Source organism: Dendrobates tinctorius, unplaced genomic scaffold (genome assembly GCF_039654945.1).
Source record: "Dendrobates tinctorius isolate UK_male_01 unplaced genomic scaffold, ASM3965494v1 ptg000003l, whole genome shotgun sequence".
In the NCBI taxonomy this organism is placed as follows: Eukaryota; Metazoa; Chordata; class Amphibia; order Anura; family Dendrobatidae; genus Dendrobates; species Dendrobates tinctorius.
The window spans coordinates 64,366,186-64,438,274 of record NW_027361671.1 but is presented as its reverse complement, the minus strand read 5'-3'; the positions used below and the strand labels follow the sequence as shown (position 1 = coordinate 64,438,274).

The window sequence follows — 72,089 nt, the reverse complement described above, 5'->3', positions numbered from 1 at the left end:
GCTTAGAGAATCCATCTCTTCAGAGGAGCCTAACAGAATCCCATGACCATAGATGCCAAAGGTGCAGCAACCAACCACAACCCCATTGCCGTGGAATACGGACAATCTGCCTAGACTAGTAATACAACTTGATTTTAGTCAATGGAGGCTTCTCCAGGCTATGCAGGATTTCTCAGCCTGTGTTGACACACTGAGTTGAACACTTGCAGTTTTGCCACCAGATTTTCAATACCTGTCACAGACTATTTATGACCTGGGACATTCTGCTTGGGGAACTTCTCCACAATTGCCCACTACTACCAGTTTTGATGAAATTGAGACATTAAGGCCTGCTATGGCTTTGTGAATCAGTGCACTGTACACTTTGATTTAAGATACCAGCAATTTTTTCCTACCGTTCCAAAGTGACTTACATTTTTCTTTGCTGTTTGGGGACATCTTGGTGTGGGCTGTGCCATTGTGGAAGCATGATGACTCTATGATGCACTCCTTACCATCTTTCCTGTCTGTCTTCAAACATACTGGATCATGTCCACCCTACTGCTGATTCCATACTGTGGCTCATACAAGGGACTATCTCTGTGGAGCATTATGCCATCCAGCTACGTACCCTGTCTGATGAATTGACCTGGAACAATGATTCCTTCCTGGCTGCTTTTTTATGCTGACTTATCTTGTTGGGTCAAAGATGAAGATTTTCCTCACACCCTCGATAACTATTGCTATCTGAGTGGACTGAACATCCTATGTCAATAGAATTTACCCACCTGAATGCAGACATTTATTGTAATTTTTAATATCCATGTATGAATTTTTCTTTATCGAAATGGTCAAGATGCATCGAAGATTTCTTTCTTGCAAATAACACTGTAATTAATAAATTGTCATTAGACATCTATAAAGAGTTCAGTTGTACACAGGCTGTGCTTCTTCTCTCTGAATTTTAACTTTTATGAATAATAGCAGCTCCACAGATAGAACATTTTTATCAATAGGTGAAAGGTTTAGCACACAGAAAAAATATTGCATTGCTCTGGGCTGAGTATAAAATTGACTTAGCTATTTAAACAATGACAAACTTCACATTTTATTCTTTCCTGTATCAAAAACCCATAGAGATCATGAAACCCACAGAGCAGTATGTCTGAGAAAATGAATTGCTGACACTTCCGATCATTCATTATCTATAGGTATGGAATGGTGGATTACGCTCTCTGAGGTTTGTTATTACTTTTTCCATTAAATTAAAAATGTCAACTTTTATCAATTCTTTCATACTTTTCACAGGGACTTTAATGTGACTTACAGCAAAGAGAAACCGTACCTCGGCAAAGTTTAATATTTGATGCAAGTATCTTGCACACTAGGGATAGAGAACAATCTATTCGAGTATTTAAGGCTTATAATATAGAAGCAGTGCTCTCTTGTAGTTATAAAGCATTTATTTTTCTACATTTGTGTCCCTTTATCATGCAACATAGCGCTTTGTAAAATGTTTTTAATTTTTGAAAAAATAATAAACTGAAAAATAAGTAGGATTTTAGTTACTTAGCTACATAGATTGAAAAAAGACCAAGGTCCATCAAGTTCAACCTTTTTCCACCAATTGTACCTTTGGCACTAAATTATCTATAACCCATAATGTCATGTGTATTGAAAAAATTATCTAGCCGTTTTTTAAAAGCGGTTACATTTTCTGCCATTACTACCTCTTGTAGTAGGGCATTCCATATTCTGACTGCTCTAACTGTAAAGAACCCTTTCCTATTTAACTGCCGAAATCACCTTTCTTCCACCCATAAAGAGGGTCCCCTAGTCCTTAGTATGGTCTTTGGAAGGAAAAAAAATCATGTGCTAATCTTTTGTATTTACCCCAGATTTGCAGCAAAATAAAATCTGCATAATGTCACTTCTTGCATCGTATTTCACTCATACTAATAAGTGGGGGAAAGTATGTAACAAAAGCATGTGAACCACGTGGCAAAAAAAAATGTATTTTACGCAGCTTTCTTCCTTAGGGTTTGCAGAGGAGTTTTCTCCTGCAAATCCTGAGTGTGTGCACATAGCCTTAGTCGCTGTGTAGGTATCGCAGGTACGCAGGATGCAGTGACGAGACAAGAGTCGGAGTGAACTTAAAATGTAACTTTTATATATATATATATATATTTGTATTTATAAGGGCTATCTAGAGTAACCGAAAAGCTGACAACAGTTATCCTTGCAGGGATCAGAACAATAATACACAAGTAACTCAAACACGACTACCCGGTCGGAACCAGTAACTACAGGTTATCAACTACAACGTGTCAATTATCCTCCTCTGATGTCCGGCAGAGTGGTGGTTGTTATCTCTTCGGCGTCTCAGCCACTGGGCCCAGCCGATGAAGATTTGGCACAGGCTTCTGGCATTCCTACGCCCAGGTGGAGTGTGGGCACAACAGGCCCCTGTAGAGTTCCTCTGCGTTGCGCCTCCCGTCGGAGGCGGGATGGCAGCAGCCGGGGTCCAAGATGTGTGGGCCGCAGCCCCGGGCTGGGGCCGGACAGCGGCAGCCACGGGTAGCAGCGAACAGGCTGCAGCCGCGACCTGGAGCCGGACACGGGTGGCCGCGGGTGACGAAAGGCAGGCCGCAACCACGGGCTGGATCTGGACAGCGGCAGCCGCGGGTTGGCTTGGTGCCGTCTCCTTCCTGCCCGTGGTGAGTCTCTCTCCAGTCCCTCTAGTCACCTCCTTCTAGCTCTGGCTCTATGGCGCCCTCCAGTCTTCCTGCTCCTTCTCCTCCACTCTGTCAAGTGTCCCCTGCTGGCGTCCTCCACTCCTTTTATATTGGCTCCGCCCCCACTCCCTCTAGAACTCTCTCTGGCCCGTCCTCTAATAGTGTCTCCCAGAAACAATCTCCCTAGGAACCTTGGTGACAGTCCCCTTGGTTCCGGCCCGGTTACACAGTGGGGACTCTCCCTCCTACAGCTGTAATGTATCCCCTCATTCATTATAAGTCCTTGATAGCATCATAATGAATTTGAGGGTGGGAGAAGACATTATAAGGTATTGAACATCCTCCTCCACCTCCCAATTCATTACAAGTCCCTGACAGCATCTTGTCCCACCTTTCAATTCATTATAAAGTGTCCTATGCACCTTACCCTCTCCTCTCCCACTCCCCAATAAATTTTAAGTCCCTTCTAGTGTCATAATGAATTGTAAGATGGGGGAGGACACTATCAGGGTCTTAGCACCCTCCTCCACCACCTAATTCATTTTACATCCATATCTAAAGTCCTCCTTCCCCTTCCCTTGTTCATAAGTCAATTATAATTCCCCTTACTCTCATCCCCAACACCATTCATTGTCCTCTGCCCCACCCCTTCATTGTCCTCTCGCCTACCTTTATCATTGTCCTCTCCTCCACATCCCTCATTTTCCTCTCCCCCATATTCATCATTGTCCTCTTCCCCACCCCATCATTGTCCTCTCCCCCACCCCCATCATTGTCCTCTCCATTACCCTCATATTTATTCTCCCTACCACCCCATCATTGTTCACCACCACAACCATCAATGTTCTCCCAAACCACACCTCAGTTTCCTCTCCCCCACCCTCATCATTGTTCTCCCCTCACCAAACCTCAGTATCCTCTACCCCACCCCATCATTGTTCTTCCCACCACCCCATAATTGTTATCCCCCACACACCATAGTGTTCTCTCCCCCACCCTCATCATTGTTCTCCCCCACCACACCTCAGTATCCTCTCCCCATCCTAATCATTGTTCTCACCCATCACATCTCAGTGTTCTCTCCACCACTCTCATCTTTCTTTCCCACAACCCCATTATTGTTTTCCCCACCACACCTCAGTGTCCTTTCCACCACCCCCATCATTGTTCTCCTTACCAGATCTCAGTATCATCTCCTCCACCCTCATCATTGTTATCCCCCAACATCCCTCAGTGTCCTCTCCCCAGTGTATTGGTTAAAAAAACACCACTCACCTCTCTGTCCTTTCCCCACAGCATCGTCATCGCCGGTAACTTTCTCCCTGACACAGGCACGAGCGGTTTGCTGACATCATCAAGCCGCACACACCTGTGTCAGGGAGAAAGTGCCAGGCAGGAAGCAGAGGACAGATTCCTACAGCTCTGCTGCCATTTTATTTAGCAGGCAGCGTAGCTGAAGGGATTGTTCCCTGCCCGCCACGTATGATGAGGGCAATCTAGACATGGGGTCCCCCGGGGACTCGGGCTCTGAGAAACAGGCCAGATTGCTCTCAGTATTATCCACCCTGCACCTCTTGGCCCCAGTGTAGCTGCACCTGCTGCATCGGCAGTATGTCCACCCCTGAGTCCTAGCACACATCCCTGTGGTACCCCTCTGCTGACTATATCCCATTTAGAGAATATGCCCTTTACAATGACTCTTTGTTTCCTGTCATTTAGCCAATTCCTTACCCATCTGCATATAGTTTCCCCTAGTCCCTGTTTCTGTATCTTCAGTGTAAGACTGGTATGTGATACGGTATGAAATGCCTTTGCAAAGACCAGATAAATCATATCAGCTGCATTGCCAACATCCAGATTTCACAGAAAGTCAACATGTTGGTTAGACATGACTTATTCTTCATGAATCCATGCTAGTTGTCGGTTATTATATTATGATGTGCAATATATTTCTGCAGATCTTCTATTATAATGCCCTCAAAAACTTTGCACACTTCTGATGTCAGGCTTACAGGACAGTAGTTGCATGGTTCCACCTCCTGACCTTTCTTAAATATCGATACCACTTGAGCCATCCTCCAATCCTGGGGCACCACCCTTGTTACAGGAAAGTCTAAGAATATGAGATACAGTGGTCTGTCCATTACTGAGCCCAATTCCCTCATTATCCTCAGATGAATGCTATCTGGGCTGGGGAAATTGTTAAGGATAATAATTTTAGATTTCTTACCCAATAAGGCTCGTTTCACATTTGCGTTGGGCAGAGCTGTGGAGGGTTGCATACTTCCTCAGTTAAGCCCTGCCCACTGCCGCACCTCTTCCATTCAGATCTGACTACGTTGGCATGCATCCTGCGAATGTATGCCGCTGCCTCCGCATGTGTCGTATTGACACGGCGCCGAACTGCATCGAACGCAACATGTATTTTGTTGCAGTCGGCGCAGCATCAAAATGACACATGCGAAGGCCTCCGCATACATTCTCATGGCCTGCATCCCATTGTTAAAGATAGGTACGCAGGACGCATGCCGACGTAGGTGGAGCTGAATGGAAGAGGTATGGCAGTGGGCAGGGCTTAACGGAGGAAGTACACAGCCCTCCGCAGCTCTGCCCAATGCAAGTGTGAAACTAACCTTACACTATAAATTTGTCTACAGTATTTAAAGGGGGAGCACGATATTTTATGTGGGCAGCACATGGCTCAGTAGTCAGCACTGTTGCTTTGCAGCGCTGGGGCCCTGGGTTCAAATTTCACCAAGGACAACATCTGAAAGGAGTTTGTATGTTCTCTCCAAGTTTGCTTGGGTTATTTCAGGTACTCCGTATCAGGATCCTGACAGCGCCAGCGTACAGCCTCCGCTGAGCAGGGACTCACCCGCACTGTAGGGACCCCTGGGGACCAGAATAGCCAGAAAGTATAGGTGCACAGGACCTTAGTGATGAAGTTTAGCAAGCCGGCACGGGACCTACGGTCATGTGACTGCAAGGGGGCGGGGCTTAGCGTCCTGCTTTCACAGGAGACAGCAAACTCAGAGTCAGGCAAAACGGAGGTCGTTCACAGTACGGACAGTGAGGTACAGAAGGGGTAAACAGACGGGAGGTCAGACAAAGCGAAAGGTCATACACAAGAGGGCGATGCAGTACCAAGAGGACGAGCAGAGAGAAGTCGGGTCACAAGCAGAGAGTCATACACGAGAGCTAGCGCAGTACAAGAGGGACAGGCAGAACTCGTAACAGGGACAGAACCGAATCAAAACCAAACAAGCAAGCAAGATATCAGGCACAAGGCACACGTATGCACAAGGCCAACTAACTCAGCCGAGGGCAAGAGTATAACTGACACCGGACCTAGGTCCAGTGAGCATTAAATAGCCTCCCTCTGCCAGGGAGAGGCGGAATAATTAACCCCCAATCAGACCAGGATGGGCCAAAGCGAAACCCCATCCTGGATCATGACAGTACCCTCCTCTCAATGGGGGGCCACTGGACCCCCAGGTCTCTCAGGGTACTTGGCGTGAAAGGCCCGGACCAACCGATCTGCATGAACTGATCGAGCAGGAACCCACGAGCGTTCTTCAGGACCGTAGCCTTTCCAATCTACCAGATATTGAAGGGCACGACGGACCAACCTGGAGTCAACAATTCGTTCCACCTCGTACTCTGACTGCCCATCTACCAAAACCGGTGTTGGAGAAGCTGATGATCCCTCCCCAGCGGACCTCACAGGTTTCAAAAGGGCCTTATGAAAAACATTTGGGATCCGCAGAGATGGCGGGAGATGCAACCAAAAAGCCACCGGGTTAACTGTCTCGGTAATTTCATAAGGACCGATAAACTTGGGTCCAAGCTTCGCAGAGGGGACCTTGAGTCTTATATTCTTGGTGGACAACCATACCTTATCCCCAATCTGAAACACCGGTCCCGCGGATCATTTTTTGTCCGCAAAAAATGTAAACTTGTCCTGGGCCTTCGTAATATTACTCTGTACCTCTCGCCATACCTCCCCCAACCGCTGGATCGTCTCATCCGCCCCAGGACAACCAGAATTCAAACGGGAAAATTCTCCAAAATGAGAATGAAATCCATAATTGCAAAAAAAAAAGGAGATGTACCCGTAGACTGGTTAACACGGTTGTTAAATGCAAACTCAGTCACCGGTAACACAGAACACCAATCATCTTGTCGGTCTGGAGTCAAGCAAAGCAGAATTTGCTCCAGAGACTGATTGGTCCCCTCGGTCTGCCCATTAGTCTCTGGATGATAAGCAGATGAAAAGGACAGACCAATACCCAACCTCTTACAATAAGCCCTCCAAAATCTGGAAACAAATTGCACTCCTCTATCAGACACCACATTCAAGGGTACCCCATGCAACCGCACCACATGCTCAACAAACAATCTGGACAATGTTTCCGCATTAGGTAGAGCTGCCAAAGGTACAAAATGTGCCTGCTTACTAAACCTGTCCACCACAACCCAGACGACGGTATTACCCTTGGAGGGGGGAAGGTTGGTGATGAAATCCATGGACAAATGCGTCCATGGTCTCTCAAGAATTGGCAGCGGTACCAATTCCCCGGCCGGTTATGGGGGGTTTTTGCACGGGCACAAACATCACAAGCAGACACATATTCCCCAACATCAGAGGCTAAAGCAGACCACCAGAATACTCTAGCAATACTCGGCCTTCCGGGTAGCCGAGATCCCTGGATGTCCACCCAGAACTGAGTCATGGAACTCCCGGAGGACCTTAAGGCGAAGCTGAGCTGGCACAAAAAGTTTGTCCACCGGCTTAGCCGGTGGTGCAAGAGACTGGGCTTCCCGAAACTCTCGTTCCAACATATTCGAAATACCTGCCACCACCACCCCAGCCTGAAGAATGGAGGATGGAGGTTCCGGGGGGTCTCTGGATCTAGACTGCGTGACAAGGCATCTGCTCTGACATTTTTAGATCCTGGCCGAAAAGTGATCGAGAAGTTGAATCGGGAAAAAAAAGTGACCATCTAGCCTGTCTAGGAGTCAACCTCTTAGCTGACTCAATATAATCTAGGTTTTTGTGATCCGTAATTACGGTTATAGGATGGACAGCCCCCTCCAAAAAATGCCTCCATTCTTCAAAGGCCAACTTAACGGCCAGAAGTTCTCGATTTCCCACATCATAGCTTCTCACCACAGGAGAGAATTTCTTTGAGAAAAAGGCGCAAGGTCTTAAATTGGTCAAAGTGGCGGGTCCTTGGGACAATACTGCCCCCACCCCCACCTCTGAGGCATCTACCTGAACAATAAATGGTTCAGACGGGTCCGGTTGAACAAGAACCGGGGCCGACATAAAACATGTTTTCAAAAACTGAAATGCCGCTACCGCTGCGGTTGACCAATTCTTGATATCGGCCCCCTTTTGAGTCATGTCAGTGAGGGGTTTAACCACCTGTGAGAACCCCTTTATGAATTTGCGATAGTAATTGGCAAATCCTAGGAAATGCTGCAGAGCCTTCAAATCACAAGGTTGAACCCACTTGACAATGGCCTGCACCTTATTAGGATCCATGCGATACCCTTCAGCAGACACGATGAACCCCAGAAACGACAGTTCCTGAACAAAAAACAAACATTTTTCCAGTTTAGCAAAGAGACAGTTCTCCCGGAGCCTTTGGAGAACTGCCCGAACATGACCAATGTGAGTCTGTTTATCAGGAGAATAGATCAATATGTCATCCAAATATACCACCAAAAAATGTCCAATAAAATCAGAGAACACGTGATTTATGAAGTTTTGGAAGACCGCTGGAGCATTCGTCAAGCCGAAAGGCATGACCAGATTTTCAAACAACCCTTCAGTAGTGAAAAAAGCGGTTTTCCATTCATCTCCGTCTCAGACTCAGATAAGGTTATACGTAGATCTAATTTTGAAAACCACTTAGCTCCGGACAATTGGTTGTATAAATCAGGAATAAGTGGAAGGGGATAAGTATTCCTCACAGTTATCTTATTCAACTCATGAAAATCGAGGCATGGGCATAAACCACCGTCTTTTCTCTTTACAAAAAAGAACCCCACCGCCACCGGAGAAACAGAAGGACGAATGTGTCCCTTACGGAGGCTCTCGGAAATATACTCCTTCATCGCAACCCGTTCTGGACCCGAAAGGTTATACAAGCGGGCCTTGGGCAATTTAGCACCTGGAACCAGGTCAATGGCACAATCAAATGGGCGGTGTGGTGGTAAAACCTCAGCCTCTTTTTCGGAGAAAACGTCCGTATAGTCTATCAGGCACTCCGGAATACCTTCCAGACCCATGGACGACACAGACACAGTATCAAGACATTTCTCAGAACAATAAGGACCCCATTTAACAATGTCCCGACATTCCCAATTAATTACAGGATTATGCAATTGTAACCAGGGGAACCCCAACACCAGTCCCGCTGGCAGGTTGTCCATCACAAAACATGAAATATGTTCCTGGTGCAAGGAACTCACTTTAAGGAGAAACTCTTCAGTACGAAACATAATGTCATTTTTTACCAGTGGTGTTTTGTCAATGGCCACAAGGTGAATAGGAGTCTCCAACCTAACTGTCCCTAACTTACACCTGGGTACCAAATCAGAGTCAATAAAGTTAAATGTTGATTCGCAATCCACGAAGGCAGAAGTGGATGTGGAGACACTCCCACAACAAAGTTCCATTTGCAACAACATTTTAGAGAAGACAGAAAAAGGTACCTGAGAGCCTGGGTGACCTCCACGACAATCACCCGGGCTCAGTCGCTTGGTTAGTGGACGGGAGGGGCACACCTTTCTCCAATGTCCAGAATTGCCACAGTGAAAACAGTCTTTTCGCATGCGCCGTGGTCTCCTTTCATTTTCCTTGAGGTCGATGGTTCCCATCTCCACAATCTCCAAAATAGGACTGGGTCCCCTTCCTTGGGAGAATAACAGTCTTTCACTTTGCATCACTCCCCTTGCCCGTAGCCGGCGATCCATTCGGACGGCCTGTGTCATAGCCTCCTCCACGGAATCAGGCGGAGGGTGGAGAGCCAAGGCATCTTTCAGATATTCAGACAGGCCTCTACGGAACAAACCCCGAAGGGCGGCATCATTCCAACAGACCTCCGCTGCCCAGCGTCTGAATTCTGTACAAAACCTCTCGACTGAGTGCTTTCCCTGGCACACACTCATCACCATGTCCTCAGCCATATGCATGTGATCAGGCTCATCATAAATATGCCCCAGGGCCTTAAAAAATGCATCTATTGTCATACGCTCAGGGGCCGTGGTCGGAAGGGAGAAAGCCCAAGCTTGGGGGGCTCCCCTTAACAGAGACATAATGACCCCCACTCTCTGACTTTCATCCCCAGAAGAGTGTGGTCTTAAGGAAAAAAAAAAAAAGCTTACAGCCCTCCTTGAAAACTCTGAACTCTTTTTTATTTCCAGAAAAGGTATCTGGTAACTTCACTGGAGACTCAGGGGAAACTAATGTAATATCCCGAGCCCCCGATGAAAAAGCCCCCTGCACAGTGTCAGCGATCAGCTGCTGAGACTGAGCCAGGACTCGTTGTTCTCCAAGGAGTTTCTGAGACATCTGGGTTAGGTGTTTAACCTGCTCAGAAGGAGCGTGCATAGTATCCATCACACACACAGGTGAATGGAAGCAGAGAAAAAAAAATGGTATCGGTCAGTTATAATATCAGGATCCTGACAGCGCTGGCGTACAGCCTCCGCTGAGCAGGGACTCACCCGCACTGTAGGGACCCCTGGGGACCAGAATAGCCAGAAAGTATAGGTGCACAGGACCTTAGTGATGAAGTTTAGCAAGCCGGCACGGGATCTACGATCATGTGACTGCAAGGGGGCGGGGCTTAGCGTCCTGCTTTCACAGAAGACAGCAAACTCAGAGTCAGGCAAAACGGAGGTCGTTCACAGTACGGACAGCGAGGTACAGAAGGGGTAAACAGACGGGAGGTCAGACAAAGCGAAAGGTCATACACAAGAGGGCAACGCGGTACCAAGGGGACGAGCAGAGAGAAGTCGGGTCACAAGCAGAGAGTCATACACGAGAGGTAGCGCAGTACAAGAGGGACAGGCAGAACTCATAACAGGGACAGAACCGAATCAAAACCAAACAAGCAAGCAAGATATCAGGCACAAGGCACACGTATGCACAAGGCCAACTAACTCAGCCGAGGGCAAGAGTATAACTGACACCGGACCTAGGTCCAGTGAGCATTAAATAGCCGCCCTCTGCCAGGGAGAGGCGAAATAATTAACCCCCAATCAGACCAGGACGGGCCAAAGCGAAACCCTGTCCTGGATCATGACACTCCAGTTTCCTCCCACACTCCAAATACATAATGATAGGAAATTTAGATTGTGAGCCCCAAAGGGAACAGCGGTGATAATATCTGTAAAGAGCTGTGGAATATGATGGTGCTATATAAGCAAAGCATGATAAATAATAATAAGAACAATAATATTAAATAAGCTGGTGTTTCAGTTGACTACAATTAAAGACCTATCCTTTCGATGGACCGTCAAATTCAGATTCATAAGGATTTGACTCTCGTCTCCTTATAATCTGCAATTAGAAGTTTCCATGGTGTTTGGGAGAGTGATGTATGCTCTTTATTGTGCCACAAACATCAGCTTTGTCCCAATTACTGTGTTTATCAGTCTTTTTCCTGTTTTTTTGAAGACTAGATTTTAGTTTGGTCTTGATGACTTTTGTGCTGGAGAAAATGAGCACAAAATTCATTAACGGATATGAGCCTCTCAATGAATTTAGCGCATGTTTCAACTGCCTTATGCAACCACTAAAAAGTACGTGTGTTGCAATTTACACGATTTTTATGGTATAATTTATAAAGAATTTGTCAGGAACGCATACTAAAACATTGTACTTCCTGAACCCTAGACACTTTTCAAAAAGCTGACATAGTTATCTGAAAATTGAGTAAAAATCCCAAAAGTCACAGAATTTTTGTGAAACTTTGAGTTGCACAAAAAATGGTAACATTTCAAACAGTTGCACTGCAGAATTCTGGCATAAACTGTTTTATGATTCAGTCTGCATATTGCAGAAACATACTGTCCTATACAGATAGGATCAGTCTTGCATTGGAAAATGCGCTTTGCTTTAGTTTGTGATAATGATCCTACAGGCTTCGAGTTCCTTTATATTTTACTTACTCTCCTCCCTTCTGGAACAGATCACACAGCTCTATGGTTAGCCCTATGTTAAAATCTTTCCACGTTATGCATTCCTTTGTTGTCTGGCTTGCATACGATAGGGCAAGGCTTCATCAGAAGGTGGAAATTTAGTGCTGTGAGTTTTATTGAAGATAAAGCAATGGTGGAGGGCTTCTGCTGCAAATATGTATTATTCAAGCATAAAACAAAGGGGATAATGATGGCTGATCTCCTTGGACATCTAGGAGAAATCACTATACTATATGTTGTTCATTGCTTGCATTCTGGTATGACACAGAATAGGATCAAAGCATAAGTTTATATAGGACGAATTACTGAGATGTATTTTTGTATGTATTTTCTGCAATTACTTGAACGTTTGTTTTCTAATTCATGTTATACTTTCTATAGGAATAATTTAATTTCACCTTATCATCAAGGCAACGACACACCATCCCAAGTTAACAATAAAATACCAGTGCAATGAGTTGTCTGTCAATGAGTACATTAATTCAGATTGATGACCCCATTTCAGCAGTTTTGTAGCTGCTGTGGTAGCATGAACTAGTTTCAGATTTTATTTAACAATAACCCTACATCTAGGCTACAACTTGTTCCTGATATCCACCAAATATGTTCCGCACATCAGGTGCAATGGTATCTAGACGACTCAGGCATTCTGATTACTGCTGTCAACCACTTAAATGCCACTGTCAGTCTTTAATAGTGGCTATTAGGGTACACTGTCCTAAGGATTCACCATTCTGGTGGACCATCACCCCGCTGTAACAAGAATGCAGTGTGTCAATAACAGGGCCGCCATCAGGGCATTACTGCCCTGACTGGCGTATGGGGCCCGGTTGGCAGAGAGGGCCCGCATCAGGCCCGGTCTCCTCTGGTCACCGAGCCCCTATCGGTAGGTAAACCGGGCCCCTGGCGCTGCCGCAGCTAAACGCTATTGACAATGCGTGCCTGCCGGCCCGCACATTAATAGTTAACAGCCGCCAGCCAATAGGAGGCTGGCAGCTGACGTCAGCCACAGCGCGCACCTCGCCCGGCATCAGACGTCACTGTCAGTCGCTGGCTGGGACGCGCTGCATTGTGGAGGGAGCGCAAGCGTCACCCGCCACTGGACCATGGTCAGGTAAGAAGAACTTTTTTTATTTTTCTAAATTTTTAAGAGCGGCAATCCAGGGGGCCCGGGGGAGACTGAGACATGGGGGCAAAATGCTAGACATGGGCAGAATGCTGAATGCTGGGGCAGATTGCTGGACATGGGGCAGAATGATGAACATTGGGGCAGATTGCTGGACATGGGGCAGAATGCTGGGCACGATGGGGCAGATTACTGGATACGATGGTGCAGATTGCTGGTCATGATGGAGGCAGAATGCTGGGCACGAAGGGGCAGAATGCTTGACACGATGGGGCAGATTGCTTGACATGATGGGGCAGATTGCTGGTCATGATAGGGGCAGAATGCTGGGCACGATGGGGCAGATTGCTGGACACGATGGGGCAGATTGCTGGTCATGATGGGGGCAGAATGCTGGGCACAATGGGGCAGAATGCTGGGCATGATGGGGCAGATTGCTGGACACAATGGGGCAGATTGCTTGACACGATAGGGCAGATTGCTGGACACGATGGGGCAGAATGCTGGTCATGATGGGGGAAGAATGCTGGGCACAATGGGGCAGAATGCTGGGCATGATGGGGCAGATTGCTGGATACAATGGGGCATATTGCTTGACACGATAGGGCAGATTGCTGGACACGATGGGGCAGAATGCTGGTCATGATGGGGCAGAATGCTGGGCATGATGGGGAAGATTGCTGGATACAATGGGGCAGATTGCTGGTCATGATAGGGGCAGAATGCTGGGCACGATGGGGCAGATGTCATGGTTAGGACATGGTTAATGTCCTGTTCTCACAGGGTTAACTTTTGCCGGCCTCTCTTTGGATCTGGGAGGGGTATTTATTCTCACTCCAAACTAGCATTCTCTGTCAGTTATACTGCTGTTCTGGTGTGTCTGACCCCTGGTGTGCATGTACTCTGCGTTGTTTGTTTGCTTCCCGTGTATGACCCGGCTTGTTCCTCCACTCTGTACTCCATCTCTCATTTTGGTACCATTGTCTTTTCTGGTTCTGACCTCCTGGCTTGGCTATCGTTACCATGTTACAGTTTACCCCTATTGTACCGTCTAATGCCCGTTCTGGTTTTCTGATCTATTGCTACGTCCTGACTATCCATTCTGTCTAATCCTTTGGTACTGTATTGCTATCTCGTGCTTTGACCTCAGCTTGATCTGGTTTCTGTCTCTGTCTATGCCCCTTGGTAACATTGTCCTGTAGTTACCTTTCTAGAAGTTTCCCTGCAGCTCCTAGCTCCGTGGAGCTTAGGCCACGCCCCCAGCAGTCACGTGATTCAGGTCCTGGAGCATGCATTGTCACCACTGCTGCCCGCTCCGCAAGTATCTTTGTGCACAGTCTTTGTACTCAGGACACGCGCTCTGGCTCAGTGAGCAAGTGCAGTGCGGTGTTCCTGACATTTTAACTGACCGTTTCAGGTTTTTTTCCTCTGAAGAGAAAAAAAAAAGAAAGTGTGTGTTATCCTCATGGATCCCATACAAGCCTTGGCTGATCAGGTCAAGCTCCTGACCCAAATGTTCCATAAACCCAATGTGGAACAGCGCACGATGGCCCATACCCAGCAACAGTTTGTGGTTACTGTGCAGGGGGCTGTCGATGCAGGGGCTTCTAGTTCTGGGGGTAGAGATGTGTCATTAGCGTCCCCCGAATCTCTGGTCAAATTGCCCGACCGTTTCTAAGGGGATAAAAAGGAGTTCAGGTCTTTCAGAGAAGGATGCAAGCTTTTTTTTTCTCTAAGGCCCCGCACCTCCGGGGATGAGTTCCAGAGGGTGGGGGTCATTATTTCCCTACTTCGGGGGGGCTCTGCAAGCATGGGCTTTCTCTCTGTCTTCCTCTGCTCCTGATCGTATGTCAGTGAACTTGTTCTTTGAGGCTCTGGGGCACATCTATGACGAGCCTGATAGAGTGCGTCTTGCTGAGGATATGGTGATGAGTGTGACACAGGGGAGGCACTCTGCTGAATGGTTCTGCTCAGAGTTTAGACGTTGGACCGCCGAAGTATCCTGGAATGCCGCCGCCCTGAGGGGGTTGTTTCGCAGGGGCCTTTCTGACCGTCTGCAGGACGCTCTGGCATTACATCCGCCTCCTGATACCCTGGAGGACACCATGATGCAGGCGGTCCGCATGGACCGGAGACTCCGTGCTAGAGGAATGATGCAACAAGAGTCTCCCTTGTACCCCAAATTGTGTGACACTGCACCTGTATCTGAGCCCATGGAGATTGGGTCAGTCTCGGTTAAGAAGAAAGAGAGAAGGCACCGTAGAGACAAACTACTATGCTTTTACTGTGGAGCCTCTGGACTTTGGAAAAGGAATTGCCCCTCCTGCCCTTCTTCAGAGAAGCCATCAGAGAAACAACTGAATCTGGGCAACAATCGAGGAGGTTGTCCAGATTCCCAGGTACATTTTTTCTCACGTACAAAAATGGTACTCCAGGTTGAATTGGAAATTGCTGGCGGTCCTGTTATGACCACCGCCTTTGTTGACTGTGGTTCCTCCATCTGATTGATGTCAGGTTAAAAGACCCTGTTAAAATTGTGGCTGTGGATTCATCCCCTCTTACCCGGGATGGAATTTGTTTTATGTCTGAAGTTTTTTCTATGAAAGTGGGTTCCACTCATGTGGAAAATTTAAGTTGTTTCATTATGAATAATCTGCCTGCAGGACTGGTATTGGGAATGCCCTGATTGCAATGCCACAATCCTCTTATTGATTAGGTGAAGGGGGAGATCACCCGATGGGGATGTAATGATAATGGTCTGTGTTGTAACCCGGTTCCTTTTGTCAATTCGATAAAATCCGTATCTGTGTCATTTGTCAGTCTGGAGGGTATTCCGGAGTACCTGAGAGATTTTAAAGCTGTGTTTTCCGAAAAGCGAGGCTGAGGCGCTCCCACCACATAGACCATATGATTGTGATATCGATTTAGTACCTGGAGCCAAATTACCCAAGGCTCGTTTGTTTAATTTGTCCGGGTCTGAGCGCCAAGCTATGAAAGAGTACATTAAAGAAAACCTTCGCAAGGGGCATATTCGGCCCTCGGTCTCACCCGTGGCTGCGGAGTTTTTCTTTGTAAAGAAAAAAGATGGTGGGTTGCGACCGTGCCTCGACTTTCGAGAACAAAATTACTGTTTAAGAACACGTACCCTCTCCCGTTGATTCCTGATCTATGCAATCAACTCACGGGGGCCAAATAGTTTTCTAAGCTCGATCTACGAGGCGCTTATAACCTTATAAGGATCTGGGAGGGGGACGAATGGAAAACAGCGTTCCTGATAACTGAGGGGCTGTTTGAAAACCTGGTTATGCCCTTTGGCCTCACTAATGCTCCTGCGGTTTTTCAGAACTTTATTAATGTTGTTTTTTCTGACTTGATTGGACGTTACGTAGTCATTTACCTGGATTACATCTTGATTTACTCTGAGGACAGTCAGTCACACTTGCATCATCTGCGTACGGTGCTTATGAGACTCCAGGAGAACCATTTGTATGCTAAGCTGGAGAAGTGCTCATTTTTTATGCAAGAACTGTCTTTTCTAGGTGTAATTGTATCCGGGGAGGGATTCCGCATGGATCCAGGGAAAGTTCAGGCCATTACAGATTGGGTGCAGCCTCATGACCTGAAGGGGTTGCAGCGATTTCTGGGCTTCGCTAATTATTATAGGAAGCTCATTAAAGGGTTCTCGCAGGTTGTAAAACCTTTGACAGACCTCACTCTTAAAGGGGCAGATGTAAAAAATTGGTCCGTGGCCGCAAAAAATTCCTTCCTGACATTAAAGAAGTGTTTTACTACAGCCCCTGTGTTGGTACAACCCGATTCGTCAAGACCTTTTATCATCGAGGTCGACGCTTCGGAGGTGTGGGTGGGGACAGTATTGTCACAGGGCCCCTCTACCCTGACTAACCTCAAATCCTGTGCCTTTTTCTCTAAGAAGTTCTCTTCGGCCGAGAGAAACTATGATTTCTGTAACAGGGAATTGTTAGCAGTTAAATTGGCCTTTGAAGAATGGAGGCATTTTTTGGAGGGGGCAGCTCATCCCATTACGGTCATCACTGATCATAAAAACCTGGCCTATATCAAGTCTGCTAAGAGATTGACCCCCAGACAGGCTCGGTGGGCACTTTTTTTTTCTCGATTTCATTTTACCATCACGTTCCGACCAGGGTCTAAAAATGTAAAGGCAGATGCCTTATCCCGAAGTTTTGATTCTGTGTCCCCTCCAGAACCTCCTTCCTCCATTCTTCAACCAGGAGTGGTTGTAGCCGAAATCTCCTCTGAGTTACAGAGAGAGATTCTGGAAGCACAAGCTCCCAGGAATAAACCCCCAGGTAAATTGTTTCTTCCCGAACAATTCCGTCCCACACTCCTTCAAGAATTTCATGACTCTGTGTTAAGTGCACACCCTGGTATTGCAGCTACCCGGGGGGCAGTAGCTAGGGGTTTTTGGCGGCCCTCTATGGGTACTGATATAAAAAGGTTTGTGAATACTTGTGGGGTGTGCGCGCGCTCTAAAAGCTCTCAGGTCCGGCCGGCCGGGGAATTGGTGCCTTTGCCAATTCTGGATAAACCATGGACACACCTGTCCATGGACTTTATCACTAACCTTCCACCTTCCATGGGCAACTCAGTGGAATGGGTAGTGGTTGATAGATTTTCTAAGCAAGCCCACTTTGTGCCATTACCTGCATTACCATCCGCTGAAACCTTGGCCCGCTTGTTTATACAGCACATTGTTCGACTGCATGGAGTGCCTGTGAACGTGGTGTCGGACAGGGGTGTGCAATTTGTGGCCAGGTGTTGGAGAGCGTTTTGTATGAAGTTGGGGGTCAAGTTGTCATTCTTCTCTGCCTATCACCCGGAATCCAACGGACAAACGGAACGCACCAACCAGTGATTGGAGTGATTGGAGCAGATTCTGAGATGCCTGGCCTCCTCCAGACAGGAAGACTGGTGTGAGGTATTACCCATGGCAGAATTTGCATTCAACTGTCGGATTAATCAGTCTACCGGAAAGTCTCCCTTTCTGGTCAATTATGGGTTTGTTCCGCAGTTTGGGGAATTTTCCCGTATGGATTCGGATTGCCCTGGTGCCGAGGGGATGGTACAACAATTAAAAATCCTCTGGAAGGAGGTACAGAGGAACATCTCCAAAGCCCAGAAGAAGTTCAAACATTTTGCAGACAGGAGGAGGAGTGGTTGTTCCTGCGTTGACAGTGGGGGAAAAAGTCTGGTTGTCCACCCGTAACATCAAACTTAAGTTACCCTCTATGAAGTTGGGCCCCAAATTTATTGGCCCATACAAGATTGTAGAGGTGATCAGCCCGGTGGCATACAGATTGCCCACCTCCTTTAAAATCACTAACGTCTTCCACAGGTCCCTACTAAAACCTGTGGGGACAGTTAGAGAAGATTCCTCATCTGTGGCTCCACCAGTGTTGGTAGAGGGTCAACTGGAGTACGAGGTAGGGCGCATTGTTGATTCGCGGAGGGTGCGCCGGAGACTTCAGTACCTTATCCATTGGAAGGGATATTCCGTTGAGGATCGGTCGTGGGTTCCGGCCAGTTCGGTGCACGCTGATCGACTGGTGCGGGCTTTTCATGCCAGGTACCCTGAGAAACCTGGGGGTCCAGTGGACCCCCATTAAGAGGGGGGTACTGTCATGGTTAGGACATGGTTAATGTCCTGTTCTCACAGGGTTAACTTTTGCCGGCCTCTGTTTGGATCTGGGAGGGGTATTTATACTCACTCCAAACTAGCGTTCTCTGTCAGTTATACTGCTGTTCTGGTGTGTCTGACCCCTGGTGTGCGTGTACTCTGCCTTGTTTGTTTGCTTCCCGTGTATGACCCGGCTTGTTCCTTCACTCTGTACTCCGTCTCTCGTTTTGGTACCATTGTCTTTTCTGGTTCTGACCTCCTGGCTTGGCTATCATTACTCCGTTACAGTTTACCCCTATTGTACCGTCTAATGCCCGTTCTGGTTTTCTGATCTATTGCTACGTCCTGACTATCCATTCTGTCTAATCCTTTGGTATTGTATTGCTATCTCGTGCTTTGACCTCGGCTTGATCTGGTTTCTGTCTCTGTCTATGCCCCTTGGTAACATTGTCCTCTAGTTACCTTTCTAGGAGTTTCCCTGCAGCTCCTAGCTCCATTGAGCTTTGGCCATGCCCCCAGCAGTCACATGATTCAGGTCCTAGAGCATGCATTGTCACCACTGCTTCCGCTCCGCAGGTATCTTTGTGCACAGTCTTTGTACTCAGGACACGCGCTCTGGCTCGGTGAGCAAGTGCAGTGCGGTGTTCCTGCCCGCAAATTGCTGGACACGATGGGGCAGATTGCTGGACACGATGGGGCAGATTGCTGGACACGATGGGGCAGATTGCTGGACATGATGGGGGCAGAATGTTGGACACAATGGGGGCAGAATGCTGGACACAATGGGGCAGAATGCTGGACACGATGGGGCAGAATGCTGGACATGATGGGGCAGAATGCTGGACATGATGGGGCAGATTCCTGGTCATGATGGGGGCAGAATGCTGGGCATGGTGGGGCAGATTGCTGGACATGATGGGGCAGATTGCTTGACACGATGGGGCAGATTGCTGGACACGATGGGGAAGATTGCTGGTCATGATGGGGGCAGAATGCTGGGCACGATGGGGCAGATTGCTGGACACAATGGGGCAGATTGCTGGAGATGATGGGGCAGAATGCTGGACACGATGGGGCAGAATGCTGGATACGATAGGGGCAGAATCTGACAGTGAGACACAGGAGGGGGCTGAATGAACACGGGGGCAGAATGTGACAGTGAGACACAGGAGGGGGCAGAATGTGAGGCACGGGGCAGAATGTGACAGTGAGACACAGGAAGGGGCAGAATGAGATACGGGGCATGATTGGAGATATGGGGCATGATTGGAGACACAGGGGGCAGGATCAAAGACATGGGGCATGACTGGAGACACTGGGGGCAGGATTGGAGACAGATGGGGCAGGATTGGAGACAGATCGTGCAGGATCATGGGGCAGGATGGATACGGTGGAGACAGATGGGGCAGGATGGGGAGATCATATGGGGCAGAATGGATACTTATGAGGGTGGGATGGGAGAACGGATGGCTGAAGCCAGAAATGAGACACACGGGGCTAGGATGGGGGATATTATTACCACAGAGTCTAATTAAGGGATATTATTACTGCAGTGATGTATTTATTTTATTTTTTGAGAATACTGTTTTAAATGGAGGGAGGGCGGTCCTGTTACTGTGTAGAGTGACACTATGTTGCCTTTTTTTCTTCATGTGATGTAATGTAGAAGTTGAGAAAATTAAGTAATATGTTCTGCAAGCGGAGCTCTAGGTAACTGTGTTATTTTCTGCAGAGACGAGCACTGGCTGGAAGACGTGATGGCAGTCTGTGCTGGATGAAAGATGAAAAGCAAAGATGAAGGACTTCACCTAGAGATGTCAGTGGTGAGTTAGTGTGTCACCTATACACCGACACTATACACTGTATAGAGGCCTTGTGTATAATGTCATTGATCACTGTATTACCTGTACACAGACACTGCATACTAAGTACAGATCTCCAGGGTATAATGGCACTTATGGTGATAGTATCGTGCTTTTTTTTATTACTGATCAGTATTGTAGTATTCAGTCACAGTGGTGGTAATATGTGGTCTGGTCATGGTGCGGTGCTGTTCCTTGTATGTGATATTATTCGGTCACTGTGGTGGCAATATGTGGTCTGGTCATGGTCTGGCGGTATTTGTTCCTTGTGTGTGGTATTATAGGTCATTATGTGGTCTGGACATGGTGCGGTGGTATTTTTCCCTTGTATGTGATATTATTGGTCATTTTAAAAATTGAAAAATAGAAAAAAACCTAAATTGTATCACATATTTTAACAAATATTTAATAGGTTACAGTAGAATAGAGCTCGGCCAAAAGAGTCTACCCTATTATGGTGGCGGCTTAAAAAATCTTTTGGCCAAAACAAACGCTGCCGGCTATATGTGTGATCTGGTGATGGGAACTGTTAATGTGTGATTGGTGAGAAGTGGAGTTTTTCCAAGAGAGAGCAGTGGGACTTTGGACAGTACGAGGGGTGGAGGCGGGGCTGGGGTGGAGCCTGGGCGCAGTCTCAAGGGGGCCCCGAAAATTTTACCAGTATGGGGTCCCGAAATTCCTAGTGGCAGCTCTGGTCAATAAGTTTCAATGTCATCCGTGGGCCTACGGAAAGCCCCCATGTCTGCCATTTAGGTACTCCTGTGAATCGCTAAAAAAAGTAATACTGGAAAAGGTAAAAAAGTATTATAAAAAAATACAAAATTCGAATTGCCCCTTTTACCTCATTAAAAGTAAAGATTATTAAAAAATAAAAATAATCATATTCTGTGTCTATTATAATCGGATGTATCAAAATATAAGTTTATTTAGTCTGTATGAGAAACGCCTACATTTTTATTCACCATTAAAATAAAAAAAGATTACAAATGTTGTATCATCATAATTATACTGTCCTAAAAAAATCATACTGCCAAGGTATTTTTTTCACATAATGAATGTCAAAAAACAAAATCCAAAACACAGATTTTTTTTGCAACTTAACTGCTTTTGGTATTTTTTCCACATTCAAGAGTACCGTATATTGTAAATGGTGTCATTAAAAACTACAACTCATCCTGCAAAAAGAACAAGCATGACTTTATTGATGGAGAAATAAAATGCTATGGCTTTTTGAAGAAGGGGGCAATGAAAAAACAAAAATGAAAATTGGGTCTCACTATAAGCAATATGAGATGCTGCTTTTTTTCTGCACGTTATTCTGACATAGCAATTCTGCTTAGGGCACTTTATTTCAAGTATTTTAGGATTGCCTTAGGCTTTTCGACTTGTGAAAACGAATATGTCTTTATTAGAATCAATACATACACCACATATTGGCTCACACGGAAGACGTTTATCAAGTGTAACCACCCCACCTATAACCCAAGTATTTAAAGGATATGTTAATCCATCAACCTTCTACAACACAAAATTGATAGCTAGTGTCATTGGTTCACTATCAATAAAGTGCTGTAGAAGAGTGATTGGAGACAGTATGTGGTATCTGTGTGTGTATTGGTACTAATAAAGACAAACTACTGGATACTGGGACTATGTCTTCATTGTTCTATGAATTTAATAATTCAGGCAATAATCCTGAAAACATGATCTGTTGATGGGCTTTGAGGACTGGAGTTGAAGAACACTGGTCAAGCGATAAAAAGATAGTCCAAAGGACTGTGCATCTCTGGTTACTATTGGCCAACACTAGATGTGCTGCCTGCAGACTAAACCCATATCTGGAGGTTCATAGCATTTATTTTTTTTACTAGACAGGTTACCTTTAAGATACAACAAGGATTTACCTGAAGTCCTAAACACTGCAAATACACTATGGCACATGAGAAACACTTCTGCTGAAATTGTGTTCAAAATTGTGCCATGCAGCATACAGTATTATCATATTTTTCTTGTGATTTACATTTTTCATTCTGTTGGACATGCCTATAATGCCACTAAATTACATAGGATTTTTTCTATGCCTATCTATGCTTTGTCAGAGCAGCAATACACTTTACGAGTATATTTTAGTATGCAGATTCACATAGGTCTATGTAATACTTTTGTCTAGTTCAGCGGTTCTCAACCTGTGGGTCGCGACCCCAGCGGGGGTCGAATGACCAAAACACAGGGGTCACCTAAAGCCATCGGAAAATACATATTTCCGATAGCTTTAGCCGCTGAGAAGTCGTGCTACCGTCTGCAACAGCGCTAGTCACCGTTATGGATGCGTGTTCCAAACTGAATGCCTGCATGCATGCGCAGATATGAATGCATCATCCGTCCGGGGCCTAAGGGGTGGGGGGGACGCTCCACAGTCCATAGCAGCGCATTACGTGTGTCTGGCGCTTGCTGACGTCATCAGTGGGCGGACACAGCAAGCGCCGGAGGACAGAAGCCTAGGAGGCGGAGAGGCAAGAGGCGAAGAGCCAAGAGAGCCTGCGAGACAGCCTGCTTGTGTAAAAAAGGTTAATAATGTAAAAATCACAGTTTTAAAGTAGCCACCAAAATTATTTTTTGGTTTGGGGTCACCGCAACATGAGGAACTGTATTGCGGGGTCACGGCATTAGAAAGGTTGAAAACCACTGGTCTAGTTGATCCTCTTCATTTAGCAATTCTACATATATACCTTTCCACTTAAATAAAAACGCGGGTCGCAATTTATCAAAGCGATTACACCAGAATTCTGGCATAAATTGCTTTGAAAAGTCGCCAGATCTTCTGCCTCATTTATGGTGAGTACTGCTGTGTGGTTCTGGCAGCTTCACGATCTCATGCATCTGATACTCTGCAATGACGTTTTAGAAAGTCACAGCAGTGTAGTGTGTGGACTGCATCAATGTTTTAAGTCTAAAGTGTGATGGAAATATATATACAGTACAGACCAAAAGTTTGGACACACCTTCTCATTCAAAGAGTTTTCTTTATTTTCATGACTATGAAAATTGTAGATTCACTCTGAAGGCATCTAAACTATGAATTAACACATGTGGAATTATATAATTAACAATTAAGTGTGAAACAACTGAAAATACTGTAGGTCTTATATTCTAGGTTCTTCAAAGTAGCCACCTTTTGCTTTGATTACTGCTTTGCACACACTTGGAATTCTCTTGATGAGCTTCACGAGGTAGTCACCGGAAATGGTCTTCCAACAGTCTTGAAGGAGTTCCCAGAGATGCTTAGCACTTGTTGTCCCTTTTGCCTTCACTCTGCGGTCCAGCTCACCCCACACCATCTCGATTGGGTTCAACTCTGGTGACAAGTGTGGTTTCAAGAGGTGACAGTTACACTTTAGTTACTTAATCATCATCTTGCCATGCATTAATCACAATATATTCCATACATATATTTAGATAGCCAATAACAAAGGAGCTTGACCATATGGTAATCAACTAACCACCCCTTTCTATATGAAATTATAAAAACCATGTATGTACAATAAACCATCAGTTTATTACTCAGTCTAATTGGGAACGGCTGCAGCACACACAGGGATAGATTTATCCTAACCAAATTACCATAACAAAGGGAGATTGGCAAGTATTTAAAGATGGCTATACCTGTAAATACCTGGCCTGTAAGACAAAGGTCCAGGCACACAGAGGGGCATTTCAGAAGAAAGGTGAGCTTTCGGGAGAAAAGGTTGAAGCCATGGGCAACTTTTTTCTGTGTACAGTCGGTGCCCCCAATGGGTTCCAAGACAGCTATGCAGATTGTAAAAGACAGAGAAGAAAGGAAGCAGTAAAACAAGTGGGACCAATATTGAAAAAGGCAAAAAAAAAAAAAAAACAGAGTGTGAATGTTTGGATGAACAAAAAGGCACAGACAAGGGAAGAAAATAGCAAGTGAATAAATGATGTTTGAGAATGTGCAGCAGTGTGGAAGGTGTATATGAATGTTTTGATTGACAAAGTTTAACCAGAGACCCAGACAAAACAGATGGACTTGTAAACACTGTGATCAGACTCAGACAAACCCAGAATGGGCAGCACGGTGGCTTGGTGGTTAGCACTGCAGCCTTGCAGCGCTGGAGTCCTGGGTTCGAATCCCACCAAGGACAACATCTGCAAGGAGTTTGTATGTTCTCCCCGTGTTTTCCTCCGGGTTCTCTGGTTTCCTCCCACATTCCAAAGACATACTGATAGGGAATTTAGATTGTGAGCCCCATCGGGGACAGCAATGATAACATGTGCAAAACTGTAAAGCGCTGCAGGATATGTTAGCGCTATATAAAGATTATTATTATTAATATTATTAATGAATAGCTACTTGTGTGACCTGTGCTACTGACCTAAGAGAGTTGCGATAAATCCTGTCCAGACAAGATCATATATAGTAACATAAGAAGCTGACATAATAGTGGGGACATTGACCTTTGAGGAGTAAGCTGACAGTAGACATCAGATGACCAACCACATCAGGACGTAGAAGGGCGACTAGAATAAGAAAGTTGCAGTTTCAGGTGCTGGAGCAGCTGACTGACCCTGAAAACCAACCATTCCTGTTTTACAGACACATAAAGGAAATACAGGAGACATATAAGTGTACCTGGGCAGACTTAGAGAGGTTTGTGAGTTTAAAGGCAGCTGGCGCACTAGGACATATAATTAAGACACACAGATGAGGCAAAGAATCAGGCTTGGGGCATGGATGATAAATCAGCACGGTCAGGGGAGACGTACTGTGAGTCACTAAACCAGTGGGATACAGTGGAACAAACAGAGCAGTCTGTACTCCTGACTAACGAGACACAGCTGAAATGGGCAGACATGGGGTACATTTGCATAAACCCACTTGATGTTAGAATACTGGTGAATGCATTCATTGACGGTATGAACAAAGACTTTCGAGACGCAGTACAGATAGCCAGACCTGAATGGAGATATGTAGATCCGAAAGATCTCCTTAAAGGGGATCTGTCACCCTTTTTATCCCCTATTAGCTGCTGGCATTGACATCGGGGGCTTATCTACAGCATTCTACAGCCCCCAATGTAACCTGAAAGAGAAGAAAAACACGTTATATTATACTCACCGACGTGGGCGGTCCGGTCCGATGGGTGTTGCGGTCCGGCGCCTCCCTTCTTCATGTGATGACGTCCTCTTCTCCCATCCTGAAATGGCTCCAGCGCAGGCGCATTGCTCTGCCCTGTTGAGGGCAGAGCAGAATTCTGCAGTGCGCAGGCGCCAGACCTCTCCCAACGCCTGCACAGTGCAGGACTCTGCTCTGCCCTCAACAGGGCAGAGCAGTGCGCCTGCGCCGGAGCCATTACAGGATGGGAGAAGAGGACGTCATCGCATGAAGAAGGGAGGCGCCGGACGGGACGGCGACGGCGACACCCATCGGACCAGACCGCCCACCTCAGTGAGTATAATATAACTTGTTTTTCTTCTCTTTCAGGTTACATCAGAGGCTTATCTATAGCATTACAGAATGCTGTAGATAAGCCCCCCGATGTTTATGCCAGCAGCTGCAAAGCCAAAAAATGGTGACAGATTCCCTTTAAGGTAGCTAAAGTAGTTGAGCAAACAAGGACGATAAGGGCCCCGTCACACATAGCGATCTCGCTAGCGAGATTGCTGCTGAGTCACAAGTTTTGTGACACAACAACGATCTCACCAGCGAGATCGCTGTGTGTGACAGCGATCAGCGACCGGCCCCCCTGCCGGTATCGCTGATCGCTCTTGGAAAGCCCTGGACATTTCTTTGATCGCAGGTCTCCTGCTGGCCAGCACCCATCGCTGCGTGTGACAGGCGGGAGACCAGCAATCAGCTGGTAACTAACATACACATTGGGTATCTAAGGGACGTGCGTCACGTAGAAACCCAATGTGTACCTTAGTTACCCGCGCGCTGATGCAGGGAGCTGGTAACTAAGGTAAACATTGGGTTTCTAAGTGACGCACGTCCCTTAGATACCTCAGCGCGCTGGTAACTAAAGTACACAGCGACGCCGCTCGCTGGTGAAGTTGTCTGTTTGACAGCTCACCAGCGATCATGTAGCGACTCACCAGCGATCCTGACATGTTGATATCGCTGTCGGGATCGCTGGTGAGTCGCTGTGTCGCTATGTGTGACGGGGCCTTAAGACAACCTGTCATGTATGCTGGAGCACAAGGAAAACAGTGAAGACGTAATAAGGGACCAAGGGACCTAGAAACAGTGAGGTGCTGGAATTGTGGTGCTTACAAAACTTATTGTTAGCAACAATACCCCTATGAATTTACTGTCATGATTAAATTGGGGGAAAAAAAAAAAGAGGAAACACTCCTCCTTGTTTAAAGCAATACCCCTTGAGGCTAGCCAAATGAATGGCCCTGAGCAGGGATATTGAAGAGTATGATAAGGCATTAAGAAAAAAAGGACCGAAGGGTTCCCCTGACACTTATAGAATGGTTCATGACATAAGGGCTATTAATGATGTTTCAGAAAGTGTGACCTCAATTGTCCCTAACCCACACACATTACTGTCACAGATCCCAGCAACGTCAACATGTGGCGCCCCTGAGGATTCAGCTGCCACAGAGGTACTGCACCTCCTCCTGAGGAGTGGTGCCCCACCATCCAGGTAAGTTGGAGGCTCCTCACCACGCTCCAACACTCGCATCCCACACAACACAGTAGTTCAGCACAGCCACATTGCGGCTCCCTGCTTGGAGTGTAGCAGAGCACCTTTGGTGGTTGCCTGCTTAGAACACGAAACGTGCTGGGAGGCGGGTGGAGTTAGAATACATAAAAGAGTAGGAAGGTTTAGAATTTCAGTCAGTCAGTCAGTCAGAGAGTTCAGAGGAGAGACAGAGGAGAGAAGATCCCTGGGAGAGGGATGGAGGAAAGAGGTGCTGCAGCAGATCTCAGTGACCTGGGTCTGCTGGCACGGGAAAGGGAAGAAGGAGAAAGACATTGAACAGAAACCTGATCTTCCATAAGAAGGAAAGACGAGTACAGAACGTAGGAGTAGAAGGGAACAGAGGACGTGGGTTAGGAGAGAACCCTGCCTAGGAGTTCTAAGCGCAAGGCCGGGGCCCAGTCCCCAAGGTTGTATGGACACTAATGGTTCTGCAGCAGACACCGGTGGAGTAGCGGGCTGTAAATGCACTACTCCCATCTCAGACTTGGGGGCACAACAGCAACATTGATAGTGAGCCGGGACTTAAGAAGCAAGGAGTCCCCGAAGCAGGCTACAGCTGTCTGCCGTACAAGGAAAGTTCATAAGAACGTTTGTCAGGAGGAACTCCAGTGTAACTCAGTACTAGGAGTACTTCACACTTAAAGGCGCTATAGAGGAGACGTTCAGGAAGGCACATGGTGGCAGAGTGTTGGAAGGGAGCATCCTATCTTGCCTGGAGGTTGACTGAGTCCCTGACCCGGAGGACACAGCACGGAGGCAGGCACCTGTATGTACTACAGACTGTGAGTAAAGCTTTGGAACTACAAGCCCTGGTGTCCTCCATTCATTCCTGCGCCAACACACCTGGTACCGCTACATCTGGGTACCAGCTTCTACACTGCCTGCGCCTCTCCTCTACCCCTACATCTACACTGCCCTGGGACTACAGCTCCACCTGTGGGGAGCTTCACCTTCTTGGCTGCAACACACCACCAGTCCCAGAGGATCTGCATGCAGCGTCGGCGTAACATCTCACTTGCCGAACACCAAAGGTGGCATCACGAACTTTTCATTTAATCCATCACATTCCACCATTGCAATTCCCCTTTTACTTGGGCGCCCAGGGCCACGGACCGGGTCACCGCTGCTGTGACATTCCCTTCTGGGAGACCGGCCTGATACCGAGTACCCCACGGCCCTGGGAGGGCGACCCAAACATGTTTTACAGTCATTGATTTGGCTAATGCATTTTTCTCTGTACCCCTGCACCCTGGCTGACAGTATTGTTTCCTTTACTCATAAAGATAAACAATATTGTTGGACAGTCCTCCCACAAAGGGGGAAAGAAATCCCCTGCCATCTATTCAGCAGCGATGGCAGGGATCCTTGAGTAGTGGCAATCACCTCATCCGCAGATTGTACTTTTGCAGTACGTGGATGACCTTTTGCTCTGCTGCCCGGACCAGAGGTCCTGCAAGGAAGCTACAGTTTCCTTGCTATGTTTTTTTAGCAGAAAAGGGTTGCAACTTGCAAGGTCTCACGTGACAAATTGCAGTATTGCAAACAAAAGGTGACATTTTTGGGACATTGTATTGCCGAAGGTACGAGACACCTGACTGAAGACAGAAAACAGGCAATTCAAAATCTCCCTTTACCCAGGTCACATCAGCATCTACGCACCTTCCTTGGTTTGGTGACCTACTGCAGGCCTTGGATAAGGTCTGCTTCACAAAATGATGCAACCACTTTATGACTGCTTGTCATCAGACCCTATGATCTCACTCAAGAAGCAATTGATTCCTTCCATTCTCTCAAACTGCTCATTGTGTCAGCCCTGGCCTTAGGCATGCCAAACTATTACCAGCCATTTTTATTGTTTTGCACAGAGCAGGGAGGAGATGCTACCGCAGTACTGACACAACAACATGGAGGGAAACAGAGACCAATAGCTTACTACTCAGCACAAATAGACCCAGTGATCAGAGGGTCACCTACGTGTGTCCGTGCAGTAGGAGCAGCTGCACTACTACTAGGAAAGGCATGTGAGACCACACTGATGTTTCCTTTGACAATTTATTCCCCATATGACATCCATTCCATACTCGTACAAGTTCAACCAAAACATCTGTCTATGGCCAGACAGCTCCGACTTGAATGTGCTCTACTAATTCCTGAGTATGTCACCCTCAAAAGGTGTGACGATCTGAATCCAGCCACCCTCCTGCCTGTGGATTCAGAAAAGGGGGAATTGGTGACCGTATTAGCAAGTGAGGAAGAGTATTTTGACATGACGCATGAACATGACTGCATACAACTGATGAGTCAGGAGACAGTGGGTTTTGCACACGTTCATGAAAAACCTGTTCCTAAAGCAGATTTTGAGTTTTCTTTTTTGTAGATGGCTCCAGATACCAACAGGATGGGCGATTCTACACTGGATATGCAGTAGTAGCCTCACATGAGGTAATCCGAGCTGAACCACTCCCTCCTCACATGTCGGCAAAGGAGGCAGAGTTGAAGGCACGCACTGAGTGCAGAGCCGCTGCAGGTAAAGTCGCTAATATTTACACAGATTCGAATTATGCATGGGGAATAGCCCATGATTATGGCCCTATCCGGAGAAGCAGAGGGTTCTTTACATCAGCCGGTAAGCCCATTAAAAATGCAGAGCTGGTGAAACAATTGATGGAGGCATTGATGTTACCAGTCCAGGTTGGCATTGTCAAGGTAAAAGCACACACAAAAGGTGACTCCGTGGAGGTAGAGGGCAACAGAAGGGCGGATGAGGCTGCTAAAGTAGCAGCAAGGCGGCCTAGGGAGCAGTGGACGGTGGCGGGGAGTCAGCGTATTCCAGCCACACTGAGCCTAGATGTCCTGAAATCTCTCCAGCAACAGGCTGCCCAAACAGAGAAGGAACACTGGGGGAGACTGGGAGCTGAGCTGAACTCAAATGGAGTATGGGAGAATAAGAATAAATTGTGCCTACCGAAGTCCCTGTTCCCAATTATGGTGCAAGCAACACATGGCCCCACTCACGCCTCAAAAAGTCACATGTGTGCCATGGTAGATGCCTTCTGGATCGCTCCTGGTTTCAGTTATGCAGCCGCGAAACTCGTACAATCATGCCTCATCTGTGTACAGCACAACCAAGGTAAAACAGTAAAAGTCCCTAAGAAAGCGACACCTAGGCCTCTTTACCCGTTTCAGAGACTGCAGATTGACTACATACAACTACCAAGGAAGGAGTGTATGCAAATGTCCTAGTATGTGTAGATCTCTTCTCTGGTTGGCCGGAAGCCTATCCGGTAAGGCCGCTTTCACATTAGCGCTTTTTAAGCGCACGCACGGCCGGGGGTAGCTCCGCCCCCGAGCCGGCTCTCTGCCCGGCGTGCCCGCCCCTTGCTTGTAGCGCCGCCTACTAGCGGACAGCGGCGCCTGCGATCGGCGCACCCTATCTTTAGCATAGGGTGCGCAGATCGTGCGCAGGCCGTGCGCTAGTTGCGCTTTGACCTGCGCTGCGCACTCTTGACGGTGCGCCGTGCGCGCCAAAATCCGAAAAGTTCGATTTTGGCGCGCACGGCGCACCGTCAAAAGTGCGCAGCGCAGGTCAAAGCGCAACTAGCGCACGGCCTGCGCACGATCTGCGCACCCTATGCTAAAGATAGGGTGCGCCGATCGCAGGCGCCGCTGTCCGCTAGTAGGCGGCGCTACAAGCAAGGGGCGGGCACGCCGGGCAGAGAGCCGGCTCGGGGGCGGAGCTACCCCCAGCCGTGCGTGCGCTTAAAAAGCGCTAATGTGAAACCGGCCTAAAATGTGAAAATGCTAAAACGACTGCAGACAAACTGATGACAGAACTATATTGAACTATTGAATCCATTAATTCTATTTCAAGTGTTCCCTCCCTCCTCTAACAGGAAAGAGCTGGGTAGAGTGCTTGCCTCTTGCACTCCTTTCTAGTCAGACACACTCCAAATAGAAACACAGGTTTGTCTCCTTTTGAAGTCCTGTTTGGTAGTGCACCAAAGACTGGTCTGTACTTCCCACAGGTGCTACAAATGCAACACGGTGCTAGGACAGCCTATGTCCAGGCCTTACAGAAAAGCCTTAATGTAGTGCATAAACATGTGTTTTCATCCATTCCAGATCCTAATGCCAGGGGAGATGTGCATCAGCTGAATCCAGGTGATTGGGTGGTTATACGGAGACACATGAGAAGAAGCCTGGACCCACGATTTGACGGCCCCTTCCAAGTCCAGCTGACCACATCCACATCAGTGAAACTTGAGGGAAAGCCCACCAGGATCCACGCCAGTCACTGCAAGAAGGTCCTTTCACCAGCAGAACGACTGTTCTCCTAATCACCTTGCTGGCAGTGACAGGATTACTACACTCTACAGAGACACAGGACAAACTCTTAAATGCTGACTGGACAACAAACTTATTCGGCATCATGCTCATCTCATAAAGGACATGGAAGGACAGAAACCGAAAGACTGTTGGTTCTGTACACACAGCCCAGTATTTGCAAGGACTATGCCATACTTAGCCTTACCTCTGGAGCCATGGAAGGTATTAACCCCACACTGCATACACAATGAGACTTGGACTCAATCTAGGTTTTGGGAAAAAGATGTGCCCCAAGATATATCTGCCTCTTGGCTATAATCGAAAGAGCCGCTAATCCCTGGTTTCAGTTTAATACAACGCGGCCTAAGGTACAAATGTGAAGGAGGAATGTGTCAAATAATTGGTCCCACCTGTTGTAATTATATTGACCCTGCAGGCAATCTCCAGATCAGGGCCAGTATAGACAAAATAGGTGAACTTAGAGACCAATGGTTAAAACAACACAGTGCAAACAGAGACTCCTGGTGAGGTAACACATTCTTTTTTAATCCAGCAAATTGGTTTACAGACTTGTATGCAAATTTTGTTGTTTTGCTTATTGTTTTATGTAGCCGTAAAAGCGCTAATATATGTATCACTTAAGCTACTGAATAATGTATGTGTGAAAAAAGAATCTAAGGCTGAACCTTCTGTAGTGTATCATAGACCCCAGACAGCCATTGCTGGTGGGGAACGTGAGTGTCCACACTGAGGGTGGATGGGCAAAGCAGGTAGGAAGCCCCCTATGGGTACTAGACCCATGAGACAGTAGCTCATTTGTGGATATCAGCTGACCCTGTGGCAAAGGTTATACCATTTACAAAAGGGGGAAATTGATATAGAAGGTTTGCCTTCATATCCTTTTAATTGCCTTTAATACTTCAATTGCCTTTTGCCTATTATTGCTAGAATTATTCTTATGACACTGCAGACTATTAGTCTCTGTTTCAAGGAGACTATACTTGTTATCATATATGTTCTCAATAGTCAGCCACAACGTGTTCTGGGTACATTGTAAACAAGGTATTGACCCTGAGGAGATGGTGGGTGATGTTGGGGGCCACATGAGCTCCATAGAATAACATATTGTTGTAAATGGTATAAAAGATTGCCTTGTATTTCATTGCGTCAGATAAAGTGATTTGCCCACGGCCCGTGTGAGCAGTCTCTTTTGTCTCCAAGCACTTGCAAATTAATAATAATAATAAATTTTATTTTTATAGCGCCGACATATTCCGCAGCACATTACATTTCAGAGGGGATTTGTACAGACAATAGACATTACAGCATAACAATAATCACATACAGTAGATTATAACAAATACCAAGAGGAGTGAGGGCCCTGCTCGCAAGCTTACAGTCTATGAAATTAAGGGAGTAAAACTCCTAATTTGGACTCACTAGTGATCTGGCATATCTGACTCTGGGTCAGAACGAAAACAGCTACGACACCAATAACAAAGGAGCTTGACCATATGATAATCAACTAACCACCCCTTTCTATATGCAATTATAAAAACCATGTATGTACAATAAACCATCAGTTTATTACTCAGTCTAATTGGGAACTGCCGCAGCACACACAGGGATAGATTTATCCTAACCAAATTACCATAACAAAGGGAGGTTGACAAGTATTTAAAGATGGCTATACCTGTAAATACATCAAAGACTGGGATAAGTAAGGTCTGAAGAGAACTCTGTCAAGCTAAAAACAAAAATCATCCTTTGTTACCTTTCAATTCTTCTCGCTCTTACACTTGTCAGCAGTTAATTCTTCTTTGCATATTTGGTTATATGAGTGTTATATAGTCAAACATAGAATTTCTGTTGCTAGGTTACTTTGACATATTCTGCATTGCTTCCTTTCCATTATCCAGAAAAACAAATCAGTTCATCTGCAATGACAAAGACAGACGCACAATTATTTGACCAAGCCTTTGTGCTTTGTAGATTGGTTGAATGGTGACCTGTAAAACGACATGGTCATGTACACAATATTACATTTTTCACAGTAAAGTGTAATATTGTGTACATTACAGGTTATTAATATGATTTGAACATAATGCAGTTGCCTGTGAAACGCTGAATTCAGTAGTTCAAAATAATAATGGAAATGTCTGTTAGGTAACCAGGTCTTTGATGTCTCCGTATATCTCAAAGTTCTGTATTCCTCACAGCTTGATATTTACCGTTCTTTTTCCTTCAATAACTATGTGCAGTTACATATCCCATGTCTTGAACATCCCATTGTGCACATCCATACATGGCCCCTGACATCGTTATAGGGTGTTTTTTATCTACTGTATATTTTACCACTCTTCCTTTTGTCTTTAACAATTTATTGTAATTTTCATTTCAATGCGTTATCATTCCACAAGTTAAAGTATATCTGTCTTTTCATTCAAAACCTTTACAAAAGCATTGTCTTGCTACTTTTATCCACACAACTAATTAAAACAGCTTTTAGTGCACATAAGTGTCTAGTAAAGCACCACAGAATAAATGGTGCTATAATAATAAATAATAATAATACCTCTAGAAGCTGTCCCATACTTTGCATTTTGTAATCTACCATTTTGCTGGATTATAAAAGATCGGGACGGTGTTAGCAATTGTAAAAAAAAAATACTAACATGGCTCTCACCAGTTCCATCTCACAGCCCCACTCTGGTCAATTTTGTCTTTTTCGGTCTAGTCTTCAGTATGTCATTCTTACGATCTTCAGGGTCTTCTGCACTGACTATACCAGCATTAGGCCACTCAATGTGAGGAATAACATAATGTCAAGATGGCAAAATTAGCTAGGTAACAAGATAGCACAATAGGGTGTTTTTTGGATAACAGTGGTGGTGTTAAGGTGGTTAGGCTCATTTGGTTTGGTTGTGTATTACACAATGCTGTTATGGCATGGACAATAGCAATCCTAGCTGCTGCAGCACCATGTGTTAAAAAAGCAATGTAATATCTTGTAGGTAAGGAAAGATGGGATTCCTGCACTGCTGGTATAGAGCCAAATGAAGAATCATTAAGACAAGGATCTGTGCTTTTGTCCTTAAGATGTGGGATTACTTAAAAATATGTAGACAATAAAACCACATTGCTATCATCCTTGTCTCACTGATTCTTCATTTGAATCTATATCAGCAATGCAGGAAACTCATTATTCCATACCTTCCAGATAATGTTATGATGATCATTGATGAGCATCACCACCCTGCCTGCGGTGCCAAGTGAACTCTGGAGGCTCCAAATATAGTGGACATCGGAAGATGGTTAAAATGGTCCAGTGTAGGCTGGACTAGAAGGGGCTACACAATTGGACATGTGAGAGCCATGTGTATGCTTTTTTTTTCTTTTATTTATGTTTATCATGACCAGCAGTCCAATTACACCCAAGAACACAATAAAGCACATTCAATTTGTATCGAATACATTTGCTATGAATTGAATTTCCTGCATAAATTTGTGCAAATCTGTGAAATCAAATTTTTGCAGATTCACTAATCCCTAATGTTTCAGTTTTTCAGCTTAGAATCTGTACCATATACAGTATATAGCATGCAAGCTCTGTTTTTTTGTGTGTGTATTTTTTTGTGGTGGGAGTTGTCACATAGGAAGCAGAGGATTTAAGGCTATCTCCCAGCCAAATACATAATTAATAACATTCTTACTGGCTGCTGTTATCACTAGGGTGAATTTACAATTTATGAATTTGTAATCTCTATGTGAGAAACAGTATACATTTGTATGCAGGCTCTCCAACCAACCATTGCATTGACATCTGCAAGGAGTTTGTATGTTCTCCATGTGTTTGCGTGGGTGTCTTCCAGATACTCCAGTTTCCAGTTACACAATCCAAAGACATATCGATAGGGAATCTAAGATTGTTAGCTCTGATGGTGCCAGTGCTGATAATGTTTGTAAAGCACTGTGACATTAATAGTGCTATATAAATGAGTAAAAAAAATTTTAAAAATCAATTACCGTATATACTTGTGTATAAGCTGATATTTTCAGCCCATTTTTATTGGGCTGAAAGTCCCCCTCTCGGCTTATACACGAGTCATACACCGGGGGTGGGCGGGGGAGGGGGAGCGGGGGTGTCAGAGACCATACTCACCTCTCCTGGCACTTCTCTGCTTCCGGCATTCAGTGGTCACATGGTACCTCTCATTAAACTCATGAATATGTGCATATTTATGAGTTTAATGGGCAGTACCATGTGACCAGCTGAAAGCAGGAAGCAGACGGCAGAGGGAAAAGTAGGGGCTCCCGCTGTAGAGAAGACCTTGCGCCAGGAGGGGCGAGTATGACGGAGGCAGAGTGATATTCACCTGTCCCCATTCCAAGCCTTGCACCGCTGTGTCTCCGGGTCCTCCTGCTGTGACGGCAGAGGGCGCGATGACGTAGTCAGTGTGCACCCTCTACTGTCACTGCAGAGACCTAGGAGCCACAGCGGTGGATGGCGATGGAACAGGGACAGGTGAATATCGCCGGTGTCGGGGGCTCAGGACACCGGTACCTGGCCCCCAGCGACGGAGAGGTGAGTATGTCATTTTTTTTATTGCTGCAGCAGCAAATAAGGGGTGTTTATGGAGCATCTTATGGGGCAGCATTAACCCTTGTGCAGCAGCATATGGGGGGTATTTATGGGGCAGCATTAACCCTTGTGCAGCAGTATATGAGGGGTATTTATGGAGCATCTTATGGAGCAGCATTAACCCTTGTGCAGCAGCATATTATGGTGGGTATTTATGGAGCATCTTATGGGGCAGCATAATCCCTTGTGCAGCAGCATATGGGGGGTTTTATCTATGGAGCATCTTCTTGGACCACCATTTAACCCTAGGCTTATATGCGAGTCAATAAGTTTTCCCATTTTTTGTGGCAAAATTAGGTGGGGTCGGCTTATACACGGGTCGGCTTATACACGAGTATATACAGTAGTACAGCTTGGCTGCTCAAACAAATCTACCCTTGCACAATTAAAAACAGCCAAATAAAACACAATGTCCAATGATGTTATAGCACCGCAGATGTGAAAAGGATAATACAGATCAAAATTATTTTATACAACATTTTCTACTTGTTAATAAATATCACTTGACTAACAGAAGACACTTTGTAATGTGCTCAATATTAATATTCGCTGTTCAAAGCCATAAAGTAGAATCTAAAAAGAATTTATGCTCATGTGTAATAGCAAGGCACATATTTTCAACCTCCACTTTTAATTAATTTGTCCTAACTGAACTCTGGTTGCGGAAGTTACTGCAGTTGCTTTCTTAAAGCCATTCTACACAACATAAGTGCATATGATTGTTTATCACTAAAAAGGTGTATTTGATGTATGAATTATATATCTTTCCTGGACGAAAGTCAGCTTACCTACTCTACTTCACCAGGATAGTTTATGTATTTTAGTAAGCTCTTTTAATATATGTAAATCCATAATGCACACAAGTTATTACTTCCCCATGTCAAATTGAAAATAAAAACTCTGCATTTTGAAGCAATAACAAACAGGATCCAAATTAGTTTGCACATCCATAGCCAGACTGCTGGCAGGTACTGTATTGGTGCCAAGACGTAGTCTCGAAATAGCTAATTAGCTTTCCAGCTGCAACAGCTTTTGGATCGGAGTTATATGTGAGCGTGTCGATAAAAATGCAACACACAAAACTAAAGAAACAAAAGCAGCTCTACTAACACCATCTAGGATAGGATAAAGTACTTCCATCTCACATATTTCTAGTTCGACAAATTAGAGACCATTTAGAATTTAATTTATCTCCATGGTTTGTGACACATTTTATGTACCGTAATATTTTCTAAGCCTATTTTTCTAAAGCCTTTCATGAAGTCTTATCTTACTGAGAAATAGTTTTTTAAGCATAAAAAGTCATAGACATTTATTTATATTATAATGCCCCACAATGTGATATTTAGTCTAGTCTCAAAGGAGCAAAAACCCTTTTGTTACATACCAAAGCTACATGCATACCAATAACCAATTCTCTTCTAACAGCGATAACAGATGTTATCTGGAAGAATATTTTCATTTTCTTGACACTAATATTAGAGTGTTTATAAGGCTACATTCCCACATCCGTATTACACATCCTAGTGCTGCCAATTTTTTTCTCAAACAATACACTGACCCATAGTGTTTCATTTAGACTTACATTATTTTGAAAAATTATTACGTGTCAGAGATAGGTTGATCTTTTGGTGCGCAAATTCCCCAACTTTGCTAAATTTTCTTTAAAAATTAATTTTGTGGTGAATAAATTTGCTCAAATCTAAACACTAAAAAGTTTGCAATTGTTCAGAAAATACATCTGGGAGAGCGGAGAAACTGACAGAGAATCCTGCTGACCATAAGAGCTTAGAAACTGCAGATAAGAGAGGACCCCGCTGATGATCATAAGAGCTTACACTATACAGGAGAGAACACTGGTGACAATAAGAGCTTACACACTACAAAAAAGAAAGGGGACCTCACTGATGATCATAAGAACTTAATTTCTTTAGGATACATAGAGGAACCCCCTAATCATAAGAACTTTCAATGTACATGAGACTGAGAGGACCCTGCTGATCTTAAAAGCTTACAGGAAAGAGAGAGGATCCCTCTGTTGATCCTTAGAGCTTACGCGAGGAGGGTGAGAGAGAGAGGGAGAGACAACCACACTTATCATAAGAGCTTTCACTCTACTGGAGAGAGAGGACCATGGTGACCATAAGGGCTTATACAAGAGAGAAAAGATAAAGGAGCCCACTAATCATTAAAAGAACTTACTCGACAGAAGAGAGAGACTTACCCAGTGATTCTGGAGATGGAAAACGACTCTGGTGTAGAATCTGTGCTCTGCTGGGAGCTGCTGATCTGTGATGGTCCACTTAGTATACCACTTCTTTCCTCTTCTTCTCCATCTATCTGTTCTTCCTTGCAACCATTCACTATGAAACAAACTAACTTATGTTCTCTTCTAATTGAAGTACCTCTTGGACAAGCAAGTGTTCATTGATAGCAGATTTTAGATGTTTTAATATAATATATTCATGTAGTCTCTTTTATGCTATCAAGTCAGTTTGTAAGTAATTGAAAAGTTTTTTACAATTTTTTTCTATTATTTTAAGGTACCTTTGCCTCAACTGATAGATCCTTTGATACATTATTTTGTCCTTTCCTTTTTGAATATTGATTTCATTTGCAAGCTTTTTTTCACCCTTTATGTATTTATGTGATGAAGGATAAAATGCTAAATGTTGCATTTATGTTTCATTTTGAGCTAGCACCATTTTTGTGTCCCCCATCTTCCAAGAGCTATGATTTTTATTTTTTTCTGTCCAATTAGCTATATGAGATATTATTCTCTGCAGGACAAGTTGTAGTTTTGAATGACGCCATCTATTTTATCATACAAAGCACAGGAAAAGAAATTAAAGTTGGATGAAATGGGGGGAAAAAAATCATTTCTGGCATTGTTTTTTGTGATTTATTTTACAGTATTGATTGGGTAAAAATAGCCTATAAATTTCTCAGTATAATATCGGTAACATCAGGTTTTTTTTTATTTCAGTGGTTCGAAAAAATGTTTAAGTCTGAAAAAAATGGTTTATGTTGACATTTTTCAAGACTTATAACCAGGCAAATATTTGCCACTAAGCACCAGATGTCCAATGCCTAGGGCGGTGGGTTGCAGGGGGTGGCACCCTGCTCAAAATTTAAAAAAAAATATATCTTTTTTTAATATTCCTTCCTCATCATAGCGAGGGAGGGGTGATGGGCGTGGAGAACAACTCCTCCCCTGCTCCGGGTCACACTGTAGTGCCACTGTCAGAAATTAATAGCAACATTTAAGCAGTTCCAGCTACTGCTGTAAGAGACAGATGCCGACTATGTAAAATAGCCAACATCTCCTAAGTCTGGAAAGAAGTCAGCTGCATAGCCCCCTCACACACTGAGACCCCCTCCCCTAGTGTATGTCTTTTTACATGAAGGGTATATGCACACAATAAGTGTTTGGTGCAGGAAAAACGCAGCTTAAAATAGATGCATTTTTACTGCGTTTTTTAAATGCATTTTTGTTGCAGATTTTTCCACACTCATTAGTATTGGTGAAATCTGCAGCAAAAACACAGAAATAATTGACATGCTGCAGATTTAAATAAGCAATGTGTGCATGAGACTTCAGGATTCTCAATCATTTTGCTGACATCAGGAAACCCTCATGGTTTAGTGACAAATCTGCACAGAAAAAATGCAACAAAAATGCAACAAATCTCCACATATGCACAGGACCTAAGGGTTTAAGTGTACAGTAATCTTTTGAAACCTATGTTACACTGCTTTATATATAAAGTGGAATAAAATATAGTGATAACATGATAAGTAATTCCAAGGTCTCCTATCTACCTCTGATGCAGACTCTGACGATTTCATCAGCTGATATGTGCCCCTTACTTTTTTTAGTTTACAAACTTTGGAATTATTTTTCACCCCTAAATAAAAAAGAACCTGTACATATTTTGTATCTATGAACTCGCAGTGACCTGGAGAATCATAGGTCAGTTTTAACATTTAGTAAACAAGGTAAAAAATAAACCCAAAAAACAATTGTGGAATTGCATTTTATTACCATTTTCCAATACATTATATGGTAAAACCAACAGTGTATTTCAAAAGTACAACTCCTCCCACAAAAAATAAGCTCTCACATGGCAATGTTTGCAGAAAAATCAAAAAGTTATGGCTCTGGGAATAAGGGAAGCAAAAAAATGAAAATGCAAAAAAGGAAAAATCCATGGGGTTAAGGGGTTAAGAGCAGGTGAAACTTTACATTCCTATATAAATACGTTGGTTTGAGCAAAAAGTGAAAAGTCTGTGGTCAGAAAAGAATTAGCGCCTCTTTGCTGTGGATGACCTGACATCATCTATAGCTACAGAAAAATAGTTACAAAAATGAAAAATGAATAACAATTACTATTGTGTCGCAGATAAATATCTCTTTAAATTGATCCATTAGAAGACTGAATCTATAGAAATAAATGCAAAAATAATACCATTTCTTTATGGTTAGTTCTGATTATTTCCATTGTTTATACATACACATATGACACTTCCTCTCTCACATAATAAAACGAAATTAACACAACTACAATACATTGCTACTTAAAGGGACCCTGTCAGCAGTTTTAGCCGATATAAGATACAGCCACTGCCTTTCAGGGCTTATCTACAGCATTCTATAATGGTGTAGATAAGCCCCGGGTCCGACCTGAAAGATAAGAAAAATAAGTTTTATCATATTCACCCAGGGGCAGTCCGGGGTGGTCGAGTCCGTTGGATGTCGCAGGTCCGGTTCTGGCACCTAACATCTTCTTGCGATGCCGCCCTCCTGTTGCTTAATCCTCCCCGGCATTGCGCTCCTGCGCAGGCGTACTTATCTGCCCTGTTGAGGGCAGAGTAAAGTACTGCAATGCACAGGAGCTGGGCCTCTCTGACATTTTCCAGTGCCTATGCACCTCAGTACTTTGGTCTGCCCTCAACAGGGCAGATGAGTACACCTGCGCAGGAGCACGATGCCCGCTAGTGATGAAGCAACAGGAGGGCAGCATCGCAAGAAGATGGGAGGTGCCGGACTTGGACCTACAACACCCATCGGACCGGACCGCCCCCCGGGTTAGTATAATAAAACTTTTTTTTAACTTTCAGCTCAGATTGGAGGTTTATCTACAGCATTATAGAATGCTGTAGATAAGCTTTGAAAGGCAGTGGTCGTATCTTATATCGGCCAAAACTGCTGACAGGTTCACTTTTATGCTCACTCCCTTATATACTTGTCAACTGTCCAAATTTTATCTTTTTGGGGCACTTCTGGTCATTCTGGGATTCTCCTGGGCAGGTCAGGGGGCTGAGCGTAAATGTCTGAGCGACACTCTTCATATCTCAACAGCAAAACCATAAATTCTATTAAGTGGCAATGGTCTAGATAAGTGTTTCTGCATTTTACACATCTGTAATAGCATATATCAATTATGGCCATTTTTGCCAGTTGAACCCATCTGTTTGAAGCTCTAGTTTCATGAAAATGGAAAAAAGGAGGTTGCATTCTGAGTCTGGGTTACTATGGGCAGCTGGAAATACAAGGTTTATATTTTATTGCCCTAAGTATAGGCATTAACATGGGCTGCTTTGGACTAGCTGTGATGAATCCTGAATGAATCATTTTTTAACATGTAATAAGAGGGTCAAAATTTCAAACCCCCATAAAACTTTCAATCAAAATTAGAAACGAGAATTTTTTGATATTTTATTTTATAAAAAGGATATGAAAAGTAGAAAAAAATCTAGAGCGGTCAGCACTATTTACGGTATGAAATGAATATGGAGATGCCCGCACTCCATGGCTGCAGTACAAACAGAAATACAGACACTATGTAATTAATATTAATTATTGTTAAATACATAAAAGAATGAGGTTCTCAGTGCATAGTTTAACCAAAATGTGTGAGCCCATCTGCCATGTGAGTGCCAAGACTTCAAGTGAACCAGTGAAGGATACAATTCAGCTATACTTTAATCTATGAGGAGTAGGTCAATTGGATTTTACCATGCTCCCAATTTTTAATATTAAAATTTAATTTCACTTACAAAGAAAATCAAGTAAAATTAATCCTCCATCTTATACCTCAGCAAAACCCAATTTTTTTATGTCCTACCAAGTAGTTATATGTAATTAAAATGTTGACTAATATTTAAAAATAGCTGTATGAAGAATGGTCTATATATTTTATTTGTGAGTGGGGATGTGAAGACTAAAGGGCCTGTCACACTAAGCGATATCGCTAGCAATATCGCTATAATGTCACTGGTTTTGTGACGTAGCAGCGATATCGCTAGCGATATCGCTATGTCTGATACTTACCTCCAACCAACTCCGCTGATTATCGCTGATCGCGCGAGAACGGCCTGGGCCGTTTCTTGTCGTCAGCTTCCTGCTGGGCTTTCTGTGGCGCCGACGAGCGACGCGTGGACGTGGGCGGGAGGACATCGGGATCGTCTCGTCTGACAGGTAAGTAGTGACCCCCGACCCCTGCTATGTCGCTGGTGAGATCTGCCTGTGTGGCAGCTCACTAGCGACCACTTAGCGATGCACCAGCGATCCTGACCGTGTCATATCGCTGGTTGGGATCGCTGGTGCATCGCTAAGTGTGACAGTACCTTAAGAGCTTTAAAAATAAAGAATTGAAGAAAAAGACCTGAAGGTGAAAAAACAACATCAAAGACCATCCCATAAATGACAATTAAATATGTTATACAGTTGTAGCCAAAAGTATTGACACCCCTGCAATTCTGTCAGATAATACTCAGTTTCTTCATGAAAATGATTGCAAACACAAATTCTTTGTTATTATTATCTTCATTTAATTTGTCTTAAATGAAAAAACACAAAAGAGAATGAAGCAAAAAGCAAAACATTGATCATTTCACACAAAACTCCAAAAATGGGCCAGACAAAAGTATTGGCACCCTCAGCCTAACACTTGGTTGCACAACCTTTAGCCAAAATAACTGCGACCAACCGCTTCCAGTAACCATCAATGAGTTTCTTACAATGCTCTGCTGGAATTTTAGACCATTCTTCTTTGGCAAACTGCTCCAGGTCCCTGATACTTGAAAGGTGCCTTCTCCAAACTGCCATTTTTAGATCTCATTTTCATTTAAGACAAATTAAATGAAGATAATACCAAAGAATTTTTGATTGCAATCATTTTCAGGAAGAAACTGAGTATTATCTGACAGAATTGCAGGGGTGTCAATACTTTTGGCCACAACTGTATCCTTAACGAAAACCTAGCAATCAACTATAGTAATTTCGCCAGCTGGTCCAAGTGTGCTATAAAGATATAGTAGCTCAATTCTATCATGTTCACTTGCATCTGGTCAGTAAAAATAGCTGCAATTCGGCATCTGTATGTTTTGGAGAAGTCTTTTATTAAGGAGAATCTGGAGGTTTCAGCTATTAGAACATGATGCCAGTTTAGGAGACACATCTTACATTATTTCACAGACATTGGAAAGAGTACACAACAGCTGTGAATTATCACTTCCAATCCTTCTTGTAAAAGTAGCCCAAAAGTTATCAACTCCAATCTAATAGTAGCTTATTTGGGCTACAAAAAGACCTGTAAAATTGCACTTCAGATTTATTGTCCTGATCTGAAATGCAACCCATGGTAGATGTATAGATCAGTGATGCCTGTAAACAAGATTTCACAGTGCCTTCACAGTTATTGTCCATGGAGTTTAGTTTTATCTTTATAATATACATGAAACCAAAATTTCTAAAATATAATCAAGAAAAAAGTATTTTTGTAAGAATCAAACAATCGATGCATGAACACACTGATTAGAATTAAATGAAAATGCATACTGAGGAAGTAAAATGAGGCTAAGGCTATGTGCACACGGTGCGGATTCTGCTGCGGATCCGCAGCGGATTTGGCCTTATGTCCTTGTGGCAGATGAGGCGTTTCAGTTAACGTGCAATGTCATGAGGCCATATCCCTGGCGCAACCTGGACCACCGGCGCAGAATTTATCACGTGCTCGGTGACTGGTGGAGTGTTCCTTTGGCATTCTTTGTGCCAAATGGCGGGTACTCAAGTTTGCCATTCAGCTGAGTGAACAAAATGTTAATGAAGTTGTTAAAGCATGTGTGGTTCTTCATAACTTCACCAGGATACATGATTGTTCCTCCTCCGCTGGTGCGTGGGTCAGACAATGTGCGTAGGGCGAGACCACCTATCAACCCTCAACGTAGACCGCTCTCTGGGCTCAAAGTGTGTGATATTTTCACAAATTACTTTATGTCACCTGAGGGGGAAACTTCTTAGCAAGAGCATGCTGTGTCTATGTTATAATTTTTTGGCTTATGTCTGTCTAAATATATATATTTAAACCCCTTATGATTCTATGACTGTTTAATTGCATTGGTAAACGTATGTTAGTATGCTGACACCTTTTTTTAGATTTGAGACAGAGACGTAAAATGTAGTAGACAAATGTTTACTTTTGCCTTTTTTTTTTCAAGAAAAACATATTATTGCCATATGATAAATGTGGCAATGGGCCAAATTGGCCTTTGTGCAGATGTGAACATTGGGTACAAATAACATTTTCTGACATACAAAACAACCACAAAACCATTAGGCAATACCAAAATGGCAACATCATAAATTTTGGTAGGTCGGGGGAGGAGAAGGCGGAAGACCAGCCTGTGTTTGCTGCTGGCTACTTTGCCCAACTTGGCCATCGCCCTGCTTGGGGGCATACTGTTGCCCATGATGTGGGTAGTGTACTGCCTCCTGGGATTGTGGTTGGTACTGGCCAGAGTGATACTAGAGAGGGGCCTCTTGTTGGGGCTGGTAGGCCCGTGTCTCATACCAACCAAAATAGTCATGTCGTCCCCAACCAGGTTGGGACCTGCCTCCAACACTGGGTGGGAACAAGTGGCCATATTGGTGAGGTTGGCTAGAGCCAGACATATGTGGCTGCTGTTGAAAAGGTTGGGTAGTGGGAGGAAGGGGGTGAGGTGTAGGCCCACGTATTTGAGTATCCTCAGAGCCTGCTTGAGCAAGCATGTGTGTGGGGTGCCTAAGGCGCATCAGATTTCTGGGTGAAAGCTGCCACCTCTCCAGATATTCAAATAACTCATATGGGGTATTGGGGTGTGTGCTTGCATCAAGCAGGATCTGAAAACATCCTCGAATACGTAGCCTCACCTCACAGGAAAGGGCACGAAGATAAAGGACCAGACTGTGTGAGTATGCCTCCTCGCCATCATCATTATTGACTCTAGCCAGATAGTTCAGTACCCCTGTGTCAACATTGGTATGGGTATCTTGGGCAGAGATATGGCGCCTTCTTCTTCCTCGCCGGGATGGTCCAGCAGGCTGTGGGGAGCCCCGGATCTGGGCAGTTGGGCTGCTGCTGATGTTTCCCTGCTCCTCCTGTATGGCTGATGGTGCAGCAGCAGACGGTCCTGCTTGTGGATGTGGTCCTGGTGGTGGGGTTTGTGGTGCAGGCACTGGGTTTTCCTGGGAGGAATCTTCACCCATGCTTCTTGGAGGGGGAGAAGATGGGCTAGCCACCTCATCCCCTACAGACCCAGGATCTATAATGGGCTCGGTATCTGAGCCAGTTCCTCTCTCCGTAAGGTTGGACTGAGTTCTGTTATGAAATAGAACAGAGCCAAAATGAAAGACATTTTTGTGGCCCTGTAAAGTATCTGTGTAATGTGGTGTGAGGTATCTACTTATGGTCTCAGATCTAGAATAGGAGCGAGGAAGGAGAGGCGATCATAATAAATATATTTTCACTTTTTGTGGCCTGCATCACCACTCCTGGCCCGTTGCTGACGTTCCCGCCTGTATTGGTCGCGGATGCTGCGCCAGCGTCTCATCACATCTTCCTCTGCAATGTGACAGGAAATATTCTCAATTTCACATATTTGCTAGGTCAAATTTGATACCAGTAGCCTAGGCATGTGGCCTTCTAGGGTGTGCTATCTACCCAGGGTGGCATATATAATTGGGGCATCCAGGCCAGATACACAGGGTCACAATTGTTCAGGTATCAAGTAACTACACTTAATAACTTGGTTGGCTAGGAGGATGAGGATCTTGTGGCCTGGGCCAAATTATGGCAGTGTAAAACCATGGGTCACATAAAAATCTACCCGCCTCATGAGGCAAAAAGTCCAAGCACAGGAAGGGGGGGGGCTGATTCTAAATACCTTTTTTGATGTGAGGTAATTTTAAACAGTTTTTGGGTTATACTTACTTAGTTGCTGCTGCTCCTCACGTGGCCGATCAGCAAAATCGTGGAACATCTGGCGACATATGCACCTCCATGACTCCTCCTTTCTTGCCCGGTTGGCAAAATGGGCATCACGTTGGTCCCAGATTTCTGGCCGCTCCTGCACTAATACAATAAGCATCTCCACATTGAGGAAATATGGCGCCATGATGCTGCAGGACTCTGTGGAGGCGTACTTCCTGGATGTCTGGAGCGCTTTTTGAGCTAATTAGCATGTCTAAGCTTCCTGATGATGGATTGGCCCATTTCCTGTCCCCTGCCAAAAGACCTGCGTATCACTCGCAAGTCACACGTGTGGTCTGTGTGTAATCTGTATTTTTTGCGCACCCATAGACTTGCATTGGCGTACTACGGGCGTAGTACGCTGACAATCGCAGCATGCTGTGATTGGCATGGACCATAGAATACGGACGAGAATTATACGGCTGTTGGGAGCTGCCCCATAGAGAATCATTTGTCCGTGTGTAATGTGTGCTTTTAACGCATCTCACTCGTCCGTATTGCTCTCTAGTGTGACCACGTCCTTACAGAGCTACTCCTTAGTTGCCTTGGCTGTGTGTTTTGGGTCATAGTCATGCTGGAAGACCTAGCCATGACCCATCTTCAATGCACTTACTGGGGGAAGGAGGTTGTTGGTCAAAATCTCGCAATACACGACCCCATCCATCCTCCCTTCAACACGGTGCAGTTGTCCTGTCCCCTTTGTAGAAAAGTACCCCGAAAGTATGATGTTTCCTCCACCATGCTTCGTGGTTGGGAAGGTGTTCTTGGGGTTGTACTGATCCTTTTTCTTCCTCCTAACACGGTGAGTGGAGTTGATGCCAAAAAGTTCTATTTTGGTCTGATCTTATCATATGACCTTTTTTAAATAAATTGTTGAACCAGGGAAGGTGTGAGGGACTATGTGAGTATTTTTATATTTTTATTACTTGGTTAGTAATGGGGGTGTCTGAGAGACACCCCTCCATTACTAACACCAGGGCTTGATGGCAGCAGTGATTTTTGACAAATCACATCTGACATCAACTACAAGTGCCATTATCCCGATTGCCACTGCATCAGGGCAATCAGGAAGAGCGAACGCACTTTTGGACTGGCTGTGGGGCTTGTTTTTTTCAGCTGGGAAGGCCCCAATAACCAGGAACCTTCCCAGCTTGATAATATCAGCTCACCGCTCTTTGCTTTACCATTAATGGTTCCATAATATAGGAGGGACTAATGTAATTTTTTTCATTCATTTATTTATTTATTTATTTGGTAAAACAAGCCAAAAAAGCTATAGAATAAGCTCCACTTGAAAGGCACTAAAGGGTGCAGGTTTATAATATGTAAGGAGGTTGTAAAATTATATATCTACAGGGAATCTATTTTATTTACCTAACATCTATCTATTCTGTTTGAGTTGTGAATTTTACTGTACTTGGCTGATGAAATTTCCTGGTTCCTCTGAGATATGTCTGTAAAAATCGGACATCATAAGAATGATCCTTGTATCATCCGATTTCTTTCTCACACCCATTAACGTGCATTGGCAAGTCTTGGACAATATACATGGCCCTACACAGCATGCTGCAATTTTTCCTCTGCCCGATTCGAGCTGAGGAAAAACTCGCAAATAAACACTGCCTAATTGAATAACATTGGTGCGAGTAAAATGCAATTTTTGATCACATTGCACTCAGCATATTTATACACATATTTATACCCAAAGGGTGAAATCCACAATAAATCCACAGCCATATCTACAATGGCATGTAAAAGTTTGGGCACCCCTGGTGAAAATTACTGTTAATGTGAACAGATAAGCAAGTTGAAGATGAAATGATCTCTAAAAGGGCTAAAGTTAAAGATGACACATTTCCTTTGTATTTTAGGCAAAAAAAATTATATATATTGTCATCTTTTACATTTTAATAATTACAAAAAGCAAAATGGGCCGATGCAAAAATTTGGTTACCCTGCATGGTTAGTAACTAGTAGTACCCCCTTTTGAAACTATCATAGCTTATAAATAGAGATGAGCAAATTTGTTCGGATTTTGTCCCCAAATCTGATTTTGACATATTCAAGCCATATTCAAACAATATTCGTGCCGAATGTATGTCTTATGATCAGTTCCGAACATATTCAGTAATTTCTACTCCCATTGACTCTAATGACGTTTGGCTGTGTTTGATGAATATTGCAAAAACAATATTCAATTCCAAACGTATTCGGATCCGAATCCAAACACACTCGCTCATGTCTACTTATAAATGCTTTTTGTAGACAGCCAAGAGTCCTTCAATTTATGTTTGATGGATTTTCATCCATTCTTCCTGGAATAATTTTTCCAGTTCTGTGAGATTCCTGGGTCGTCTTGCTTGCACTGCTATTTTGCTGTTTAGCCACAGATTTTCATTAATGTTCAAGTCAGGGCTCTGTGAGGGCCATTGTAAAATCTTCAGCTTGTGCCTTTTGAGGTAGTCTATTATGGATTTTGATGTGTGTTTAACATCACTATCCATTCGTAGAAGCTATCCTCTTTTCATCTTCAGCATTTTACAGATGGTGCTCTGTTTGCACCAAGAATTTGTTGAGATTTCATTGAATCCATTTTTCCCTTAACCCGTGAAATGTTCCCTGTGACATTGGCTGCAACACAACCCCGAAGCATGATTGATCCATCCCCCTTGCTAGAAGAAACTCTGTCACCACATTTGACCTATGTAAACTATTTGTTAGGGATGGCGGAACACACTAAATATTAAATAACGTAAAGTGCGTTCGCCGCCCGGGGTTCACCGTGCTGAAGGTGTTAACACTGCTGCTAGATAATGGCGGATGTACAATATGGCGGTATTACACACGCGGGTTGAACGTCACCCGGGTGCGCTGCGCAATCTCTGTTTATTCACAGAGACGCCTAAGTGCTAAACACAAAGGGCTGAGCCTGTTAACATCACAGGTCTAGAGAAGTGCACATACGGTGTAAGGTCACAAGAGCTGGGCCTGTTGTGAGTTCATTTTCCCCTTCACTACTGAGGCCCAATGAACTCCCTCTTCTGGTAAAGAAAGGTAGTGAGCCTGATTATCATGCACCTGAGCCTAATGATGATGACTGGCTGAGTGGAGTTACTGACTGGATATAAGGCCACCGACGCCCTTCTGCCCTGCGGGTGATTTCTCTGTGGGATCCTTGGAGAACAGTCTGAATTCCTGCTCTTCTAAAGCTAAGTTTTCTGCGCTGCCTTTTGCATTTGTGCTTTGACTTTGTTTTGCTTTGTTTTTCTGGATTTCTGTCATTCCCTTCTGGGGTGAGCTGAATTCCTTTAGCTCTGTCTTCAGAAAGTACCTGAGTGCTGATATAGCTTTTGAAGCCTAGCTGCTTCAGGGTCTTTTTCCATATCAGCTTGTTGGCTTATGTCTTTGATAGGGTTTTGGCAGATTGCAGACAGCAACCTTCCTTTCCTGTCCTGTTTAGTTAGCTTGGGCCCCATCGTTTGCTCAGCCTATCTTTCTGTCTGTGTGAGTGTTTTTTCATCTTGCTTCACCGTCATTATATGTTGGGGGCTGCCTTTTACTTTGGGGTCTGCTCTGGGGCAGTTTAGATTTCCTTTTCTGTCTTTAGGCTATTTAGCTCTCCGGCTGCGATCGAGGGGTCTAGGGCACCGTAGGAACCCCCCACGGCTACTGCTAGTTGTGTTGATAGGTTCAGGGGTCTGCAATCTGATAGTTGCCAACTTCTCTGGTTTTCTGGACGTAGCTTCTATTTTTGTGTCTGCCTCCTATGGTGACTCTTTCATAACAGAATCACCCACCCTACCGCAGATCCTAGGGTACTCTGTAGCAGGAAAGAATTGTAAAAAAAAAAAAAAAAAAAAAGTGTGTATATTTTTTCCTCTATATCTCTGAGGCCGTAGGGGGAATTTTTTTTTTCTCTCAATGGAGATAAAGCAATTGTCTGATCGTGTGGAGCAGCTCGCTGCGGAAGTGCGGGGAATTTCCGCCTACCTTGCTCATTCACATGCTGCTGAACCAAAGATTCCTACACCTGATGTATTTTTTGGGGATCGGTCTAAATTTTTGAATTTCAAAAATAATTGTAAATTATTTTTTGCCTTGAAGCCTCACTCGTCAGGGAGCTCCGCGCAGCAGGTTAAAATTGTCATCTCTTTGCTGCGTGGCGATCCCCAGGATTGGGCGTTTTCTTTGAAACCAGATGATCCTATTCTGACTAATGTGAATGCATTTTTTCAAGCCTTAGGGTTGTTGTATGACGAACCTAATGCCATTGATCAGGCTGAAAAGACCCTGCTGGCATTGAACCAGGGTCGAGATTCTGCAGAATTGTACTGTCAAAAATTCCGAAAGTGGGCGGTACTTACTACCTGGAATGATAATGCCTTGGCTGCTCTCTTTTGGAAGGGTTTGTCAGAAGCCGTAAAAGATACTATGGTGGGATTTCCTGTTCCCTCTGGTCTTGACGATTCGATGTCATTAGCCATTCAGGTTGATCGGCGTTTGCGCGAACGCAAAACTGCACGAGAGGTGTTGCCACCTGTTGAACAAATGTCTGAACCTATGCAATGTGATAGAGTTTTGTCCAGAGAGCAGCGTCAGGAGTTCAGAAGGCGTAATAAGTTGTGTTTTTTCTGTGGAGATGCCTCGCATATTATTTCTGCCTGTCCTAAACGAGAGAAACGCTTTGCACACACGTTTTCTGTTGGTGGTGTTCAACCTAAGTTTCTTCTGGCTATTACTCTGATCTGCTCCCTGTCCACATTTTCCGCCAAGGCTTTTGTGGATTCGGGAGCAGCCCTAAACCTAATGGATTTGGATTTTGCTAAACGTTGTGGATTTCCGATGACACTTCTGCAGACGCCTATCCCTTTGAAGGGGATTGATGCTACTCCTTTGGCAAAAAATAAACCTCAGTTTTGGACCCAGGTGGTAATGCGGGTCGCCCCAGACCATCAAGAAAATTGCAGATTTTTGGTGTTGCATAATCTGCATGATACCATTGTTCTTGGGTTTCCCTGGTTACAAATTTATAATCCAGTTTTGGATTGGAAATCTGTGTCTGTGGTGAGTTGGGGTTGTCGGTGTGCCTTTAGTGAGGCTCCGGTGTTTTCCACCTCTCCTCAGTCGCATGATGTTCCTGATTATTTGGCGGACTTTTATGATGTATTTAGTGAGAATGAGTCTGCGTCTCTGCCTCCTCATAGGAGTTATGACTGTGCAATTGAACTGAGCCCGGGGTGTAAATTTCCCAAGGGTCGGCTCTTCAATTTATCTGTACCTGAGCATGAGGCTATGCGATCCTATATTAAGGAGGCGTTGGAGAAGGGTCACATTAGACCATCTTCGTCACCCCTAAGTGCCAGTTGTTTTTTTGTAGCCAAAAAGGATGGATCATTAAGACCTTGTATTGATTATCGTGCCCTCAACAAAATTACTGTTAAATATCAGTATCCGTTACCCCTGATTTCAGATCTATTTTCTAGAGTTAAAGGTGCTTGCTGGTTTACCAAGCTTGACCTCAGGGGGCGTATAATCTTATTCGCATTAAGCATGGGGATGAATGGAAGACGGCGTTTAATACTCCGGAGGGACATTTTGAGTACCTGGTGATGCCTTTTGGGCTCACTAATGCCCCTTCTGTCTTCCAGTGCTTCATGAACTATATTTTCCGAGATTTTGTTGATAAATTTTTGATTATCTATCTGGATGATATTTTGATCTTCTCCAAGGATTGGGATTCTCATATGGAACATATTCGGACTGTGTTCCGGATCTTGAGGGAGAATTCCCTGTATGTCAAAGGATCTAAATGCCTTTTTGGAGTACAGAGGATTTCTTTTTTGGGATTTATTTTGTCTCCGTCAACTATTGAAATGGACCCGGCCAAGGTACAGGCTATTTACGATTGGGTTCAGCCCACTTCTTTGAAGCCCTCCAGAAGTTTTTGGGTTTTGCTAATTTTTATCGGAAATTTATAGCAAAATTTTCTAGTATTGCCAAGCCATTGACTGATTTGACTAAGAAGGGTGCTGATGTGTTAAATTGGTCTCCGGAGGCTGTTTCTTCCTTTCAGGAGCTGAAGTGAAGATTCACCTCCGCCCCGGTTTTGCGGCAACCTGATGTCTCACTTCCGTTCCAGGTAGAGGTGGATGCTTCTGAGATTGGTGCAGGAGCTGTTTTGTCCCAAAAGGATCCTGTAACATCTAAAATGAATCCCTGTGCCTTCTTTTCCCAAAAGTTCTCTCCATCTGAACGTAACTATGATGTGGGGAATCGGGAACTGTTGGCCATGAAATGGGCATTTGAGGAGTGGAGACATTGGTTGGATGGAGCTAAACATCAAGTCGTGGTCCTCACTGACCACAAGAATTTGATTTACCTAGAGTCGGCTAAGCGCTTGAACCCTAGACAGGCTAGGTGGGCCTTGTTTTTTACACGTTTTGATATTGTGGTTTCTTCTCTTCCTGGAACTAAGAATGTCAAGGCAGACGCCCTCTCTAAGAGCTTCTTTGCTGATTCTCCCGTGGTGACCAAGCCTGCTACCATCTTAGGCGAAGGGGTAGTTCTTTCTGCCATCTCGCCCGATTTGAGACGTGCTCTGGAGGAGTTCCAGGAGGACAAACCTGAGCGTTGTCCCAGTGGAAAGTTGTATGTTCCTGACCAGTGGAAGAAGAGAGTGATGTCTGAAGTTCATTGCTCTGCTTTGGCTGGTCATCCAGGTATTTTTGGTACTAGAGATCTGGTGAGTCGGTCTTTTTGGTGGCCCTCCTTGTCTCGTGATGTCAGGAATTTTGTGCAGTCCTGTGGGACTTGCTCCCGGTCTAAATCGTGTTCTCGCTCTAGTGGGTTGTTGATGCCTTTGCCTGTCGCCAAGAGGCCATGGACCCATATTTCAATGGATTTCATCTCTGATATGCCTGTCTCTCAAAGGATGACTGTTATTTGGGTGATTTGTGATAGGCTCTCTAAGATGGTTCATCTTGTACCACTCCCTAAGTTGCCGTCTTCCTCTGAGTTGGTGCCCCTGTTTTTGCAACAGGTGGTTCGCTTGCACGGGATTCCTGAGAACATTGTATCTGACAGAGGAGTTCAGTTTGTGTCTAGATTTTGGAGAACTTTCTGTTCCAAGCTGGGAATTCAGTTGTCCTTCCGGTCTCTTTTCGTTTGGCTCTTCCTGTCACTTTTAAAACCCATAATGTGTTCCAAAAGTCTTTGTTGAAGAGGTTTGTTGAACCTGTTGTTCCGGGGGTGGCACCTCCAGACCCTGTATTGGTCGAAGGTAACATGGAATATGAGGTAGAGAAAATACTGGATTCCCGTCTGGCTAGACGGAGACTCCAGTATTTGGTTAAGTGGAAGGGTTATGGTCAGGAGGATAATTCCTGGGTCTCTGCCTCTGATATTCATGCCAAAAGATTGGTGCGTGCCTTTCATCGGGCTCACCCTGATCGCCCTGGTGGCGTGGTTGAGGGTTCGGTGACCCCTCCTCAAGGGGGAGGTACTGTTGTGAGTTCATTTTCCCCTTCACTACTGAGGCCCGATGAACTCCCTCTTCTGGTAAAGAAAGGTAGTGAGCCTGATTATCATGCACCTGAGCCTAATGATGATGACTGGCTGAGTGGAGTTACTGACTGGATATAAGGCCGCCAACGCCCTTCTGCCCTGCGGGTGATTTCTCTGTGGGATCCTTGGAGACCAGTCTGAATTCCTGCTCTTCTAAAGCTAAGTTTTCTGCGCTGCCTTTTGCATTTGTGCTTTGACTTTGTTTTGCTTTGTTTTTCTGGATTTCTGCCATTCCTTTCTGGGGTGAGCTGAATTCCTTTAGCTCTGTCTTCAGAAAGTACCTGAGTGCTGATATAGCTTTTGAAGCCTAGCTGCTTCAGGGTCTTTTTCCATATCAGCCTGTTGGCTTATGTCTTTGATAGGGTTTTGGCAGATTGCAGACAGCAACCTTCCTTTCCTGTCCTGTTTAGTTAGCTTGGGCCCCATCGTTTGCTCAGCCTATCTTTCTGTCTGTGTGAGTATTTTTTCATCTTAGAATCATAGAATCATAGAATCATAGAATCGTAGAGTTGGAAGGGACCTCCTGGGCCATCTGGTCCAACCCCCTGCTCAAAGCAGGATTCGCTAAATCATCCCAGTCAGATGTCTGTCCAGCCTCTGTTTGAAGACTTCCATTGAAGGAGAACTCACAACTTCTCGTGGCAGCCTGTTCCACTCATTGATCACTCTAACTGTCAAAAAGTTTTTTCTAATATCGAATCTGTGTCTCCTCCCATTCAGTTTCATCCCATTGCTTCTAGTCTTTCCTTGTGCAAATGAGAATAAAGTTGATCCTTCTACAATGTGACAGCCCTTTAGATATTTGTAGACAGCTATTAAGTCTCCTCTCAGTCTTCTCTTTTGCAAACTAAACATTCCCAAATCCTGCAACCTTTCCTCATAAGACAGGGTTTGCAGACCGGTCACCATACTGGTCGCTCTTTTCTGAACTTGCTCCAGTTTGTTGATGTCTTTTTTAAAATGTGGTGCCCAAAACTGGACACAATATTCCAGATGAGGTCTGACCAAAGAGGAGTAGAGGGAAATAATGACTTCACGTGATCTAGACTGTATGCTTCTGTTAATACATCCTAGAATTGCATTTGCCTTTTTTGCTGCTGCATCACACTGTTGACTCATATTCAGTCTGTGATCTATTAGTATACCCAAGTCTTTTTCACATGTGCTGTCACTTAGCCCTATTCCTCCCATTCTATATATGCTTTTTTCATTTTTATTGCCCAGATGTAGTACTTTGCATTTCTCCCTGTTAAAAACCATTCTGTTAGTTGCTGCCCACTTCTCCAGTTTATTTAAATCTTTTTGAATCCTCTCTCTCTCTTCTCTAGTATTAGCTATCCCTCCTAGCTTTGTGTCATCAGCAAATTTAATCAGTTTACCCTCAATTCCTTCATCTAAATCGTTGATAAAGATGTTGAACAATACAGGGCCCAGGACAGAGCCCTGTGGTACCCCACTTGAGACATTCTTCCAACTGGATGTGCAGCCATTTACGACCACTCTTTGGGTTCGATCACTAAGCCAGTTATGAATCCACCTAACAGTTGCCTTGTCCATTCCATACTTAGTCATTTTTTCAATAAGGATTGTATGAGAGACTTTGTCAAATGCTTTGCTGAAGTCAAGATATACTATATCTACAGCATTTCCTTGATCCACCCAATCAGTGATACCGTCATAGAAGGAAATTAAGTTAGTCTGACATGACTTATTAGTTACAAACCCATGCTGACTCTGTTTAATCACTTCATTCTTATCCAGGTATTGACATACATGTTGTTTAATAATTTGTTCAAAGATCTTTCCTGGTATAGAAGTCAGACTCACCGGCCTATAGTTGCCTGGGTTCACCTTCTTCCCCTTTTTGAAGATAGGAACAACATTTGCTCTTCTCCAGTCTTCTGGCACTTCTCCTGTTCTCCAAGAATTTTCAAAGATTATGGAGAGGGGTTCAAAAATTTCTTCTGCTATCTCCTTCAGTACTCTGGGGTGTAATTCATCTGGACCTGGAGACTTGAATTCATTTAGGTTAGCTAAGTGTTTCCTCACTATCTTTCTGTTTATAGATATCCTGGATTCTTCTATTCCCTTAATAGGACAGTGAATAACAGTTGGTGTTACATTTCCTTTCTGAGAGAAAACAGATGCAAAATAGGAATTTAAAAGTTCAGCCTTCTCAACATCCTGTCTTACCATTTCATCATTTTCATCCTGTAAAAATCCTATAGCATCTTTGACTTTTCTTTTACTTTTGACATATCCCCAAAATCCTTTATTATTGCTTTTGACATCTCTTGCAAGCCTCAATTCATTGTCAGCTTTAGATAATCTGACTTGTGCCCTGCAGGTTCTGCAGACAGCATTATATTCTTCTTTAGATATGCCTCCCTCTTTCCATTTTATAAACATTTTTTTTCTTCCTTTTTAGCATGTGCTTAAGTTCTGTGTTCACCCATCCTGGTTTCCTTAAATGCTTCCTATTTTTCCCTCTTTTCGGAATTGTTAACAACTGTGCTTTGAGAATTTCATTTTTCAAGATTTCCCATCCTTCCTGGACATTTTTGTCTTTAAGGATATCCAGCCATTGGATCCCTCCAATTATCTTTCTGAATCCCTTGAAATCTGCCTTTCTGAAATCTAACCTTGACGTCTGAGTCTTCACAGGTCTTCCTCCTCTAGTTATCCAAAATTCTAAAATAGCATGGTCGCTCCTTCCTAGGGTTCCAGCCACTTTTACCTCCTCAACCATTTCCTCCCTGTTTATAAGGATTAGATCCAAGGTAGCAGTTCCCCTTGTTTTCTCCCCTACCTTTTGGAAGATAAAGTTGTCAGCAAGAGAGGATAAGAATTTCCTTGACCTGTTAGTTTTGCCTGAGAGAGATTCCCAACAAATGTCTGGATAGTTGAAATCTCCCATGACAACTATGTCATATTTTTTGGAGAACTTGGCCATTTGATGCATAAAGAGTTCATCCATATCTTCAGCTTGCACAGGCGGCCTGTAGTAAATGCCTACAATGGTGTCCTTTCCATTGTTCTGTCCTTGTATTCTTACCCAAACAGTTTCCACAGAAATCCCAGTCTCTGAAGCTTCAATCTCTGTGCAGATATACGCGTTTCTAACATACAATGCGACACCCCCTCCTCGTTTATCAAGTCTGTTTCTTGCAAATAAGTTGTATCCTTCTAGTCTTGTATTCCAATCATGTGTATTGTCCCACCAAGTTTCAGTGATCTTGCTTCACTGTCATTATATGTTGGGGGCTGCCTTTTACTTTGGGGTCTGCTCTGGGGCAGTTTAGATTTCCTTTTCTGTCTTTAGGCTATTTAGCTCTCCGGCTGTGATCGAGGGGTCTAGGGCACCGTAGGAACCCCCCACGGCTACTGCTAGTTGTGTTGATAGGTTCAGGGGTCTGCAATCTGATAGTTGCCAACTTCTCTGGTTTTCTGGACGTAGCTTCTATTTTTGTGTCTGCCTCCTATGGTGACTCTTTCATAACATGGGCCCTAGGCAGAAGGTCAGCATCTGTCTAGACCTACCGTGCGTGTGGTATCGGCAGACTGCAGCGACAGACACTGCCGCTAATCGACAATGTCCGGTAGCAGGCGCACTGTCAGATGCTAGCACTGTGGAGGATGCTATTGTGGCTGTAAGCTTGCCACTGGCTGGTGCTGACTCTAAACCTATGTCCCTATACACACTCGTAATATCAGAGGGAGGGGATCTTAATGAGTCATTCGCAGGTACATGCATCCATCATCATTCACACAGTTCGCCACTAGAGTCTATACTAGCGCGTGGCCGAGCGGCCATGTGAACCTTTTATAGATGAGACCTTCTGGAAGCTTCCAGATCCCTGAGATGGACCAATCAGATCACAAGAAGGACCTGGGCATGTGACTCCCGATCTCCAATGGGAGACCGTCTTGTGAGCATGCCCAGTAGAGCGACGGAAGGACTTAGCCTCTGGAGTGGCTTGTTGCTGAGCAGCCTGCGATGCTATTGCTGGCCCAGAGGTGGCAGCAACAGCCAGACCCACAGAGCTGGTCGGAGCAGAGCGTCTGGGACGCTGGGATTGCTGTGCAGGCTCCTGAGTGGTCGGTGGAGAATGGGAGACCGCCGAATGCAAGGCTCTGGATTCCTGCTGTGCAGCTGCAGGAACCTGAGGCTAACACTATTAAAATGGGCATACATTCTATAGATTGCTGAGAAAAGTCCTACCTGTATGCTTCATATCAAATGTCTTGTTGTTGAGAAATCATCTTGTATCACTTTATATAAATGACCTCTTGCAGTCTCTGGGGAAGATGTCTGGAAGATAACTTTGCCTCCAGAGCTTATTTTAAGTGAAAGGAGAGTTACCAGTGAGACAAGTAGCTAACACAGAACAGGAGAAATGAACCTTGTCTTCTTGTAAACACATTTTTTGCTTCTCTTTGAGCTCCGCTGTATTGCAACAATATTGCAACCCTGTCTGCCTGTGAGCTGGAAGCTGAGAGTAGTCTGCAGATCTGTCAATTATAAACACAGAGAGCTCTGCAGTGAGATCAGGAGAGAAGAGGGCAGCCATTAAACATCACACTGGTAACTCCCCTTATATTTAAAATAATCTGTACAGGCAGAGTTATCTTCCAGACAACATCCTCCCCAGAGCCTGGAAGAGGTCGTTTATAAAAAGTGATACAAAATGATTTATCAACAACAAGGCATCTGATATGAAGCATAGAGGTAGAACTTTCTATTACATGTATGTCTATATTAATAGTTTAGATAGGACAAATGTGGTGACAGATTCCCTTTAATGGTTGGCAAGATGTTCTTTTCCTAAAATTATGTGCCTTGTTTTGCTGCACACATACCTTTGATCATTGTGGGCTAAAGAATCCTATTTTAACCTCATCGGTCCACAGGACTTTGTTCCAAAATTAATCAGGCTTGTTTAGATGTTCTTTTGCATACTTCTGACACAGAATTGTATGGTGAGGATTCAGAAAAGGTTTTCTTTTGATGACTCTTCCATGAATACCATATTTGTGCTGGTATCTCTGAAGAGTAGAACAATGTACCTCAACTCCAGAGTCTGCCAAATCTTTCTGAAGGTCTTTTGCAGTCAAGTAGGGATTCTAATTTGCCACTATAGCAATCCTAATAGCAGCTGTCACTTAAATTTTGTTCGGTCTTTCAGACCTTATCTTGACCTCCACTGTTCCTGTTAACTGCCATTTATTGATTATTTTTCAAACTGAGAACATGGCAATAGCCTTCTACTGCTTTGTAGGCCTCCACCATTTTCATGTTCAGAGTGCTAAACAACTGCTTAGAAGAACCCATGGATCCTGTTTTTTGTCCCAAGGTTCGAGGCGGCTGGGTGTGACGACACATCATTTAATCTTAATTATCCAATCATCTATTTTCAGAAAGCCAGGATACATAGACTGTTATCTTTATGCTGACTCTTCTTGTAGGTTGAATTGATACTCGTAAATTGATGAATGGTTGTTATTTACCTCTTATATCAGCTCCTACAGTTTATTGCACTGTTATTTTTGCAAAACAGGGATGCAGGGTCACTGAGCAATGATGTTTGTTGATATGTTGATTACACATTATACCAGGCCATCCAGTTTGTTGACTTGCAAAAATTGAAGGATAAACTATAAATAAACAATGTGGGTTAACCTCATCACCCCCTTGACCTGTAGAATATGGCTTGAAAGACAATAGCTGTGAACTATGAAAAGGGGATATGTCTCTGTAAAAAGACATTCAATAGATCCAGAAATCCAAAGAACCAGATACTCTTTACAAAACCACAGCCAGGAACACTCTACAAGACAGCTGACAGTGTTAGGCACCGGATTCCTGAGACTGCACAACAGGAATCCAGAGCCATACATCCAGCGGTCTCCCATTCCTCTCCGACCGCTCTGGGACCTGCACAGCAATGTCGGCGATCCAGCCGCTCTGCTCGGACTCGCTCTCTGGCTCTGGATGTTGCTGCCACCTCTGGGCCAGCAATGGTAGCGCAACCTGCTTTGCAGGAGATCGCTCCAGAGTCTAAGTCCTCTCACCGTGCTACTGGGCATGCCTGCTGGATGACCTCTCAGTGGAGATCGGGGGTCACGTGCTCAGGTCCTGTGTCAGATCTGATTGGTCCTTCTCAGAGGACTGGAAGGTCCTGGAAGTGCATGGCTATAAAAAGCCCGCATGGCGGCTCGGCCATGCGCTAGTGTAGAATTATCTGCTATGTATGTATGGTGACGGATGTATGTGTCTGGTGACTGACTTATTGGAAACCCCTACCCTCTGATTATACGAATGGTGACAGAGTGTTGTTTCAGTCAGTGCCAGGTTGTGGCAAGCTATGCGCCACTGTGCTCTCCACACCTTATGCTAGCGTCCGACGGTGTCCGGCTCTCCGGCGCTGTCATTTAGCGGCTGTAGTTTCCGCCGCGCTGCTGTCTGCAGCACCTATTGGCGTTCGCGGCTGCGACGCCACACGCCGGCGTGTCCTGTGGAGTTAACAGGTCCGGCGTCTACGCTTTATTTACTCTCGGACGCCTGTGTGTACGTAACAGAGTCTGCCCTAAGCACCTCGGGTGACGTTAACCCGAGCGCAGTACTTCGCCATCCATCTAGTCTGCCGTTATCCAGCAGCGGTCCTTACATCTACCGCACGGTGGACCCCGGGCGGCGAACGCACCTTTTATCATTTATATTTGGTGCGTTCTGCCGTCCCTAACATTACACTAGCGCCCGGGTTTGGCTGGTAATGGCAGACCTGCAGCAGCTGCAGCGCTACATTTGGCAGCTGGAGAGCAGGTTGGCAGCTATTGAGAGCACCACCTCAGCCGCGAATGCTGCGCTAGCCGCTGCTCAGACAGTCGCAGAGGCTGTCTCACGCGTGCCCACACTTACGCCCACACCGACAATTTCTTGACTCCCGCTTACCAACAAATTTTCTCGGGTGACTGCGCCACCTGTAGGGGATTCATGAGCCAGTGCTCTATTCAGCTCGAGTTACTGGCTGCACGGTTTCCTACAGAGCGGGCTAAGGTGGGGTTTATTGTCTCCCTTTTGACTGGCAGGGCATTAGAATGGGCTATGCCATTGTGGGAACGTGATGATCCCGTGGTTCAGGGTGCTGCTCAGTTCCTCGCGGCCCTGGAACATGTCTTTTTGGGACCACGGATCACGCATGATACCTCTCTCCAACTATTATCCCTAACACAAGGGTCACTCTCGGTCAGCCATTATGCCGTCTGGTTCCGAAAACTGGCTTCCAAGTTAGAGTGGCCGCACAAAGCATTAATTCCGGTGTTTTGGAGAGGATTAGCAGAGCATGTAAAAGATGCTCTAGCTACCAGAGAGGTTCCCACGAGTCTGGAGGAACTGATTGCTGTCGCCACCCGCATTGACCTCTGGTTTACGGAGCGCGGGCTGGAACGTTCGCAATCGAGACGTAAGGTTAACTTAGCTCCCACCTTCACAGAGCCGCTGAGGTATCCCGCACAGGAGCTCTCATCCTCCGAACCTATGGAGGTGTCTCACACCGGCTCTAAGCCACGACCGATGCGAAGCTCCGTGCGTTGTTACCAGTGCTGACAGTTTGGTCATCCGGCCAGCACGTGCCCTCAGCAGTCGAAAAAACGACAATGTCCAGTGGCTGTAGGTGGTGGTCAGTCCAATAGAGAACCCTTTTCACCGAAACCGGTATTCCGGGGCACTTTAGATAGTGGGTCTTCCACCTGGGATGCAGAGGTTACCGTGGATTCCTCGACCTTCGCCCAAAAACACGCTGTTCCACTGATGTTACTGCCCCAACCTCTGACCATCAGGAAGGTTAATGGTGCATCTTTACCATCTCGGGTGACCCACCAGACAGTCCCACTCGGACTCTCAATCTCACCCTCTCATCGTGAGACTCTGTCCCTGCTCATTTTACCAGATGGCATCGACCAGGTGCTTCTCGGGGTTCCCTGGCTCCGTTGTCACTCCCCTCATATTGATTGGGCCGTGGGGAGTATACTGGGTTGGAGCAAGGCTTGTGAGGGAAGATGCCTGAGGGGCAGTGTTCAGGTAGCTTCCACTGAGGTGCCCGCAGATCTCTCCGCGCTGCCTAAACCCTACCACCAGTACGCGGACGTCTTCTCTAAAAAATCTGCGGAGACGCTCCCTCCGCACCGTCCATACGATTGCCCGATAGATCTTCTGCCAGGCACAGAACCTCCGAGAGGCTGTGTGTATCTGCTATCACTCCCTGAGACGGAGGCTATGTCTCAATATATTCGGGAGAACCTGGCTAGAGGTTTTATCAGAAAGTCGGTGTTGCCAGTTGGTGCAGGGTTCTTCTTCGTACAGAAGAAGAGCGGAGAGTTGTGTCCCTGCATTGACTACGGAGGTCTCAATGCCATTACGGTCAAAAACAAATACCCTCTCCCGCTGATCTCTGAGTTATTTGACAGGTTGCGAGGGGCCCGGATCTTTACAAAATTAGATCTGCGAGGGGCGTACAACCTGATCCACATTCGCGAAGGAGACGAGTGGAAGACAGCCTTTAATACCAGGGATGGCCACTACGAATATTTGGTCATGCCCTTCGGCCTTTGTAATGCGCCCGCTGTCTTCCAGGATTTCGTCAACGACGTCTTCCGCGACATGCTCTCCACTTCGATGGTGGTCTATCTGGATGATATCCTCATCTTCTCGCCAGATTTGACCACCCACGGGAGAGACGTCTGCTGGGTCTTCGACCGTCTGCGGGCGAACTCTCTTTTTGCCAAGGTGGAGAAGTGTCAGTTTGAGCAGGAGTCCTTGCCGTTCCTGGGCTACATCATCTCGGCCCAGGGGTTGGCTATGGATCTGGCCAAACTGCAAGTGGTAATGGACTGGCAGGAACCCCATTCACTCAAAGCGGTGCAGCGCTTTTTGGGGTTCGTCAATTATACCGTCAATTTATACCTCATTTTTCCACACTGGTAGCTCCTTTGGTTGCTCTCACGAAGAAAGGAGCTAACCCTAATGCTTGGTCTGAACAGGTCTCCAAGGCCTTCTCGTCTATAAAGTCTCACTTTGCTGGCGCTCCCATCTTACATCGTCCCGATGTGGATAAACCATTTATCTTGGAGGTAGATGCTTCTTCCGTCAGTGCAGGAGCAGTCCTTTTCCAGAAGGATGCTCAAGGTCGGAAGCATCCTTGCTTCTTCTTCTCTAAGACCTTCTCACCGGCGGAGAAGAATTACTCCATCGGTGACAGGGAGCTGCTAGCAATGAAGTTGGCCTTTTCCGAGTGGAGACACCTCCTGGAGGGAGCTCGGTTTCCCTTCCAGGTATATACGGACCATAAGAATCTGGTCTATTTACAAACGGCCCAGCGCTTGAACTCTCGTCAAGCTAGATGGTCGCTATTCTTTTCCCGCTTCCGCTTCACCTTGCACTACCTCTCAGGATAGAAGAACGTCCGTGTGGATGCTCTCTCGCATTCGGTGGTTTCAGCGGAGGAAGGAGAGGCTGAGCCACGGCTAATTCTCCCGTCGGAGAGCTTTACGACCGTGGCTCCAGTTGCGCTCGAGTCAGTGCCACCTGGCAAGACCTTGGTGCCTCCTCAGCTACGGCCTGAGGTTCTCGCCTGGGCACACGCCTCCAGGGTGGGTGGTCACTTTGGCAACAAGCGGACCACAGAGCTTCTAGCAAGGTCATATTGGTGGCCGCACATGGCTCGAGACATTAAGAAATACATACAGGCATGCGTCTCATGTGCACAGAACAGATCCTCCAGACAGAGGACGGCTGGGTTATTGTATCCCCTGCCAGTGGCGGATAGGCCTTGGGAGATGGTTGGCATGGACTTCGTGGTTGGTCTGCCCAAGTCTGGTGGCAGTACAGTTATCTGGGTGGTCACCGACCATTTTTCTAAAATGGTACATCTGATGCCACTTCCACGGTTGCCTTCCGCTCGTGGTCTTGCCACACTGTTCATAAAACATGTATTTCGTCTACATGGCATGCCGGACAAAATTGTTAGTGATCGAGGTCCCCAGTTCGTGTCTCGGTTTTGGAGGGAGCTCTGCAGTCTACTCAGCATTGAGCTAAACCTGTCCTCCGCTTACCATCCCGAGACAAACGGCTTGGTTGAGAGAGCCAACCAGACCTTGGTCACGTACCTGCAGCATTTTGTCTCTGCCAGGCAGGATGACTGGGCATCCTTGCTACAATGGGCTGAATTTGCCCTGAACAATGCAGTGGCTGATTCCACTGGACAGACGCCCTTTCTTCTAAACTACGGCCAACATCCACGCGTCCCTGTCCCGATGCCTGTGTCCTCCGCTGACTCCAGGGTGGCAGACTGGGCACTGGAGGCTCGCGACATTTGGGATCGCACTCAGGATGCTATCCGTGCCTCCAAAGAAAGGATGAGGGCGTCCGCCGACATGCATCGGCGACCCGCTCCAAGCTTCTCCCCCGGCGACATGGTGTGGCTCTCTACTCGAAACATCAAGCTGCGAGTCGAGTCCACCAAGTTCGCGCTGCGTTACATTGGACCTTTCAAGGTTCTCGAGCGTATTAGCTCGGTGGTCTACCGCCTGGCTCTTACTCCACATTTAGCCATTTCGGACGTTTTCCATGTGTCCCTCCTCAAACCAGTTCATATGGTCCGGTTTTCCGAGTCATCTGTCGGGTCATAAGACTCGTCGTCTGACGAGTTCGAGGTTAACGCCATTGTGGGGCGCAAGAATGTCCGTGGCAAAAAGTTTTATTTGGTGGATTGGAGGGGTCAAAGGCCGGAGGCTCGGATCTGGGAACCAGTGGAGAACATCCATGCCCCGCTCCTGATTGCGGCCTTTGAGCGTAGTGAGGCTCAGAGGGGGGGCCATGTTAGGCGTCGGATTCCTGAGACTGCACGACAGGAATCCAGAGCCATACATCCAGTGGTCTCCCATTCCTCTCCAACCGCTCTGGGACCTGCACAGCAATGTTGGCGATCCAGCCGCTCTGCTCAGACTCGCTCTCTGGCTCTGGATGTTGCTGCCACCTCTGTGCCAGCAATGGTAGCGCAACCTGCTTTGCAGGAGATCGCTCCAGAGTCTAAGTCCTCTCACCATGCTACTGGTGTTATGATTCCACCACACGACGGGGGAAGAAGGTGCCACTGAGCTCCACCCCCCACTGACCCTACCTACTTGCCGGTCCCACCCTAGCCGGTGGGCGACAACTGGGCGGCGGTCCCTACCTCGGCGTAAGTGCAGGGAGCTACAGTGAGGGTAAACCGAGGGTGGAATGAGTGCAGGACAACCTAAGGGAGACAAGCAGCAGCAAGGAGGACTACTAGAGTGAAACTAAAGAGTGAATGAACCTGAAGGGTAAAACCACGAAACCCCAAACTACCACAAAAAATACTAAGCTTTCAGCAAAGACAAAAGTGGAAAGCTGGAGTCCCAGAGGTACTCAACGAAAGAGAGACCGGGAGGCTGTCAGAGGTTGTACCGGACAGCGCGGTAGGGAAGGCAGGAATCCGTACCACAGAAGAATCACCGGCAAGGAGTGAAAGCCCTGTGGAGTGCTAAATAGGAAGAAGGCGGGACATAAGCACAGGAAACAGTGAAGCAGCCAATCACCAGAACGGGGGAAGAACGATGAACGAAAAAGAACTAGTTGATCAGAAACTGTATATTAAGACTGGTTGTGTGGCACAGCCAGTAAGTCAGCGAGACTTGCTGTGGAACACAGACTAGACCCCGGTACGAATCCTGACATTACCCCCTCCTCTATGAGGGGCCCCTGGACCCTCACACAGGGAAGGCTTCTCAGGAAAATTGATATGGAACCTCTTACATAACCTGGGAGCATGAACCTCAGAATGAGACACCCACGACCTCTCCTCAGGGCCATACCCCTTCCAGTCCACCAGGTACTGCAGGACCCCACAAACTTTCCTGGAGTCCAAGATCTTTCTTACCTCAAACTCGGGGTGACCAAGTACAACAACAGGAGCAGGAGGTGTGTCAGCCGGACAAACTGGAGGTACATAAGGTTTTAGGAGAGAGACATGGAATACCCTATGCACTCTCACCGCCTGGGGGAGGTCCAATTTGACAGAAACAGAGTTGATTATCTGAGATATTTTAAAAGGACCAATGTACCGGGGAGCCAGTTTACCAGAGGGGACTCTTAGTTTCAGATTTTTAGTAGAAAGCCACACTTTCTGCCCAACTTCAAAGGAAGGACTTCTCCTCCTTTTCATATTAGCAAAGTGGCACTGTGACTCATGAGCCTTTTTGATGTTGCTTTGGACTTGCTCCCAAACTGACCGCAGATCAGAGGAAACAATCTCTACCTGAGGATTGTCCGAGGGGTCCTCAGAGAAAGAGCTGGATTTAGGGTGAAATCCCATGTTGCAGAAGAAGGGAGATATCCCTGTGGAAGAGTTCACCCTATTATTTATGGCAAACTCTGCCAGGGCAATAAAAGATGCCCAGGTCTCTTGCTTATCAGCCACATAGCAACGTAAGAATCAAGGGCTTGATTGGCCCGTTCTGTCTGCCCATTGGTCTCCGGGTGAAAGGCCGATGAGAAAGCAAGGGAAACGCCAATTTTACTACAGAAAGCTCTCCAGAATTTGGAGACAAATTGGGTACCCCTATCTGACACAATATTAGAAGGAATTCCATGCAGCCGCACCACATGGTTTAGAAACAAGGGGACCAATTGCTTGGCGGATGGCAATTTGGGTAAAGGAATAAAGTGCGCCATCTTACTAAAGCGATCCACCACAACCCACAAGGTAGTCATTCCCAGGGAGGAAGGTAAATCAGTAACAAAGTCCATGGAAAGATGGGTCCATGGCTTGAAGGGAACAGGTAGAGGACATAGTTCTCCCAAAGGCCGTGAGCGGTTAACCTTAGACCGGGCACAAATGTCACACGCCTTGACATAGGCAGTGGCATCCCGGCGTAAAGTCGGCCACCAAAAATTTCTGGAGATTGACTCCATAGTACCCGAGATACCAGGGTGACCTGAAAGAGGAGAGTTGTGGTGTTCATTCAGCAGTCTCAAACGCAAATGACAGGGAACGAACCATTTATTATCAGGAGAGCCGGACGGAGACAAATGTTGAAATTGCTTAACTTCAGCAAACAAATCAGAGGAATTAGCAGCCAAAAATACTTTATCAGGTAAAATGGGAACAGGTGGGATGTTTGACGGTTGTTCAGGCAAGAAGCTTCTAGATAGCGCGTCTGCTCTGGCGTTTTTGCAGCCGGGTCTGAAAGAAATCACAAAATTAAAACGTGAAAAGAACAACGCCCACCTTGCCTGTCTTGGATTAAGCCGTTTGGCCGTTTTGAGATATTCAAGATTTTTATGGTCGGTGAGGACAGTAACACGATGTTTGGCCCCCTCCAGGAAATGCCGCCATTCCTCAAAGGCCAATTTTATAGCGAGCAGTTCCCTATTCCCAATATCATAATTTTTTTCAGCTGGGGAAAACTTCTTTGAGAAGAACGCACAGGGTTTCAAATGAGTCAAAGACGAAGTCCCCTGTGAAAGTACTGCCCCCACCCCTGCCTCCGAGGCATCAACCTCAACAACAAAGGGTCTCTCCTGATCGGGCTGGGTAAGAACAGGAGCAGTGGCAAAGCTCTCCTTAAGAAACGTGAAGGCGTCCACTGCATCTTTACTCCAGTTTACCAAGTCGGAACCTTTCACAGTAAGATCTGTGAGAGGTTTCACCACAATGGAGAAGTTTTTTATAAACTTGCGGTAAAAATTGGCAAACCCCAGAAATCTTTGAAGAGCTTTCAAAGATGCAGGACGAGCCCAATTAAGAACCGCTTTTACCTTCTCCGGCTCCATTGTGATGGCCTGGGGTGTCAAAATATGACCCAAAAAAGATAGACTTTGGACCCCGAAAATACACTTTTCTTGCTTGGCGAAAAGTTGGTTATTGCGGAGTACCTGGAGTACATCCCTTACATGATTTAAATGTGAGTCCCAGTCAGGAGAGAACACCAAAATATCATCCAGATAGACAATTACATAGTGGCCAATAGCATGTTGGAAAATATCATTGGTGAAATTTTGAAAAATCGCCGGAGCATTGCACAGCCCAAAGGGCATAACTAGACACTCGAAGTGGCCCTCGGGGGTATTGAAGGCGGTTTTCCACTCGTCGCCAGCCTTTACACGAATGAGATTATACGCCCCTCTCAGGTCCAACTTCGAGAACCATCGAGCCCCCTGAACCTGGTTAAACAGGTCCGGAATCAAAGGTAGTGGATATTGGTTACGGACAGTTATTTCATTAAGGCCTCGGTAGTCTACACACGGCCTAAGTCCTCCATCCTTTTTACTGACAAAAAAGAAACCTGCGGCCAGGGGTGAGGTGGATGGACGGATATGCCCCTTTCTTAGAGCCTCTTGTACATACTCACATAAAGCTTCTCTTTCAGGAGGAGATAAATTATATAGGCGTCCCTTAGGGAATTTACAATTGGGAACCAAATTGATAGTACAGTCATAGGAGCGATGAGGTGGCAACCGCTCAGACTCCTTCATAGAAAAGACATCTGCGAATTGGCCCAAAAGATTCTGAAGAGAAGCTTGTACGGAGACGATACCACAAACGTGTGTTAACAAGCATTTCTGTGAACAATCTGCACCCCACTTCTCTAATTCACCAGAAACCCAGTTAATGTTGGGGTTATGGAGCTGGAGCCATGGAAGCCCCAGTATGACACTAGTTGGGAGGTCATGCATAACCAAAAATGACAGCTGTTCCACATGCAGTACACCAACCTGAAATGATAGCAATGGAGTACAGAGACTAATCTCCCCACTTGCTAGTGGGGTGTTATCAATACCAACTAATTTAGTGGGGTGAGCAAGTGGAATTAAAGAAATACCCAAAGAGACAGCAAACTCATAACACATAAAATTAGCAGTAGCCCCTGAATCAATCATGGCAACTCCTTCTCCCTTAGAGGAGGTGAAAGCAATAGAAATTGGCACTAAGAGTCTCTTAGAACTTAAAGGAATTACCTGTCCACCCACAGATCTAGGTGGTGTATTCCGAGAAGATTCCTGTGGAGTGCCAGGGCGCCGCGGGCAATCCTTTATCCAGTGCCGAGGATCCCCGCAGTAAAAACAGGTTCCAAGTGCATGGCGTGGACGGCAAGGACTAGGATCTGTGGTAGCTTGCATGGCTCCCAGTTCCATAGGTTCGGCAGCAGGCAGATTCGGAACAGCCGGAGTGACCCTAGAGAAAACGGAAACTTGCGCTGCTGCCTGCTCCAATCTCCTCGCCCTTAACCTGCGATCTATTCTGACCATTAAAGCCATGAGCTCCTCCAGAGACTGGGGCAGGGTGTAGTGTACCAGTTCATCCTTTAGGGCTGGTGAAAGGCCCCGCTGAAATTGATTCCGAAGGGCGGGATCATTCCAACGGGTAGCTAAGCTCCATCTACGAAACTGGGTGCAGTAAACCTCTACCTCCTGATCACCCTGGGTCAGGGAGGTAAGGTTTGCCTCGGCCAGAGCAACTTGGTCAGGCTCATCATAAATATTCCCTAAGGCTTGAAAGAAGTTGTCTACTGAATCACAGAGATTTGAATCTGGCGGCAGAGAGAAGGCCCACTCTTGGGGTCCCTCCCGTAAGCGAGAGATTATGATACGGACTCTTTGAGCTGGGGGGCCAGAAGAAAGAGGTCGTAATTGAAAATATAATTTACAATTTTCTCTAAAAGAAGCAAATTGGCTTCTATCTCCGAAAAATGGCTCGGGTAAGTTAACTCTAGGCTCAGAATTAGTTGTCCCTGCAACGGCAGCTGCTTGAATTTGCTCCTGACACTGGACCTGCGCAGCAAGATCTTGCACCAGCTGAGTAAGACCCTGCATTTGATTGACTAAAGAGGTCATAGCGTCCATAGGGAAGGCCGGTGATTCTGTTATGATTCCACCACACGGCGGGGGAAGAAGGTGCCACTGAGCTCCACCCCCCACTGACCCTACCTACTTGCCGGTCCCACCCTAGCCGGTGGGCGACAACTGGGCGGCGGTCCCTACCTCAGCGTAAGTGCAGGGAGCTACAGTGAGGGTAAACCGAGGGTGGAATGAGTGCAGGACAACCAAAGGGAGACAAGCAGCAGCAAGGAGGACTACTAGAGTGAAACTAAAGAGTGAATGAACCTGAAGGGTAAAACCACGAAACCCCAAACTACCACAAAAAATACTAAGCTTTCAGCAAAGACAAAAGCGGAAAGCTGGAGTCCCAGAGGTACTCAACGAAAGAGAGACCGGGAGGCTGTCAGAGGTTGTACCGGACAGCGCGGTAGGGAAGGCAGAAATCCGTACCACAGAAGAATCACCGGCAAGGAGTGAAAGCCCTGTGGAGTGCTAAATAGGAAGAAGGCGGGACATAAGCACAGGAAACAGTGAAGCAGCCAATCACCAGAACGGGGGAAGAACGATGAACGAAAAAGAACTAGTTGATCAGAAACTGTATATTAACCCCTTCACTACCAAGGGTGGTTTGCACGTTAACTACCGGGCCAATTTTTACAATTCTGACCACTGTACCTTTATGAGGTCATAACTCTGGAACACTTTCATGGATCCCGGTGATTCTGACTTTGTTTTCTCGTGACATATTATACTTCATGTTAGTGGTAAAATTGCATTCAAATAACTTGCGTTTATTTGTGAAAAAAACGAAAAACGGAAATTTGGCGAAAATTTTGAAAATTTCGCAATTTTCCAACTTTGAATTTTTATGCCCTTAAATCACAGCGATACGGCGCACAAAAAACTTAATACATAACATTTCCCACATGTTTACTTTACATCAGCACAATTTTGGAACCAAAATTTTTTTTTGTTAGGAAGTTATAAGGGTTAAAAATTGACCAGCGATTTCTCATTTTTGCAACACCATTTTATTTTTAGGGACCACTTCACATTTGAAGCCACTTTGAGGGGTCTATATGATAGAAAATACCCAAAAGTGACACCATTCTAAAAACTGCACCCCTTAAGGTGCTTAAAACCACATTCAAGAAGTTTATTAACCCTTTAGGTGCGTCACAGGAATTTTTTGAATATTAAAAAAAAAATGAACATTTAACTTTTTTTCACAAAAAAAATACTTCAGGTTCAATTTTCTTTATTTTACCAAGGGTAACAGGAGAAATTGGACTGCAAAAGTTATTGTGCAATTTGTCCTGAGTACGCTGATACCTGACATGTGGGGGGGAACCACTGTTTCGGCGCATGGCAGAGCTCAGAATGGAAGGAGCGCCGTTTGACTTTTTCAATGCAAAATTGGCTGGAATTCAGATCGGACGCCAGGTCACGTTTGGCGAGCCCCTGATGTACCTAAACAGTGGAAACCCCCCCAAGTGACCCCATTTTGGAAACTAGACCCCCCAAGGAACTTATCTAGATATGTGGTGAGAACTTTGAACCCACAAGGGCTTCACAGAAGTTTATAACGTACAGCGGTACAATTAAAAAATCATATTTTTTCCACAAAAATGATCTTTTCACCCCCAATTTTTATTTTTCCAAGGGTAACAGGACCCTAAAAGTTATTGTGCAATTTGTCCTGAGTACGCTGATACCCCACATGTGGGTGTAAATGACTATTTGGGCGCATAGCAGAGCTCGGAAGGGAAGCAGCGCCATTTGACGTTTTTGGCTAGAATTGAGATCGGACACCATGTCGCGATTGGAAAACCCCTGATGTACCAAAACAGTGGAAACCACCCACAAATGACACCATTTTGGAATCTAGACCCCCCAAGGAACTTATCTAGATGTGTGGTAAGAACTTTGAACCCCAAGGGCTTCACAGAAGTTTATAACGTACAGCAGTACAATTAAAAAATCATATTTTTTCCACAAAAATGATCTTTTCACCCTCAATTCTTATTTTTCCAAAAGTAACAGGACCCTAAAAGATATTGTGC

The 72,089-nt window shown here is 45.3% G+C and overlaps 1 long non-coding RNA gene across 1 annotated transcript; it reads right to left on the bottom strand.

Moving 5' to 3' along the window:
• Positions 1-23,577: 23,577 nt before the first annotated feature.
• On the bottom strand, positions 23,578-33,558 carry LOC141090512 (uncharacterized). The gene is made up of 3 exons (XR_012232416.1): positions 33,406-33,558; positions 24,238-24,381; positions 23,578-23,929 (listed from the first exon to the last, which is right to left on the bottom strand). It is a non-coding gene; the product is annotated as an uncharacterized lncRNA (long non-coding RNA).
• Positions 33,559-72,089: the final 38,531 nt, after the last annotated feature.